The 72,089-nt window shown below is 40.4% G+C and overlaps 1 long non-coding RNA gene across 1 annotated transcript; it reads left to right on the plus strand.

Annotated features, from left to right (window-relative positions):
* Nucleotides 1–36,142: 36,142 nt before the first annotated feature.
* On the plus strand, nt 36,143–47,926 carry LOC104247869 (uncharacterized). The gene is made up of 2 exons (XR_716337.2): nt 36,143–36,774; nt 47,709–47,926. It is a non-coding gene; the product is annotated as an uncharacterized lncRNA (long non-coding RNA).
* Nucleotides 47,927–72,089: the final 24,163 nt, after the last annotated feature.

Below are 72,089 nucleotides of genomic sequence, written 5' to 3' on the forward strand. Positions count from 1 at the left end.
AATTGTATCTAAAGTGGGACTCCTTACTATATAAAAGGGGGTCTGATTATTTGCAATACGCATTGTAACACGCATCCAAAAGCAATACATTATTATTTCTAGTTCTTATTATCTTGTTATTCTGTTCTGACATCGATTGAGTCACTTTTTGACTCGAGGGTGACCAACCTTCAAGGCTAACACTGTTCAACTTGTGTGGTTTGTATTCACTTTTCTGTCATTAATTTCAATATTAATCTGTTTACTCAATTTGTGTCAAATTATATTATGTATCCTTAAAACCGCGTATAAATTCAATTGTTATCCGATTTTGAGAATAAACAAACTTGAAGGAGGAGGTTCAAGGGTGAGGGGATGTTTTGAATTTTGGCGCCAAAAATATGCACAACTAACTGTTTCATTTCCACATCAGGAATTGCAAAATATTTTAATGACCAGATTTGATTGTTTGTTGTTTCTAGGTGTCCAATATAACAGAAAGGTACAACTATTGAAAGTAGTATTTTACATACTATGACGTGGTACTTACGAGGAGAATATAGTGCATTTAATTACTACTTTCAAATTGTAATGAAGGTATTAAATATTAGTAGTTGGTGAGGCGGTAGAGCCATTTCATGTTGCGTTGGATAATTCTATCGCTTGTATACATATCTTTTTATATTTTGGTATTCTTCCAGTTCATGCCCTAAACATTGTTTGGCCTAAAACATCAACTTTCTATAAAAACATTAGGCTGATGAAGAACAGTTGCACATGGATTGATTGCATGTTGAAAATGTCAAAACCTTGATTCTCGAAATTAATGCACAAACATCCTCTTCTTTAGTAGTCCTAAATGATTGTTAAATTAATCAATGTTTGTGGCAATACATATTAATATATTTCTCCTCTTCTAATAATTATTTGCTATTCTCTTGACTCCTTTTCTGTAAAAGAAAACAAGTAGTGGAAGTAAATGGATGTATAAATCAAGAAAATAAGATAATAGACAATCTACTTTAGGAGACTTAAGTTAGTGAGTTGAGGAAAATTGGAACTTCGAATAATGTATAATTATCAACTATGAGTGCTTGTTTACATGAACATGAACATGATTAGTTTAATTGAGAACGACAAAAGAAATATACTGAGAAGAAGGTTCAAGTATGCAAGCATGATGTACAATACTAATTAAAGACGGTAAATGTATCAAATTTGTTGGTAAATTGGATTACCAACAGATTTGAATCTGTCGCTAAAAGTACATTTTCTCGTAATCTCTTACAAATTTCTTTCTTGTTTCTTAATAAAAATGAAAATTCAATCATTTATGGTCTTATCTTCAGAGTTCACCATTATTACACAGTTGCATTTCTTTTGTAAGTTTGGTTAGTAAATAAAATATCATTTATGCATCTACTATTACAAATACTGATATAGTTTAACTCCACAAATTTCGATGAAATCAACGATCCATGTAGAGTAAATTATGTGCAAATTATGGTTCACCGATCCCTCAACCCCATTTTTTGCTACTTCTCAAGTCTTCTCATGATCTAGCATAAGGAAATATATATATATATATATATATATATATATATATATAAGGAAATATATATATATATATATATACATTACACAGTTGCATTTCTTTTGTAGGTTTGGTTAGTAAATAAAATATCATTTGTGCATCTACTATTACAAATACTGATATAGTTTAACAACTCCACAAATTTCGATGAAATCAACGATCCATGTAGAGTAAATTATGTGCAAATTATGGTTCACCGATCCCTCAACCCCATTTTTTGCTACCTCTCGAAGTCTTCTCATGATCTAGCATAAGGACAATATATATATATATATATATATATATATATATATATATACACGATCAAAATCGGGTTTTCCTAATTTTGTTTGGCTAATCGAAATCAAGGTGGCAAACCAAGGCTTGGCCTCACATTGTATCGAACCATTACACGGAGATGGATTGCTAAGCTCATGAATTAATGGCCGATCAAGAACGAGACTAACCGTGATCGAGACCGAAGAGGGATAGAGATCGAGTGAGATTGAAAGAAGCCTGCTACGTCAAATAACAGAAAGCCGAGATATCCATGATCAGGCAAGGATCGTGGCGGAAATCTCGGCAGGTATCAAGTCAAGACCTGTCATTTTGCCAATCATGGGATTTTCATCTATATTTAAAATTGTACCACAACCAGAATTCCTCTACTATATAAATGGGATTCTAATTATTTTGTAAAGGGTATATTCACGTTACGTTAAGCTATATATTCACTTTTGCTTAAGCACTCAATATTCTTGTTATTATGTTCATACTTTCAGGCGAAACATTCATTTAATTCGAGGTCAGTCTATCTCAAGGATTAAAGCTATACATTTTATTTGGTTTGCCTTATTTATATTCGCAGTTAATTTCATTGTCAATTTACGTTTTTTCTCAATTTTTGCTAAGCAAATCACGTGTCTTTAAAACCACGGTATAAATTCAATTGTTATCCGTTTTTAGGGTAAACAATCTGGCGCCTATCGTGGGGCTAAGGATATTGGTCAGCAGCTCAACACATTGACAATCAGCTACCACGGTGAGAATGAGAACATTGCACTAGGAAACGTTGCACCCCTTGCTGGCCTCAATGGAATTCTGGGTGTAGACCCAATCGGTGTCAGTTCACATGTAGTCATCAATGGAAATGTGGCCGTCTATCCCGAAAGCAGCGTTCGTGCTGGTACCCAATTAGCTACTTAGAGTGCACATGTCAGTGAAGATTGGGGGATTATCCTGCGGGTAGTCTTCGAAATGTTGCAAGCCCGACAAGCAGCAATAGCCCAGCTCCAAAATCAGAACCACACACCGAGCAAGGTCGAACTCGAGCCGTCCCAAGAAGTTTTGCGTAGGGTCGAATTAACTTCGAGAAAATTGAATGAGAAGGAATCAGAGATCAATCCCTCTATTATAAAAATGCTCGAATAGTTGACAAAACAAATCGAGATAGGGGAAAAGAAGATCGAGGAAAATGATAAAAAGGTGGAAATCTATAACTCCAAGGTCGACCAAATCCCAGGGGAACCACCGATATTGAAAGGACTAGATTCTAAAAAGTTTGTACAAAAACCTTCCCCCCCAAGTGCGGCTCCGAAGTCAATCCCTAAGAAGTTCCGTATTCCCAAGATTCCTAATTATAACGGGACGACTGATCCAAATGAACACGTCACCTCGTACACATGCGCCATCAAAGAAAATGACTTGGAAGATGCCGAAATTGAATCCGTATTGCTAAAGGAATTCGGGGAGACTCTATCGAAGGGTGCCTTGATATGGTATCATAACTTACCGCCTAATTCTATTGACTCGTTTCCTATACTTTCAGATTCTTTTGTAAACGCGCACGCCAGAGCCATCAAGGTTACAACAAGAAAATCTGACCTTTTCAAGGTAAGGCAGAAAGATAAAGAGATGCTCAGGGAATTCATATCTCGGTTCCAAACAGAGAGAATGGATTTGCCTCTAGTCACCGATGATTGGTCTATTCAAGCTTTCATTCAAGGTCTCAACATTCAGAGTTCCATAGATTCATAGTAGTTGAAGCAAAATTAGATCGAGTATCCAGCTGTCACTTGGGCCGATGTACATAATCGATATCAATCGAAGATCAGGGTCGAGGATGATTAACTGGGGACTCCTTCTGGGCCCGTTTATCCCAATAGTCCCGTGGATAGAATCAAGAAGGATATCGATCGAGAACCAAGGTCGAATAGAGATCGATATCAACCGTACAACGGAGATCATAGAGGCAGCGGGTCTCGACAAACTTTGCACAGAATGAGAGGAGAAATGATCGAGGTCAAAGTTCATGGGGAATCACGAGCAACGGTGGCTTTGAAAGGGATGTCGGGCCCAAAGAAGCGCCACAATTGTCGAAATATAACTTCAACGTAGATGCATCAGCCATCGGACGTATCAAGGATACTAGATGGCCTCGACCTCTGTAGACCGATCTGGCCCAAAGAAATCCTAACCAAATATGAAAGTATTATGGCACCCATAGTCATAAAACAGAAGATTGCAAGCAGCTAAGGGAGGAAGTAGCCCGATTGTTCAACGAGGGGCATCTTTGGGGATTCTTAAGCTATCCGGCCAAGAATTACTTCAAAAACAGAGATTCCAGTAGACAAAACAAGTAGGAAAAATCACTACACATGATTCATATGATCGTTGGAGGGGTTGATACTCCTCAAGGACCAGTATTAAAATGCACCAAGGAGTTGATCACAAGGGAGAAATGAACTCGGGACTACGTACCGGAAGGAACCTTATCTTTAAATTATGAGGACGCAGAAGGGATCAGACAACCCCACAATGACGCATTGGTAATATCTGTACATATGAATCAGACTCAAGTTAAATGTCTTTTGATTGATCCAGGTAGCTTGGCCAACATAATTCGATAAAGGGTCATAGAACAACTCAGCCTACAGGATCAGGTTGTACCAGCGACCCGAGTTCTAAATGGCTTCAATATGGCATATGAAACCATCAAAGGCAAAATAACTTTGCAAGTAAACATGGTTGGGACCGTCCAAGAAACAAATTTCCATGTGATCTAGGGTGATATGAGGTATACTGCCCTATTCGGGAGATCGTGGATCCATAACATGAGGGCAATGCCTTCGGCCCTTCACCAGGTTCTAAAATTCCCAACGCTAGAGGGAGTCAAAATAGTCTATGGGGAGAAACTCACTGCCAAGGAAATGTATGCCATCGATGAAGTGATACCAATATCGGCGCTCTCATCAACAAAACCGCCAAGTTTGAAGGGAAAGCAGAAGGTTAAATAGCAACCACAGACATCAACCTCAACCCAACCTGAGGAGCAGGGGACTTATGAGTATGATTACTATATGATACCTCGATCTTTCATAATCCCCCATGATTTTGATGCCACAAAATCAATGGTCGAAGAGCTGGAACAAATCATACTAATCGAGCAACTGCCCGATCAAAAGATATACTTGGGCACGGGGTTAACTCCTGAGCTTAAGAAAAAACTTATTCAATTATAGCTAATATGGATTGTTTTGCCTGGTCCTATCTCGATATGATAGGGATCCCACTAGAGATCACTACTCATTAACTAAGCTTGGACCCGAAGTTACACCCGGTGAAACAAAAAAGGAGACCTCAGTCCGAGGGCTTTCATCAAAGATGAGGTAACCAAACTTCTAAAATAGGATCCAACTGGAAGTAAAATATCCCGAATGGTTAGCGAATGTAGTAGTAGTCCCTATAAAGGAAAACAAACTTAGGATATGTGTAGACTATAAAGACCTAAATAAAGCATGCCCCAGGATTCTCTTCTTTTGCCTAACATCAATCGCATGATCGATGCCACGACCAGCAATGAGATCCTCAGTTTTCTCGAGGCCTATCCGAATAAAACCAAATATAAACGAACCCAGAAGACCAGGAAAAAACTTCGTTCATCACTAAGTATGGTACCTACTATTATAATGTAATGTCGTTCGGACTAAAAATGCTGGTGCAACATATTAATGCCCAGTAAACCGAATGTTCGAAGAACAAATAGGGAAATCTATGGAAGTTTATATTGATGACATGCTAGTTAAGTCCCTGCGAATAGAGGACCATTTGAAGCATTTGCAGGAATCTTTCAGTATACTAAAGAAATACAACATGAATCTCAACCCGGAGAAATGTGCATGCGGGGTCGGGTCCGATAAGTTTCTCGGATTCATGTGTCCAATCGGGGAATCGAGATCAATCTCGGTAAGATCAAAGCAATTGAAGTTATTGCAGTAGTGGATAATGAAGGATGTACAAAGGATAACTTGGCGTATTGCAGCCCTGGGTAGATTCATCTCGAGAACATCGGATAGGAGTCATTGATTCTTCTCGTTGCTGAAAAGGAAGAACAACTTCACATGGACCCCAGAATGTCAACGAGCTTTTAATGAGCTTAAGCGGTACTTGTCGAGCCTTCCTCTGCTTCACACGCCAAGGGCAGACGAACAACTTTACTTATATCTAGAAGTATCGGAGACAACAATAAGTGGAGTCCTAGTCCGAGAAGAACAAGGTACAATATTCCTTATCAATTATGTTAGTCGGACCCTTCGGCCCTTCACCAGGTTCTAAAATTCCCAACGCTAGAGGGAGTCAAAATAGTCTATGGGGAGCAACTCACTGCCAAGGAAATGTATGCCATCGATGAAGTGATACCAATATCGGCGCTCTCATCAACAAAACCGCCAAGTTTGAAGGGAAAGCAGAAGGTTAAATAGCAACCACAGACATCAGCCTCAACCCAACCTGAGGAGCAGGGGACTTATGAGTATGATTACTATATGATACCTCGATCTTTCATAATCCCCCATGATTTTGATGCCACAAAATCAATGGTCGACGAGCTGGAACAAATCATACTAATCGAGCAACTGCCCGATCAAAAGATATACTTGGGCACGGGGTTAACTCCTGAGCTTAAGAAAAAACTTATTCAATTATAGCTAATATGGATTGTTTTGCCTGGTCCTATCTTGATATGACAGGGATCCCACTAGAGATCACTACTCATTAACTAAGCTTGGACCCGAAGTTACACCCGGTGAAACAAAAAAGGAGACCTCAGTCCGAGGGCTTTCATCAAAGATGAGGTAACCAAACTTCTAAAATAGGATCCAACTGGAAGTAAAATATCCCGAATGGTTAGCGAATGTAGTAGTAGTCCCTATAAAGGGAAACAAACTAAGGATATGTGTAGACTATAAAGACCTAAATAAAGCATGCCCCAGGATTCTCTTCTTTTGCCTAACATCAATCGCATGATCGATGCCACGACCAGCAATGAGATCCTCAGTTTTCTCGAGGCCTATCCGAATAAAACCAAATATAAACGAACCCAGAAGACCAGGAAAAAACTTCGTTCATCACTAAGTATGGTACCTACTATTATAATGTAATGTCGTTCGGACTAAAAATGCTGGTGCAACATATTAATGCCCAGTAAACCGAATGTTCGAAGAACAAATAGGGAAATCTATGGAAGTTTATATTGATGACATGCTAGTTAAGTCCCTGCGAATAGAGGACCATTTGAAGCATTTGCAGGAATCTTTCAGTATACTAAAGAAATACAACATGAATCTCAACCCGGAGAAATGTGCATGCGGGGTCGGGTCCGATAAGTTTCTCGGATTCATGTGTCCAATCGGGGAATCGAGATCAATCTCGGTAAGATCAAAGCAATTGAAGTTATTGCAGTAGTGGATAATGAAGGATGTACAAAGGATAACTTGGCGTATTGCAGCCCTGGGTAGATTCATCTCGAGAACATCGGATAGGAGTCATTGATTCTTCTCGTTGCTGAAAAGGAAGAACAACTTCACATGGACCCCAGAATGTCAACGAGCTTTTAATGAGCTTAAGCGGTACTTGTCGAGCCTTCCTCTGCTTCACACGCCAAGGGCAGACGAACAACTTTACTTATATCTAGAAGTATCGGAGACAACAATAAGTGGAGTCCTAGTCCGAGAAGAACAAGGTACAATATTCCTTATCAATTATGTTAGTCGGACCCTTCGGCCCTTCACCAGGTTCTAAAATTCCCAACGCTAGAGGGAGTCAAAATAGTCTATGGGGAGCAACTCACTGCCAAGGAAATGTATGCCATCGATGAAGTGATACCAATATCGGCGCTCTCATCAACAAAACCGCCAAGTTTGAAGGGAAAGCAGAAGGTTAAATAGCAACCACAGACATCAGCCTCAACCCAACCTGAGGAGCAGGGGACTTATGAGTATGATTACTATATGATACCTCGATCTTTCATAATCCCCCATGATTTTGATGCCACAAAATCAATGGTCGACGAGCTGGAACAAATCATACTAATCGAGCAACTGCCCGATCAAAAGATATACTTGGGCACGGGGTTAACTCCTGAGCTTAAGAAAAAACTTATTCAATTATAGCTAATATGGATTGTTTTGCCTGGTCCTATCTCGATATGACAGGGATCCCACTAGAGATCACTACTCATTAACTAAGCTTGGACCCGAAGTTACACCCGGTGAAACAAAAAGGAGACCTCAGTCCGAGGGCTTTCATCAAAGATGAGGTAACCAAACTTCTAAAATAGGATCCAACTGGAAGTAAAATATCCCGAATGGTTAGCGAATGTAGTAGTAGTCCCTATAAAGGGAAACAAACTTAGGATATGTGTAGACTATAAAGACCTAAATAAAGCATGCCCCAGGATTCTCTTCTTTTGCCTAACATCAATCGCATGATCGATGCCACGACCAGCAATGAGATCATCAGTTTTCTCGAGGCCTATCCGAATAAAACCAAATATAAACGAACCCAGAAGACCAGGAAAAAATTTCGTTCATCACTAAGTATGGTACCTACTATTATAATGTAATGTCGTTCGGACTAAAAATGCTGGTGCAACATATTAATGCCCAGTAAACCGAATGTTCGAAGAACAAATAGGGAAATCTATGGAAGTTTATATTGATGACATGCTAGTTAAGTCCCTGCGAATAGAGGACCATTTGAAGCATTTGCAGGAATCTTTCAGTATACTAAAGAAATACAACATGAATCTCAACCCGGAGAAATGTGCATGCGGGGTCGGGTCCGATAAGTTTCTCGGATTCATGTGTCCAATCGGGGAATCGAGATCAATCTCGGTAAGATCAAAGCAATTGAAGTTATTGCAGTAGTGGATAATGAAGGATGTACAAAGGATAACTTGGCGTATTGCAGCCCTGGGTAGATTCATCTCGAGAACATCGGATAGGAGTCATTGATTCTTCTCGTTGCTGAAAAGGAAGAACAACTTCACATGGACCCCAGAATGTCAACGAGCTTTTAATGAGCTTAAGCGGTACTTGTCGAGCCTTCCTCTGCTTCACACGCCAAGGGCAGACGAACAACTTTACTTATATCTAGAAGTATCGGAGACAACAATAAGTGGAGTCCTAGTCCGAGAAGAACAAGGTACAATATTCCTTATCAATTATGTTAGTCGGACCCTTCGGCCCTTCACCAGGTTCTAAAATTCCCAACGCTAGAGGGAGTCAAAATAGTCTATGGGGAGCAACTCACTGCCAAGGAAATGTATGCCATCGATGAAGTGATACCAATATCGGCGCTCTCATCAACAAAACCGCCAAGTTTGAAGGGAAAGCAGAAGGTTAAATAGCAACCACAGACATCAGCCTCAACCCAACCTGAGGAGCAGGGGACTTATGAGTATGATTACTATATGATACCTCGATCTTTCATAATCCCCCATGATTTTGATGCCACAAAATCAATGGTCGACGAGCTGGAACAAATCATACTAATCGAGCAACTGCCCGATCAAAAGATATACTTGGGCACGGGGTTAACTCCTGAGCTTAAGAAAAAACTTATTCAATTATAGCTAATATGGATTGTTTTGCCTGGTCCTATCTCGATATGACAGGGATCCCACTAGAGATCACTACTCATTAACTAAGCTTGGACCCGAAGTTACACCCGGTGAAACAAAAAAGGAGACCTCAGTCCTAGGGCTTTCATCAAAGATGAGGTAACCAAACTTCTAAAATAGGATCCAACTGGAAGTAAAATATCCCGAATGGTTAGCGAATGTAGTAGTAGTCCCTATAAAGGGAAACAAACTTAGGATATGTGTAGACTATAAAGACCTAAATAAAGCATGCCCCAGGATTCTCTTCTTTTGCCTAACATCAATCGCATGATCGATGCCACGACCAGCAATGAGATCCTCAGTTTTCTCGAGGCCTATCCGAATAAAACCAAATATAAACGAACCCAGAAGACCAGGAAAAAACTTCGTTCATCACTAAGTATGGTACCTACTATTATAATGTAATGTCGTTCGGACTAAAAATGCTGGTGCAACGTATTAATGCCCAGTAAACCGAATGTTCGAAGAACAAATAGGGAAATCTATGGAAGTTTATATTGATGACATGCTAGTTAAGTCCCTGCGAATAGAGGACCATTTGAAGCATTTGCAGGAATCTTTCAGTATACTAAAGAAATACAACATGAATCTCAACCCGGAGAAATGTGCATGCGGGGTCGGGTCCGATAAGTTTCTCGGATTCATGTGTCCAATCGGGGAATCGAGATCAATCTCGGTAAGATCAAAGCAATTGAAGTTATTGCAGTAGTGGATAATGAAGGATGTACAAAGGATAACTTGGCGTATTGCAGCCCTGGGTAGATTCATCTCGAGAACATCGGATAGGAGTCATTGATTCTTCTCGTTGCTGAAAAGGAAGAACAACTTCACATGGACCCCAGAATGTCAACGAGCTTTTAATGAGCTTAAGCGGTACTTGTCGAGCCTTCCTCTGCTTCACACGCCAAGGGCAGACGAACAACTTTACTTATATCTAGAAGTATCGGAGACAACAATAAGTGGAGTCCTAGTCCGAGAAGAACAAGGTACAATATTCCTTATCAATTATGTTAGTCGGACCCTTCGGCCCTTCACCAGGTTCTAAAATTCCCAACGCTAGAGGGAGTCAAAATAGTCTATGGGGAGCAACTCACTGCCAAGGAAATGTATGCCATCGATGAAGTGATACCAATTATCGGCGCTCTCATCAACAAAACCGCCAAGTTTGAAGGGAAAGCAGAAGGTTAAATAGCAACCACAGACATCAGCCTCAACCCAACCTGAGGAGCAGGGGACTTATGAGTATGATTACTATATGATACCTCGATCTTTCATAATCCCCCATGATTTTGATGCCACAAAATCAATGGTCGACGAGCTGGAACAAATCATACTAATCGAGCAACTGCCCGATCAAAAGATATACTTGGGCACGGGGTTAACTCCTGAGCTTAAGAAAAAACTTATTCAATTATAGCTAATATGGATTGTTTTGCCTGGTCCTATCTCGATATGACAGGGATCCCACTAGAGATCACTACTCATTAACTAAGCTTGGACCCGAAGTTACACCCGGTGAAACAAAAAGGAGACCTCAGTCCGAGGGCTTTCATCAAAGATGAGGTAACCAAACTTCTAAAATAGGATCCAACTGGAAGTAAAATATCCCGAATGGTTAGCGAATGTAGTAGTAGTCCCTATAAAGGGAAACAAACTTAGGATATGTGTAGACTATAAAGACCTAAATAAAGCATGCCCCAAGATTCTCTTCTTTTGCCTAACATCAATCTCATGATCGATGCCACGACCAGCAATGAGATCCTCAGTTTTCTCGAGGCCTATCCGAATAAAACCAAATATAAACGAACCCAGAAGACCAGGAAAAAACTTCGTTCATCACTAAGTATGGTACCTACTATTATAATGTAATGTCGTTCGGACTAAAAATGCTGGTGCAACATATTAATGCCCAGTAAACCGAATGTTCGAAGAACAAATAGGGAAATCTATGGAAGTTTATATTGATGACATGCTAGTTAAGTCCCTGCGAATAGAGGACCATTTGAAGCATTTGCAGGAATCTTTTAGTATACTAAAGAAATACAACATGAATCTCAACCCGGAGAAATGTGCATGCGGGGTCGGGTCCGATAAGTTTCTCGGATTCATGTGTCCAATCGGGGAATCGAGATCAATCTCGGTAAGATCAAAGCAATTGAAGTTATTGCAGTAGTGGATAATGAAGGATGTACAAAGGATAACTTGGCGTATTGCAGCCCTGGGTAGATTCATCTCGAGAACATCGGATAGGAGTCATTGATTCTTCTCGTTGCTGAAAAGGAAGAACAACTTCACATGGACCCCAGAATGTCAACGAGCTTTTAATGAGCTTAAGCGGTACTTGTCGAGCCTTCCTCTGCTTCACACGCCAAGGGCAGACGAACAACTTTACTTATATCTAGAAGTATCGGAGACAACAATAAGTGGAGTCCTAGTCCGAGAAGAACAAGGTACAATATTCCTTATCAATTATGTTAGTCGGACCCTTCGGCCCTTCACCAGGTTCTAAAATTCCCAACGCTAGAGGGAGTCAAAATAGTCTATGGGGAGCAACTCACTGCCAAGGAAATGTATGCCATCGATGAAGTGATACCAATATCGGCGCTCTCATCAACAAAACCGCCAAGTTTGAAGGGAAAGCAGAAGGTTAAATAGCAACCACAGACATCAGCCTCAACCCAACCTGAGGAGCAGGGGACTTATGAGTATGATTACTATATGATACCTCGATCTTTCATAATCCCCCATGATTTTGATGCCACAAAATCAATGGTCGACGAGCTGGAACAAATCATACTAATCGAGCAACTGCCCGATCAAAAGATATACTTGGGCACGGGGTTAACTCCTGAGCTTAAGAAAAAACTTATTCAATTATAGCTAATATGGATTGTTTTGCCTGGTCCTATCTCGATATGACAGGGATCCCACTAGAGATCACTACTCATTAACTAAGCTTGGACCCGAAGTTACACCCGGTGAAACAAAAAGGAGACCTCAGTCCGAGGGCTTTCATCAAAGATGAGGTAACCAAACTTCTAAAATAGGATCCAACTGGAAGTAAAATATCCCGAATGGTTAGCGAATGTAGTAGTAGTCCCTATAAAGGGAAACAAACTTAGGATATGTGTAGACTATAAAGACCTAAATAAAGCATGCCCCAGGATTCTCTTCTTTTGCCTAACATCAATCGTATGATCGATGCCACGACCAGCAATGAGATCCTCAGTTTTCTCGAGGCCTATCCGAATAAAACCAAATATAAACGAACCCAGAAGACCAGGAAAAAACTTCGTTCATCACTAAGTATGGTACCTACTATTATAATGTAATGTCGTTCGGACTAAAAATGCTGGTGCAACATATTAATGCCCAGTAAACCGAATGTTCGAAGAACAAATAGGGAAATCTATGGAAGTTTATATTGATGACATGCTAGTTAAGTCCCTGCGAATAGAGGACCATTTGAAGCATTTGCAGGAATCTTTTAGTATACTAAAGAAATACAACATGAATCTCAACCCGGAGAAATGTGCATGCGGGGTCGGGTCCGATAAGTTTCTCGGATTCATGTGTCCAATCGGGGAATCGAGATCAATCTCGGTAAGATCAAAGCAATTGAAGTTATTGCAGTAGTGGATAATGAAGGATGTACAAAGGATAACTTGGCGTATTGCAGCCCTGGGTAGATTCATCTCGAGAACATCGGATAGGAGTCATTGATTCTTCTCGTTGCTGAAAAGGAAGAACAACTTCACATGGACCCCAGAATGTCAACGAGCTTTTAATGAGCTTAAGCGGTACTTGTCGAGCCTTCCTCTGCTTCACACGCCAAGGGCAGACGAACAACTTTACTTATATCTAGAAGTATCGGAGACAACAATAAGTGGAGTCCTAGTCCGAGAAGAACAAGGTACAATATTCCTTATCAATTATGTTAGTCGGACCCTTCGGCCCTTCACCAGGTTCTAAAATTCCCAACGCTAGAGGGAGTCAAAATAGTCTATGGGGAGCAACTCACTGCCAAGGAAATGTATGCCATCGATGAAGTGATACCAATATCGGCGCTCTCATCAACAAAACCGCCAAGTTTGAAGGGAAAGCAGAAGGTTAAATAGCAACCACAGACATCAGCCTCAACCCAACCTGAGGAGCAGGGGACTTATGAGTATGATTACTATATGATACCTCGATCTTTCATAATCCCCCATGATTTTGATGCCACAAAATCAATGGTCGACGAGCTGGAACAAATCATACTAATCGAGCAACTGCCCGATCAAAAGATATACTTGGGCACGGGGTTAACTCCTGAGCTTAAGAAAAAACTTATTCAATTATAGCTAATATGGATTGTTTTGCCTGGTCCTATCTCGATATGACAGGGATCCCACTAGAGATCACTACTCATTAACTAAGCTTGGACCCGAAGTTACACCCGGTGAAACAAAAAAGGAGACCTCAGTCCGACGGCTTTCATCAAAGATGAGGTAACCAAACTTCTAAAATAGGATCCAACTGGAAGTAAAATATCCCGAATGGTTAGCGAATGTAGTAGTAGTCCCTATAAAGGGAAACAAACTTAGGATATGTGTACACTATAATGACCTAAATAAAGCATGCCCCAGGATTCTCTTCTTTTGCCTAACATCAATCGCATGATCGATGCCACGACCAGCAATGAGATCCTCAGTTTTCTCAAGGCCTATCCGAATAAAACCAAATATAAACGAACCCAGAAGACCAGGAAAAAACTTCGTTCATCACTAAGTATGGTACCTACTATAATAATGTAATGTCGTTCGGACTAAAAATGCTGGTGCAACATATTAATGCCCAGTAAACCGAATGTTCGAAGAACAAATAGGGAAATCTATGGAAGTTTATATTGATGACATGCTAGTTAAGTCCCTGCGAATAGAGGACCATTTGAAGCATTTGCAGGAATCTTTCAGTATACTAAAGAAATACAACATGAATCTCAACCCGGAGAAATGTGCATGCGGGGTCGGGTCCGATAAGTTTCTCGGATTCATGTGTCCAATCGGGGAATCGAGATCAATCTCGGTAAGATCAAAGCAATTGAAGTTATTGCAGTAGTGGATAATGAAGGATGTACAAAGGATAACTTGGCGTATTGCAGCCCTGGGTAGATTCATCTCGAGAACATCGGATAGGAGTCATTGATTCTTCTCGTTGCTGAAAAGGAAGAACAACTTCACATGGACCCCAGAATGTCAACGAGCTTTTAATGAGCTTAAGCGGTACTTGTCGAGCCTTCCTCTGCTTCACACGCCAAGGGCAGACGAACAACTTTACTTATATCTAGAAGTATCGGAGACAACAATAAGTGGAGTCCTAGTCCGAGAAGAACAAGGTACAATATTCCTTATCAATTATGTTAGTCTGACCCTTCGGCCCTTCACCAGGTTCTAAAATTCCCAACGCTAGAGGGAGTCAAAATAGTCTATGGGGAGCAACTCACTGCCAAGGAAATGTATGCCATCGATGAAGTGATACCAATATCGGCGCTCTCATCAACAAAACCGCCAAGTTTGAAGGGAAAGCAGAAGGTTAAATAGCAACCACAGACATCAGCCTCAACCCAACCTGAGGAGCAGGGGACTTATGAGTATGATTACTATATGATACCTCGATCTTTCATAATCCCCCATGATTTTGATGCCACAAAATCAATGGTCGACGAGCTGGAACAAATCATACTAATCGAGCAACTGCCCGATCAAAAGATATACTTGGGCACGGGGTTAACTCCTGAGCTTAAGAAAAAACTTATTCAATTATAGCTAATATGGATTGTTTTGCCTGGTCCTATCTCGATATGACAGGGATCCCACTAGAGATCACTACTCATTAACTAAGCTTGGACCCGAAGTTACACCCGGTGAAACAAAAAGGAGACCTCAGTCCGAGGGCTTTCATCAAAGATGAGGTAACCAAACTTCTAAAATAGGATCCAACTGGAAGTAAAATATCCCGAATGGTTAGCGAATGTAGTAGTAGTCCCTATAAAGGGAAACAAACATAGGATATGTGTAGACTATAAAGACCTAAATAAAGCATGCCCCAGGATTCTCTTCTTTTGCCTAACATCAATCTCATGATCGATGCCACGACCAGCAATGAGATCCTCAGTTTTATCGAGGCCTATCCGAATAAAACCAAATATAAACGAACCCAGAAGACCAGGAAAAAACTTCGTTCATCACTAAGTATGGTACCTACTATTATAATGTAATGTCGTTCGGACTAAAAATGCTGGTGCAACATATTAATGCCCAGTAAACCGAATGTTCGAAGAACAAATAGGGAAATCTATGGAAGTTTATATTGATGACATGCTAGTTAAGTCCCTGCGAATAGAGGACCATTTGAAGCATTTGCAGGAATCTTTTAGTATACTAAAGAAATACAACATGAATCTCAACCCGGAGAAATGTGCATGCGGGGTCGGGTCCGATAAGTTTCTCGGATTCATGTGTCCAATCGGGGAATCGAGATCAATCTCGGTAAGATCAAAGCAATTGAAGTTATTGCAGTAGTGGATAATGAAGGATGTACAAAGGATAACTTGGCGTATTGCAGCCCTGGGTAGATTCATCTCGAGAACATCGGATAGGAGTCATTGATTCTTCTCGTTGCTGAAAAGGAAGAACAACTTCACATGGACCCCAGAATGTCAACGAGCTTTTAATGAGCTTAAGCGGTACTTGTCGAGCCTTCCTCTGCTTCACACGCCAAGGGCAGACGAACAACTTTACTTATATCTAGAAGTATCGGAGACAACAATAAGTGGAGTCCTAGTCCGAGAAGAACAAGGTACAATATTCCTTATCAATTATGTTAGTCGGACCCTTCGGCCCTTCACCAGGTTCTAAAATTCCCAACGCTAGAGGGAGTCAAAATAGTCTATGGGGAGCAACTCACTGCCAAGGAAATGTATGCCATCGATGAAGTGATACCAATATCGGCGCTCTCATCAACAAAACCGCCAAGTTTGAAGGGAAAGCAGAAGGTTAAATAGCAACCACAGACATCAGCCTCAACCCAACCTGAGGAGCAGGGGACTTATGAGTATGATTACTATATGATACCTCGATCTTTCATAATCCCCCATGATTTTGATGCCACAAAATCAATGGTCGACGAGCTGGAACAAATCATACTAATCGAGCAACTGCCCGATCAAAAGATATACTTGGGCACGGGGTTAACTCCTGAGCTTAAGAAAAAACTTATTCAATTATAGCTAATATGGATTGTTTTGCCTGGTCCTATCTCGATATGACAGGGATCCCACTAGAGATCACTACTCATTAACTAAGCTTGGACCCGAAGTTACACCCGGTGAAACAAAAAGGAGACCTCAGTCCGAGGGCTTTCATCAAAGATGAGGTAACCAAACTTCTAAAATAGGATCCAACTGGAAGTAAAATATCCCGAATGGTTAGCGAATGTAGTAGTAGTCCCTATAAAGGGAAACAAACTTAGGATATGTGTAGACTATAAAGACCTAAATAAAGCATGCCCCAGGATTCTCTTCTTTTGCCTAACATCAATCGTATGATCGATGCCACGACCAGCAATGAGATCCTCAGTTTTCTCGAGGCCTATCCGAATAAAACCAAATATAAACGAACCCAGAAGACCAGGAAAAAACTTCGTTCATCACTAAGTATGGTACCTACTATTATAATGTAATGTCGTTCGGACTAAAAATGCTGGTGCAACATATTAATGCCCAGTAAACCGAATGTTCGAAGAACAAATAGGGAAATCTATGGAAGTTTATATTGATGACATGCTAGTTAAGTCCCTGCGAATAGAGGACCATTTGAAGCATTTGCAGGAATCTTTTAGTATACTAAAGAAATACAACATGAATCTCAACCCGGAGAAATGTGCATGCGGGGTCGGGTCCGATAAGTTTCTCGGATTCATGTGTCCAATCGGGGAATCGAGATCAATCTCGGTAAGATCAAAGCAATTGAAGTTATTGCAGTAGTGGATAATGAAGGATGTACAAAGGATAACTTGGCGTATTGCAGCCCTGGGTAGATTCATCTCGAGAACATCGGATAGGAGTCATTGATTCTTCTCGTTGCTGAAAAGGAAGAACAACTTCACATGGACCCCAGAATGTCAACGAGCTTTTAATGAGCTTAAGCGGTACTTGTCGAGCCTTCCTCTGCTTCACACGCCAAGGGCAGACGAACAACTTTACTTATATCTAGAAGTATCGGAGACAACAATAAGTGGAGTCCTAGTCCGAGAAGAACAAGGTACAATATTCCTTATCAATTATGTTAGTCGGACCCTTCGGCCCTTCACCAGGTTCTAAAATTCCCAACGCTAGAGGGAGTCAAAATAGTCTATGGGGAGCAACTCACTGCCAAGGAAATGTATGCCATCGATGAAGTGATACCAATATCGGCGCTCTCATCAACAAAACCGCCAAGTTTGAAGGGAAAGCAGAAGGTTAAATAGCAACCACAGACATCAGCCTCAACCCAACCTGAGGAGCAGGGGACTTATGAGTATGATTACTATATGATACCTCGATCTTTCATAATCCCCCATGATTTTGATGCCACAAAATCAATGGTCGACGAGCTGGAACAAATCATACTAATCGAGCAACTGCCCGATCAAAAGATATACTTGGGCACGGGGTTAACTCCTGAGCTTAAGAAAAAACTTATTCAATTATAGCTAATATGGATTGTTTTGCCTGGTCCTATCTCGATATGACAGGGATCCCACTAGAGATCACTACTCATTAACTAAGCTTGGACCCGAAGTTACACCCGGTGAAACAAAAAGGAGACCTCAGTCCGAGGGCTTTCATCAAAGATGAGGTAACCAAACTTCTAAAATAGGATCCAACTGGAAGTAAAATATCCCGAATGGTTAGCGAATGTAGTAGTAGTCCCTATAAAGGGAAACAAACTTAGGATATATGTAGACTATAATGACCTAAATAAAGCATGCCCCAGGATTCTCTTCTTTTGCCTAACATCAATCGCATGATCGATGCCACGACCAGCAATGAGATCCTCAGTTTTCTCGAGGCCTATCCGAATAAAACCAAATATAAACGAACCCAGAAGACCAGGAAAAAACTTCGTTCATCACTAAGTATGGTACCTACTATAATAATGTAATGTCGTTCGGACTAAAAATGCTGGTGCAACATATTAATGCCCAGTAAACCGAATGTTCGAAGAACAAATAGGGAAATCTATGGAAGTTTATATTGATGACATGCTAGTTAAGTCCCTGCGAATAGAGGACCATTTGAAGCATTTGCAGGAATCTTTCAGTATACTAAAGAAATACAACATGAATCTCAACCCGGAGAAATGTGCATGCGGGGTCGGGTCCGATAAGTTTCTCGGATTCATGTGTCCAATCGGGGAATCGAGATCAATCTCGGTAAGATCAAAGCAATTGAAGTTATTGCAGTAGTGGATAATGAAGGATGTACAAAGGATAACTTGGCGTATTGCAGCCCTGGGTAGATTCATCTCGAGAACATCGGATAGGAGTCATTGATTCTTCTCGTTGCTGAAAAGGAAGAACAACTTCACATGGACCCCAGAATGTCAACGAGCTTTTAATGAGCTTAAGCGGTACTTGTCGAGCCTTCCTCTGCTTCACACGCCAAGGGCAGACGAACAACTTTACTTATATCTAGAAGTATCGGAGACAACAATAAGTGGAGTCCTAGTCCGAGAAGAACAAGGTACAATATTCCTTATCAATTATGTTAGTCGGACCCTTCGGCCCTTCACCAGGTTCTAAAATTCCCAACGCTAGAGGGAGTCAAAATAGTCTATGGGGAGCAACTCACTGCCAAGGAAATGTATGCCATCGATGAAGTGATACCAATATCGGCGCTCTCATCAACAAAACCGCCAAGTTTGAAGGGAAAGCAGAAGGTTAAATAGCAACCACAGACATCAGCCTCAACCCAACCTGAGGAGCAGGGGACTTATGAGTATGATTACTATATGATACCTCGATCTTTCATAATCCCCCATGATTTTGATGCCACAAAATCAATGGTCGACGAGCTGGAACAAATCATACTAATCGAGCAACTGCCCGATCAAAAGATATACTTGGGCACGGGGTTAACTCCTGAGCTTAAGAAAAAACTTATTCAATTATAGCTAATATGGATTGTTTTGCCTGGTCCTATCTCGATATGACAGGGATCCCACTAGAGATCACTACTCATTAACTAAGCTTGGACCCGAAGTTACACCCGGTGAAACAAAAAGGAGACCTCAGTCCGAGGGCTTTCATCAAAGATGAGGTAACCAAACTTCTAAAATAGGATCCAACTGGAAGTAAAATATCCCGAATGGTTAGCGAATGTAGTAGTAGTCCCTATAAAGGGAAACAAACATAGGATATGTGTAGACTATAAAGACCTAAATAAAGCATGCCCCAGGATTCTCTTCTTTTGCCTAACATCAATCTCATGATCGATGCCACGACCAGCAATGAGATCCTCAGTTTTCTCGAGGCCTATCCGAATAAAACCAAATATAAACGAACCCAGAAGACCAGGAAAAAACTTCGTTCATCACTAAGTATGGTACCTACTATTATAATGTAATGTCGTTCGGACTAAAAATGCTGGTGCAACATATTAATGCCCAGTAAACCGAATGTTCGAAGAACAAATAGGGAAATCTATGGAAGTTTATATTGATGACATGCTAGTTAAGTCCCTGCGAATAGAGGACCATTTGAAGCATTTGCAGGAATCTTTTAGTATACTAAAGAAATACAACATGAATCTCAACCCGGAGAAATGTGCATGCGGGGTCGGGTCCGATAAGTTTCTCGGATTCATGTGTCCAATCGGGGAATCGAGATCAATCTCGGTAAGATCAAAGCAATTGAAGTTATTGCAGTAGTGGATAATGAAGGATGTACAAAGGATAACTTGGCGTATTGCAGCCCTGGGTAGATTCATCTCGAGAACATCGGATAGGAGTCATTGATTCTTCTCGTTGCTGAAAAGGAAGAACAACTTCACATGGACCCCAGAATGTCAACGAGCTTTTAATGAGCTTAAGCGGTACTTGTCGAGCCTTCCTCTGCTTCACACGCCAAGGGCAGACGAACAACTTTACTTATATCTAGAAGTATCGGAGACAACAATAAGTGGAGTCCTAGTCCGAGAAGAACAAGGTACAATATTCCTTATCAATTATGTTAGTCGGACCCTTCGGCCCTTCACCAGGTTCTAAAATTCCCAACGCTAGAGGGAGTCAAAATAGTCTATGGGGAGCAACTCACTGCCAAGGAAATGTATGCCATCGATGAAGTGATACCAATATCGGCGCTCTCATCAACAAAACCGCCAAGTTTGAAGGGAAAGCAGAAGGTTAAATAGCAACCACAGACATCAGCCTCAACCCAACCTGAGGAGCAGGGGACTTATGAGTATGATTACTATATGATACCTCGATCTTTCATAATCCCCCATGATTTTGATGCCACAAAATCAATGGTCGACGAGCTGGAACAAATCATACTAATCGAGCAACTGCCCGATCAAAAGATATACTTGGGCACGGGGTTAACTCCTGAGCTTAAGAAAAAACTTATTCAATTATAGCTAATATGGATTGTTTTGCCTGGTCCTATCTCGATATGACAGGGATCCCACTAGAGATCACTACTCATTAACTAAGCTTGGACCCGAAGTTACACCCGGTGAAACAAAAAAGGAGACCTCAGTCCGAGGGCTTTCATCAAAGATGAGGTAACCAAACTTCTAAAATAGGATCCAACTGGAAGTAAAATATCCCGAATGGTTAGCGAATGTAGTAGTAGTCCCTATAAAGGGAAACAAACTTAGGATATGTGTAGACTATAAAGACCTAAATAAAGCATGCCCCAGGATTCTCTTCTTTTGCCTAACATCAATCGTATGATCGATGCCACGACCAGCAATGAGATCCTCAGTTTTATCGAGGCCTATCCGAATAAAACCAAATATAAACGAACCCAGAAGACCAGGAAAAAACTTCGTTCATCACTAAGTATGGTACCTACTATTATAATGTAATGTCGTTCGGACTAAAAATGCTGGTGCAACATATTAATGCCCAGTAAACCGAATGTTCGAAGAACAAATAGGGAAATCTATGGAAGTTTATATTGATGACATGCTAGTTAAGTCCCTGCGAATAGAGGACCATTTGAAGCATTTGCAGGAATCTTTTAGTATACTAAAGAAATACAACATGAATCTCAACCCGGAGAAATGTGCATGCGGGGTCGGGTCCGATAAGTTTCTCGGATTCATGTGTCCAATCGGGGAATCGAGATCAATCTCGGTAAGATCAAAGCAATTGAAGTTATTGCAGTAGTGGATAATGAAGGATGTACAAAGGATAACTTGGCGTATTGCAGCCCTGGGTAGATTCATCTCGAGAACATCGGATAGGAGTCATTGATTCTTCTCGTTGCTGAAAAGGAAGAACAACTTCACATGGACCCCAGAATGTCAACGAGCTTTTAATGAGCTTAAGCGGTACTTGTCGAGCCTTCCTCTGCTTCACACGCCAAGGGCAGACGAACAACTTTACTTATATCTAGAAGTATCGGAGACAACAATAAGTGGAGTCCTAGTCCGAGAAGAACAAGGTACAATATTCCTTATCAATTATGTTAGTCGGACCCTTGGTGAAGGCGAAACTAGATATCCTCATTTCAAAAAGTTAGCTCTCGCTTTTATAAGCACCTATAGGAAACTAAAACCATACTTTCAATATCACCCCATATGTGTTGTAACAACTTATCCCCTTCGAAATATTTTGCATAAACCCGAGCTTTCGGGGTGTTTGGTCAAATGGGTCGTAGAACTCAGCAAGTACGATATTGAGTATTGACCCCAAACAACCATCAAGTCTCAAATCTTGGTAGAATTCGTGGCTGACTTCACACCAGCCCTAATTCCCGAGGTTGAAAGAGAACTATTAGTCAACTCGGGTACATCTTCGGGGATCTGAACCCTCTTTACAGACGGTGCTTCGAACATAAATTGGTCCGGACTCAGTATCGTGCTGAAACCACTCACATGTAACGTCGTTAGACAATCTATTAAAACTATAAAATTGACTAACAACGAGGCCGAATATAAGGCCATGATTGCAGGTCTCGAACTATCCAAAGGCTTGGGAGAAGAGGTGATCGAAGCCAAATGCGACTCCCTCCTCATTGTGAATCAGGTTAACGGAACTTTTGAAGTTCAAAAGGAACGATTGCAAATATACTTGGATAAGCTACAAGCTACACCGGTTCAAGGAATGGACTCTGCAACTTGTGCCTCGAGATAAAAATAGTGAAGTTGATGCCCTCGCAAATCTAAGCTCATCGGTTGAAGACAACAAACTAAATTCAGGGGTTATCATACAACTCATGAGGTCAGTGGTCGAAGAAGGCTACGCCGAGATAAACTCCACAAGCTTGACATGGGATTGGAGAAACAAATACATAGAGTATTTGAAGAAAGGAAAACTTCCTTTAGATTCGAAGGAATCGAGGGCCTTGCGCCGAAGGCAGCTCGATTTAGCTTGTCCGAAGATGGAACCTTACTCAGAAGGATGTTCGATGGTCCGCTGGAGATATGTTTGGGACCGGGGGATACCGAGTATGTTTTGAGAGAAGTCCATGAAGGCACATGGGGGAACCACTCAAACGCTGAATCACTGTTCAAAATATAATCAGAGCCAGCAATTACTGGATTGATATGGAAAACGATATGAAGGAATTTGTGCAAAAATGTAAAAAATGTCAAAGACATGCTCCGATGATTCATCAACCTAGGGAGCTGCTGCATTCGGTTTTATCCCCAAGGCCATTCATGAAGTGGGGGATAGACATCGTCGGCCCTCTTCGTCACCAAGTAAGGCTCAATTTATTTTTATTTATGACTGAATATTTCTCTACGTGGGTTGAAGCACAATCTTATTGGAAGGCCAGGGAGAAAGAAGTCATCGACTTCATTTGGGACCATATTATATGTCGATTCGGAATACCATCCAAAATTGCATGTGACAACAGAAAATAGTTTATTGGCAGAAATGTGACCAAGTATCTCGAAGGCCTTAAGATCAAAAGGATTTTATCAATACCTTATCACCCTAGTGGAAATGGGCAAGCTGAATCGACCAACAAAACCATAATACAAAACCTCAAGAAAAGGTGACTGACGCTAAGGGAAAATGGAGAGAAGCCTACCGGAAGTCCTTTGGGTGTACCACACAACTTCAAAGTCCAGCACCGGGGCTACCCCGTTCTCTTTGGTTTATGGCATCAAAGCTTTATTACCAGTCGAAGTTGGGGAGCCAAGCATCAGATTCCAATATGCGATGAAAGAATCAAATGACAAGGCCATGATTACAAGCCTGGAGCTATTAGATGAACGATTGGAAGTTGCCTCTGTTCGATTAACTGCCCAGAAACAACGAATCGAAAGGTATTACAATCGAAGGGCCAACCTTCGACATATGAATATCAGGGAATTGGTGCTGAGGAAGGGTCACGTTAAACTCCCGAAATCTAAATGAAGGAAAATTGGGTCCGAACTGGGAATGGCCGTAGCAAATTCTTGAGATCACAGGGAAAGGAGCCTATAAACTCAAAACGATGGATGGAGAAAAACTACCGAACAATTGGAACGTAATTCATCTCAAACGATATTACTGCTAAGGTATGACCCCATTTCAATTCTTTTTATTTTTTTTACTAACACTTGTAGGTTCTGACGAGGAGCGGTACGAAGCCTTTAGGTCTGAAAGCACGCGTTGGACTCTTTTTCCCCTGAACCATTTTTGTCCCAAATGAGTTTTTTGGCAAGGTTATTAACGAGGCAACAGTGGATCGTGCTACCATAGAATTGAAGGCCGATCACGGATTGGTATCAAAGACTGTGTTTATAGTATCTGGGATTTCTCTACAATCAACCTCAAATACTGGGGGAGATTATCCTCGGATATTGAATTATTCTAGTAAGGAAATTATTTCGAAATGAAGGGTCTCAATAGGTAGGATTTATTATAAGGGCCAAACGGTCAAAATGAAACGTGCCCATATAGATTGCTCAAGGTCTAACATAAAACATGTACGCATGTGTGATTAGTTTTGACAAGAAAAAAGAGAAGTACTTTACTTGCAACTATTTAATGTCTTGGAAAAATTTCCACTTTACAACCTCATGCTTTCGATCTATTATGGAAACGAGCCCAGGGCCGATTGCAACCAGAGTTCATATAATCACTCCAACACTTGGGGACTTCCATCCATAAAATAAACTCGAACAAATCGAATCATTGAACATCGAGGGCATAAGACCTCTTAGGCAACCCTCGAATTTTAAAGACCAGAGACATACCCACTCGGGGACTATTATCTTAGGCAAGCCTAGATAACTTGGGAAAGCAAGCTCACTGGGCTACAACCGAAATAAAGTCTACGACCAATTTAGCACGGGTTGGAGACGTCCGAAATCCGTAACAAAAATAGTCCTTTAGACAAAGAAATGAAAAAGATAGAAAAAAGAGAAAAATCTTTCTGAAACAAATGCTGGGAGAGAAGAAAAAGAAAGAACTTATCTGGACGGTATGACTGGTCCCAACAATCATGTCGTGCATTACGGATTAATCGACCCAGTCAATTTGTATCAATCAATATTCCTGATGGCCTCACTTGCTGGGGATAAATAGGTGCCCACCTCTTCGCAAATGTGGATCCTTTTGCCACTCTATCTTGTTGCCTTATAGTGCCCTTCGAGGGGTTTTCACTAATAAGACTCTCTTCTTTCTCTCAGCTCCCGTCGCCTTATGGTGCCTGTGAAGGTTTTCACCGATAAGACTCTCTCGTTTTATTTCTCTCATCTTTCGTCGCCTTATGGTACCTGTGAAGGTTTTCACCGACAAGGCTCTCTTATTTTATTTTTCAGCGGGGGATTGGAGTGCTGCCGCTATGACTCTTTCTTCCGGAGGTTCTTTTCGGCTAACAATTCATTTCCAGTTTATGACCCTCTTCTTTGCTGGGGATTAGCGTATTATTCTCGGATTTCATTCGCCTGACTTGGCGCCCCTCGGATATTGATCGGGAGGTCTTTTTTGGACATCGATGTTGGTTTTGTGTGGGTTTAAATAAGGTTATCAAAATTCAAAAATAACTTCGACGGGTGAAACACTACAACTCTTGGAATTAACCCAGTCATAAGCATTTAAAACATCCGTCTAAGAGTACGAATAGTCTACACAGTCTAGTACAAGGAAAATAAAGATAGGAAAGAGAAACACTGGGCTGTAAACGCCGAGAAGCTACCTAGTGAACTCCGAATAGCCTGTTGGAAGCAATTAGCCCTCGCTAGCGGGACCCGAAGCTCCTGAATCTGCACGCAGGGTACATGGAGTAATGTGAGTACGCCAACTCAGTGAGTAACAAAAGTAAAGGAAGCTGAGCGATAAGAAAAAACGTAAAACACATTAAAATGCTACAAAATGGCATTATAAAATCAGAACAATACAATAAAACAGTAAAAGCTCGTAGAAACACCTTAGTTCAGTAAAAAAACCTCTTTAAAACACCTTTTACAAGATCAAATGAATGAATGAATGAAAATAGGGAGAAAGGATAGAAACATAAATCAACCCCTCGGGCAAAATACCGACAAAATCAGCCCTCGGGCAATAACATTGAACAACATCAGACCCTCGGGCTATATCACATCTCACACTGGGTAGCCGCGCTCACTGGGGTGTACAAACTCCGGGAGCGGCCCGTTACGACCCAAGCACAATAACAAACCATCTCGTGGCATAATCAAACAGGCTCTCGGCCTCATATCAAGCCACCTTGTGCCGTAAAATTCAGTCCCTCGGCCTCATAATCATATATCAGCATAATACCGCTGCGGCTCACAGCCTGATCTCATAATAACCTCACAACACAGGCCTCGACCCTACTCAGTCAAAAATCTCTAAAAGCCACTCGGGCACAGTAAAATATGATGTTCAGCTCAAAATATCATTTAAGATGTCAAAATAGAGTAAACATGGCTGAGTTATGAAAATAGTGGAATATAACATGACTGAGTACAAATATAAAGTCAAATAGTGAGGAATAGTAGTAAAAATCCCGTAATGGTCCAAAACAGTTGGCACGAGGCCCAAATATGGCATTCAGCCCAAAACATGATGATAGCAAATAGTTTTCAATCAATTACGTAGTTAAACAGTTGTAGACATGTGATTTTTTACCCTCCCCAAGATTTTTCATATTTTAACACGTAAATATTTAGTTTAGGCCTAATATAGTTATTTCAACTAATTTTGACTCCTTTTGCTTTATTTTATGACAAAAAATAAAAATTACAAAAATATCTTCTCTTATTTAGCTAATTAATATTTTTATCTAGTTACTTTTAATTTGTCTACTAAATTCAAAAATACAAAAATAGTTCCAGGATTATTTTCTTAGTTTTACAATGATTTTTCAATTTTTTATCTTTTAGTATGATATTTTGAAAATACAAAAAAATAGGTTTGTTTTAACGGTTAGTCTTATTTTAATAGTTATTTTACTTAAATAAGAATAATTAGTAAATGAGGTCGTATTTTTAGTCTCGTTCACCGAGAAAGAATAAAGTTGGGCTCGAGCAACCCATTTTTAGGCCTAATTTTGGTCCTAGCCCATAATTTTCAAGCCCATAAATTCTAGGCCCATACTCTAACCTAAAAAAAAACCTATAAAACAAACAAAACTCTAGATCCCTACCCGAAGAGTGAGGGTCGTTCTTCTTCAGAATTGAATGAGCCGTTTTCATCAGAGGGGCAAAAACAAAAAATCTAAAATTGATCTAACCTAAAGTAAGAGACTAGCGCCGTATTCTTCAGAAAAAGCCATGTTCTTCTTCTTCTTCTTCTTCGTATGGACATGGAATAAAGCCCGAGAACACTAAAAGAACCTAGAGACATTCATTTTAGACCTTATGAGAACCCCCATCGATTAATCTTCTTCAGCCATTTTCAACATAAGAACACACCTCCCCGTTTTACTGCCCAGAAACAGTAGGATACACACAAGACAGAACCGCCAGCTTGCCGGAAAACATGTAGCTTCAGTGACCCTCCATTAAATCCGGCGAAGCAGAGTTCGAACCCAGCAATAAGTTCAGCTCCAAACTCCCTGAAACTACACCAGACCAGTGTGCAAATCAGCTCGAAACCTCCCCCCAAATCCAGTCGAGTTGGGTCTGAATCCGTGCTCGTTTGAGTTTTCCGAAGCCGTCGAGGTTCGGAGTCTCATTTTTGCAGATTCGTTGTTTCCATTGTGAGGTCCGTCTGGCATTTGTGGTTCAAGTTTCAGTTTGTGTCGCTTGCTATAGCCATTTTTGCGTCCAAAAGTCCTGAAGTTGGAAACTCTCATTAATTGGCAACACTAGGTTCAATTGTTTCCTATCTCTTTTAATTTGATATACATGGTTTTGATGTTTGTCGTGTGATGGCTTTGCTTGTTTCATTGTTTGTTAAAGTTCTCTTAAGTTGGTTGATCTATATGGAATTTCTCGTAGAGGTAGTATATGCAGTTCAAGTTTATGATTTACTTCGCTAACTTTTTCATATAAGTATTAACGTGGGCTCTAAAATTTACTGATTAACATTTTAGTATAAAATCATGACTTCAAGATTGGTTACTAACGAAAATAAAGTATTAAGTCACTTTTCCATATTTTTGGGTACGGAATGTTAAGTTTACTGTTAATGCTTGGCTTTTCCCTTTTTTTAAATTGTATATTTTGATCATAATTGAACAGTTTCGGTCTTTCGCATAATTGAGCCGTATATGAAGTCAGCAGGCCATGTGGTAGGGATTTTGAAATTGCTTTTAAAGCTTAAGTTTTGTTTTAAATTAGCTTGGGCCAAATAATCGATTGGGCCAGTAACTTGGTTTGATAAATATTTCAAGTTGATGGTTATTCTAGATTTGGGCGTAATAATGAGCATGAATACAAGCTAGCCTAATGTATTTATTTATTCCATAATTATAATAATCAAATCTTACACCCTTCCACGATAAATTCCATAATCAATGGCCTTTCACAAACTCAAATTAGCTAAAAGATCATGAATATCGTAGTTGCTTTAGGCGTATTATTTTAATAATTTACCTTCCTAAACTCGGGTGCGCATTTATGTGACCCAAATCAAATCTCAACAACGTTAGATAAAATTTGTTGCGGACTGCGGGTGCATTTATGTGACGTGGTCCAAAACGCATTTTATGTGACGTTGAATCTTCCTAAAAATACTAAATAAAAGCGGTTATAAAGTTAAAATTGAACCATAGGCTAAAACGTGTATTAAAATCAAGTAAATAGGCCAAATATAACAGTTGAGCGACTGTGCTAGAACCACGGAATTCGGGAATGCCTAACACCTTCTCCTGGGTTAACAAAATTCCTTACCTGGATTCCTGTGTTCGCGGACTGTAAAACCGGATCAATCTTTTCCTTGATTCGGGATTTGAACCGGTGACTTGGGACACCATAAATTATCCTAAGTGGCGACTCTGAGTTTAATAAATAAATAATCCCGTTTCAATTGTCACTTAAAGTTGGAAAAAACTCCCTTATACTACCCTTCCGGGGGTGTAGGTAAAAAAGGAGGTGTGACAACTCTGGCGACTCTGCTGGGGAATCGAACCCAGAATCTCTGGTTCGGGGTTCAAGAATTCGAGCTTAGAATAATTGTTATATTTGACTTTATTTATTGTTTGATTTTATCTACATGTTTGGGCCTAATGTGCTAAATGTTGCTTTTTACCGCTTTGATATTATCTGACCTATATATATATAAACTGCTACGAAATCCCTCTCTTCTATCTTCTCAGGAGTGCACGCTGACTGGCTTCTAGAATAGGGAAATAAAATAAAAAAAAATGAAAATCGAAAAAAATAGAGAAAAGAAATGAGAGTGAGAGGTAGGTATTTGAATTACCCTGAAATTCTAAGTCATATTTCAAAATAAAATTCCAAAAATATTTTCTTTCTTCTTTAGAAGTTTTTCTTTCGAAATTCTAGAAAAAAAAATTCAAAAAAAAAATCTTTCTTCTTTAGAAATCTTTCTTTGCAAAAATGCTGAAGAAAAATCAAAATCCAAAAATATTCCCTTTCTTCTTTATAAGTCTTTCTTTCGAAAAATAAAATAAAAAATTCAAAAAATAGTTTATTTACTTTATTCATGATATTCCCGAACTACGCAAGATCTGATTCATGTTCTCATATGATACGTAGGCAACCCACATCAGGTTCGATTACCATTAAAAAGAAATGAAAAAAATGAAGAAATGAAAAATGTTGATAATAATAAGGACCGATTGAGTCCATTCTAACATGTCTTTTGTTTTGAATTGTGAAGAAAGTTTGAGGTGGTCGGTTTGTGTTAAGCGACCAACACAAGATCCAAGGAAAAATGAATACTGACATCGAAGCTGTTAGAAGTGCTCAAGAGACTCAGGGTCAGAGGTTCCAGCAAGAGTCTACTTTGATTGAGAAAAATAGAATATTGAAACAGCAAATGACCGAAATGTGTCAAGCATGGGCCAATGGTCAAGGACAGCCTCGTCATGATCACAATTTGCTACACAGCAAGAGCAATACCACTCTCCTGAGTACCACTCGTACTCGTTTGATCTTCCTGCAAACATTGAGAAGCCTGCCTGAAAGATGGTACAGGAAGAAATGATCCAAAGAGTGAAAAGCTTAGAATAACGGTTGAAAAACATGCAAGGGTTGACAGGTCAAAAGAGTGTTGCCTTCAAAGATCTATGCATATTCCCCGATATCCACTTGCCTCCTGGTTTCAAGACTCCCAAATTTGAAAAGTATGATGGACATGGAAACCCCATAGCCCACCTGAAAAGGTATTACAATCAACTGAGAGGTGCTGGAAGAAACGAAGAATTGCTGATGGCTTATTTTGGGGAACGCCTTACGGGAGTAGCATCCGAATGGTTTTTGGATCAAGACACATCTCGCTGGTACGTCTGGAATGACATGGCACAGGCCTTTGTCAATCAGTTCCAATACAACATCGACATTGCCCCAGACCGCATTTCCCTTTCAAACCTGAAGAAGAAACCAAGTGAAGGTTTCAGGGAATATTCCATTAAATGGAGAGAGCAAGCAACTCGAGTTAAGCCACCCATGGATGACCACGAGCTAATCATTGTCTTCATTCAAGTGCAAGAGCCAGATTACTTTCAAAACATGATGTCCTCAGTTGGCAAATCCTTCTCGGAAGCAATCAAAATGGGAGAAATGGTAGAGAATGGTCTTAAGACAGGCAAAATTAGAAGTCAAGCAGTTTTTAAAGCCGCAACTCAGGCTGTCCTGGTTGAATCTGATAATTTTAGCGACACAAATGAGAAGGTTGAAGAAATCATGATGACATCAGGGTCGAGAAGAGGTCCCAGGAGAACATCTCGAAGGTTTGAGCAGCCTCCTCAAGTTTTCCATGACTCCCCTGAGCAGTATTATCCACCTCAGAACCCTCAATACTCTGCCGCTCCACCTCAGTATGTTGTCCATCCGCCAAAACACCCTAGAAGGCGAGCACGAGCATCACGAAATCTCCAACAGCCTCCACAAAATTTTTAGGTGCCCTATAACCCACATCCAAGCCAGAGGTATAAAGGGGAACAAAGGTTGAAAGATAATTTTACACCAATAGGAGAGTCCTATGCAAGCTTATTTGAGAAGTTAAAGCATTATGATATGATTGCACCTATTCCTCCAAATAATATAGACCCACGTGCGAGAAGCTTTGACCCTTCTAAAAGGTGTGAATACCATTCCAATGCCCAGGGGCACAATATTGAATGTTGTCGGGATTTGAAAGGAGAAATAGAAAGGATGATCCAGGAAAACTTGATTGTGATCCAAGACAGTGACATCTAGAATATCGCGAAGAATCCTTTACCTGCACATCATGATGCACACTTTGTGGGGATGATGCCTGGTGACATGGAGCATGAGAATCCTCTCGGGAACTTGCTAACTGAAGTTAATGATGTTGAATTTGGAGAAGGCTATGCTGATTCTGATGAGCAAATTTGTGGTGTCAAGCCTACCAATTGGAAAGTCATTCCCTCCTCACTAGGAAGGAATATTGGTAGCTTGTTTTGATGTTTTTTCTATTATCTAGGTTATTTCAGGGTTGTGATCTAGATTTTATTTGTTTTATTGAGTCAAAGTCTTTCATCCCTCCATTCTGTTTGTGTGAGTCTTGTTTGTCTGTTCTGTTGTTTTTTTTCATTATTCAGGTTATTTTAGGGTTGTAACTCGTATTTTAGGTTGCTTGTTTAGTTGTAAAACCCTTTCATCTTTTACTCAATAAAATACAGTTTGTCCTTTTGTGTCATTCTAGTCCTAGTTCTTTTCTCGCTAGTTCTAATAACATGACATGCATGCGGAAATTTTGGCCAGATCTTAGGAACTGATTTAATCTGGAATTCGATAACTAAAAAAATACTTTTGAGGATGAATAAAGAGTTGGAATACTTTGGAACTAAGGTCGAGTAAAATTCACCTTCAAATCATTGTGAAGATCAGGCTTGAGGATGTTTAATCAATTGAAGTTTGTTGGAAAGTTTGTCGCTAAGGGATGAAAAAATGTCTTGTGACCACGTCACACCAAGAAGACAGACATGTTCGTCAATGTTGTGATCGCAAAAAGATACCATGTTTGACGTTCTTGAGGTTGGAAGGCCCTTTTTTTGCTACCCAAACACTTTATATACTTTGCTACCCCTTTTGAGCCTGTGTTATTTTTCTTTGACTACCCTCTTTTGGAATCAAGTTTAGAGTCAAAAAAAAGAAAAAAAATTCATGTCCCAAGAGTACAAACTGGGGCAATTCTTAGAAAGTTCAGAAAAAAAAAAAAATTGTCAAAGGTCCATGCCCTCAAAAATTGAAGCTGGGGCAAACAAAAAAAAAAGAAAAAAAAGTAAAAAAAGAAAAAGGAAAAGAGAAACATAAAGAAAGATGAAAAATAGTTTAGGTCAGATATTTGAACTACGTTAGACCTGATTTCTTAAAAAAGGATACGTATGCAGCCTCACGATTTAGTCCAGCCAAATAAGAATTCAAAGAAAAAGAAAAAGAAAAATTCAAAAAAACTCTCCAATATCTAAAACCGGGGCAAAGATTTTATTTTATTTTTAAAAGAGTCGATTCCAAAAGTTGTAAGTATACAACCCTGTCATTTTTAGTCTGTGTTGAGCTTCATGTCGGCCTTTCATCCAACCCTATCCAAAAACCATCCAAATAAAGACCTCCCGATATGCCTTTAAAAATGCCAAGAGGACCATGTAATGAGGACGGTTGTCACGCGACATAGAACACTGTCAAGATGCTCGCACAAGAAAAGTGAAAAAAAAAAAAATGAAAAAAAATGAAGGAGAGAGTCTTACTAGTGAAAACCTTTACGGGAACTGTAAGGCGATGGTAAGAAGAGATAAATAAATGAGAGAGACTTGTTGGTGAAAATCCCCCGGGGTACCACTAGTCGAAAGCGAGTCGTGAAGCTGATGCAAAGAATTGGCATAAACAAGCCCGACTTCAAAGGTCTTAAGAATATTGAAAGGGAAGATTGGATTAGTTTGATAGATCAGGCCGTTATTGAAAAAAAACAAAAAAAAAACTCTTCCTTATGTCCTTCCGATAGGGGCATTTCTTGTTTATACTTGTTTCTTTGCATCATTGTATCCTTCACTCTGAGTCGGTCCTTGTCAAAACAAGCAAGAAAAGATTTCAAAATCTTCTACCAGCTTTTCAGTTGCACAAAGTAAATTTGGCCAGCGCACTCAGTTGTTACTTTCAACATGACTTGAGGATTCATGCAAAGGCTTCCCCAGAAGACTCTTGTCAGTCTACTTGGCGCAAGCAAAGATAACTGGTGATTCTCTCTGATAGACAAATTGCTCAAAAGCAAGAAGTCATTAAAGATATCGGAAAAGGTCACCTAAGCAAAGATCTCCAATTGAGATCGACTCAAGCTGATTGAGCAGAAGCCAAGCCGCCTAAGACTCAAGGCCACAAACCGATCACCAATTTCAAAACTGACAAATTTTTCTTTGTATGAAACAGGAACAAAGCGGTGCAAGTAAAGTGTTTCAAAAAGAAAAAAATAAAAAAAAACAACAAAAAAAAGAAAAGAAAAAGAAAAGACGAGAAGAGCTGAAAAAGGGAAGTTTCTCAAATCTTTGTCTTTATTTGTCTTGCTATTGTGCATAAAATCTTGTCATTGATCTTCACATTTTTCCTCCTAGGATAAAAAGTCCTAGTCTGATGGATTTTTCTCCCAATATAAATCTTAGTCTGATGAATCTTTCTCCTAAGATAGAAAACCTAGTCTGATGAATTTTCTCCTAGGATATAAATCTTAGTCTGACGAATCTTTCTCCTAAGATAAAAAATTAGAAGACCTAGTCTGATGACTTTTCTCCTAGGATCAAAATCTTAGTCTGATGAATTTTTCTCCCAAGATAGAAGACCTAGTATGATGAATCTTTCTCCTAGGATCAAACATCTTAGTCTGATGAATCTTTCTCCTAAGATACCAAAAGAGAAAAGAGACCCAGTCTGATGAACTTTCTCCTAGGATCAAATCTTAGTCTGATGAATCTTTCTCCTAAGAGATAAATCTTAGTCTGATGAACTTTTCTCCTAAGATACCAAAAAAGAAGTAGAAAAAAGGCCTAGTCTGATGAATTTACTCCTAGGATTAACGTCTTAGTCTAATGAATCTTTCTCCTAAGATAGAAAAACTAGTCTGACGAATTTTCTCCTAGGAAATTTTGAAAAAAAAGGAAGTCTGGATTTGAAAAAAAATGGGTCAATTTTTAGTTTTTTTAAGTTATCAATGTTTAGTTTTCTTGAAATCAGGGGCCCCACCTGGAGAATAGGGTCAGTCTTTACTTTAGTCAAGCTTAGTTTATAGTTTTCCTAGTCTATTCTTTAGTTTACTCTCATCATTGCATCAATAGTACAAGTGGTTTACAATTTTGCTAACAACTCACAAATCTTCCTAGTGCAAACTGGGGCAGAAAAAATTTGTTTTGTTTTGTCTGTTTTCTGCTAATTAGGCACCCACCTGGAGGATAAGGGAAGACACCTAAAGTTTGAAGGGAAAGCAGTTTCGAAGAAAGACAACTCGAGTTTCAAGGGAAAGCAGTTTCGAAGGAAGACAGTTCAAGTTTCGAGGGAAAATGGTTCAAGGTGCAAGGGAAAACAGTGTCGAGTAACAAGAGAAGACGGTTCAAGTTCAGCAATCAGGCGCCCACCTGGAAAAAAGGGAATTCAATTCAGAATGCAATTCAGGTCAGCAACAAAAGAAGTACGCGTCAAGAATACGAGTCAGCAGTCCTAGATGATCAACAAAAGTTAGTCACAATCCAGAATAAAAAAAAAGACAAGAAGTGAATCCAAATACAGAAATAAATGAAAGATGTGAGCTGCTCAAGACAGGGCTGAGGTCACAAGCTCTGCATGTCCCGTCTTGGTTTGAAAAGCTGAAGAAGATTGAACCAACACCTAAGGCTAACAAACATCAAGATTCAGATCAGGGTCCGCATGAAAAACCAACCAAGAGTCAAGATCAAGCTTCAAAAGACTCATAGATAGGAATCTTGTAACTCGTAGCTGATAGGCTTAGTTAGTCTTTTTTATTTTGATTTTGATGTAATAACAGGGCCGCAGACCGGAACCTCAGCAGAATGGTACCTAGACCGGCTCTCCACCTTAGTACTCCATCACCTTATTCACTTCTGAACTACACGTGGCCTGATTCCTTTATAGCCAAGGATATGTAGGTAGCTCAGATACCACGGCTCGGTCACATTCCCCTTTTCTCAGTTTTTTGGTCTTTTTAAATAAGGGTCGGGTCAAAAACCTGTCTAGTCATTCTTTGTCTGAAAACTCTTCGCGTTTTCAGTCAAAGAGGGGCAACTGTAAACATGTGGTTTTTGACCCTCCCCAAGATTTTTCATATTTTAACACGTAAATATTTAGTTTAGGCCTAATATAGTTATTTCAACTAATTTTGACTCCTTTTGCTTTATTTTATCACAAAAAATGAAAATTATAAAAATATCTTCTCTTATTTAGCTAATTAATATTTTTATCGAGTTACTTTTAATTTGTCTACTAAATTCAAAAATATAAAAATAGTTCCAGGAATATTATCTTAATTTTACAATGATTTTTCTATTTTTTATCTTTTAGTATGTTATTTTGAAAATACAAAAAAATAGGTTTGTTTTAACGGTTAGTCTTATTTTAATAATTATTTTACTTAAATAAGATTAATTAGTAAATGAGGTCGTACTTTTAGTCTCGTTCACCGAGAAAGAATAAACTTGGGCTCGAGCAACCCATTTTAGGCCTAATTTTGGACATAGCCCATAATTTCTAGGCTCATACTCTAACCTAAACAAAACTCTATAAAAACAAACAAAACTCTAGATCCCTACCCGAAGAGTGAGGGCCATTCTTCTTCAGAATTCAATGAGTCGTTTCCATCAGAGGGGACAAAAACAAAAAATCCAAAAAAATGAGCTAACCTAAAGTAAGAGACTATCGCCGTATTCTTCAGAAAAAGCCAAGTTCTTCTTCTTCGTGGACATGGAATAAAGCCCGAGAACACTAAAAGAACCTAGAGTCAGTCATTTTAGACCTTAGGAGAACCCCCATCGATTAATCTTCTTCAGCCATTTTCAACTTAAGAACACCCCCCCCCCCCCCCCCCGTTTTACTGCCCAGAAACATTAGGATACACACAAGACAGAACCACCAGCTTGCTGGAAAACATGTAGCTTCAATGACCCTCCATTAAATCCGGTGAAGCAGAGTTCGAACCCAGCAATAGGTTCAGCTCCAAACTCCCCGAAACTACACCAGACCAGTGTGCAAATCAGCTCGAAACCTCCCCCCAAAGCCACTCGAGTTGGGTCTGAATCCGTGCTCGTTTGAGTTTTCCGGAGCCGTCGAGGTTCAGAGTCTCATTTAGCAGATTCGTTGTTTCCATTTTGAGGTCCGTCTGGCATCTGTGGTTCAAGTTTCAGTTTGTGTCGCTTGCTATAGCCATTTTTGCGTCCAAAAGTCGTGAAGTTGGAAGCTCTCATTAATTGGCAACACTAGGTTCAATTCTTTCCTATCTCTTTTAATTTGATATACATGGTTTTGATATTTGTCGTGTGATGGTTTTGCTTGTTTCATTGTCTGTTAAAGTTCCCTTAAGTTGGTTGATTTATATGAAATTTCTCGTAGAGGCAGTATATGCAACTCAAGTTTATGATTTACTTCGCTAACTTTTTCATATAAGTATTAACGTGGACTCTAAAATTTACTGATTAAAATCTTAGTATAAAATCATGACTTCAAGATTGGTTACTAACGAAAATAAAGTATTAAGTCACTTTTCCATATTTTTGGGTAAGGAATGTTAAGTTTACTGTTAATGCTTGGCTTTTCCCTTTTTTTTGATTGTATATTTTGATCATAATTGAACAGTTTCGTTCTTTTGCATAATTGGGCCGTATATGAAGTCAGCAGGCGATGTGATAGGGATTTTGAAATTGCATAATGTTCGGATTTTTAAAGCTTAAGTTTTGTTTTAAATTAGTTTGGGCCAAATAATCAATTGGGGCAGTAACTTGGTTTGGTAAATATTTCAAGTTGACGGTTATTCTATATTTGAGCATAATAATGAGCATGAATACAAGCTAGCCTTATGTATTTATTTATTCCATAATTATAATAATCAAATCTTACACCCTTCCACGATAAATTCCATAATCAATGGCATTTCACATACTCAAATTAGCTTAGGAAGATCATGAATATCGTAGTTGTTTTAGGCGTGTTATTTTAATAATTTACCTTCCTAAACTCGGATGCGCATTTATGTAACCCAAATCCAAATCTCAACAACGTTAGATAAAATTTGTTGCGGACTGCGGGTGCATTTATGTGATGTGGTTCAAAATGCATTTTATATGACGTTGAATCTTCCTAAAAATATTAAATACAAGCGGTTATAAAGTTAAAATTGAACCATAGGCTAAAACATATATTAAAATCAAGTAAATAGGCCAAATATAACAGTTGAGCGACCATGCTAGAACTACGGAATTCGGGAATGCCTAACACCTTCTCCTAGGTTAACAAAATTCTTTACCTGGATTTCCGTGTTCGCTGACTGTAAAATATGGTCAATCTTTTCCTCGATTCGAGATTTGAACCGGTGACTTGGGACACCATAAATTATCCCAAGTGGCGACTCTAAGTTTAATAAATAAATAATCCCGTTTCGATTGTCACTTAAAGTTGGAAAAAACTCCCTTATACTACCCTTCTGGGGGTGTAGGTAAAAAAAGAGGTGTGACAACAGTCATACGCGTTGAACTAAGTCACAATCCCCAACGGTGCTCGACCCCACGTTCGTCATCTAGCATGCACGTTACCTTAAAGTTGCACAACGATATGAAATCCGGGGTTTCAAACCCTCAGGACAACATTTACAATCATTACTCACTTCTATCCGATCCAAACTCTAGCCCGCGATGCCTTTGCCTCTCGAATCGGTCTCCGGATGCTCCAAACTTAACAAAAATCAGTACATAACCATCAAAATATGCTAAGGGAACAAAGCCCACTCAAAAGTTATCAAATTACAACACAAATCCCGAAACTGACCAAATCCAACCCCCGGGCCCACATCTCAAAATTCGATAAAAATTACATCAATATACTCCTTGTCTTTCCACGAGTTCATACATATCAAATACATCAAAATACGACCAGAAATGACCCCTCAAATCCCTAGATTTAGGTCTCCAATTTTCAAGCCTTAACTTCAAATTTTTAGGCTTAAATTCCAAAAATTCCATGATTAATTAGGTAGAAATCACATTAGGATTGAGTATTAAATTCATAAATATTATCTCCAAGTGTTTCCCCTTGACTCCATCTTCAATCTTCCTCAAAAAGCTCTAAAATCGCCCAACAATGGCGAAACTTAGGCTAAAAATCGCGGATATGGCCTTTTAAATCATTTTCCCCAGCTATTCAAAATCCTTCTTCGCAAACGCGGTCAACGCCTCACGTTCGCGAAGCCCAAACTTAATTTGACCATTTTTCCTTCATCGTGAACGCGACCAAATGCACGCGTACGTGAACCTTTAGCTTCACAACTCACCGCAAATGTGGCCACCCACTCGCGAATGCGAAGACTAATCTGACCTGGACCCAGCTGCTCGCCTTTCCTCTATGAGAATGCGTCAAGAACCTCGTGAATGCGTTGACCATTTATCTCGCCCCTTCGCGATCGTGGTACCACCTTCGTGAATGCGAAGTCCAACTTCATAGCCTCCCATCTAACCCTTCGCGAACGCGAGGGTCCACTTGTAAATGCGAAGTACAACTGTCTGCAACATCAACAACAGATTTTTCTGCAATCTTTTCAACTTGAAATGATCTGTTTAACCACCCGAAACTCACTCGAGGCCCTCGGGAACAAAACCGAGCATGCCAACATATCCCATAACATTATTCAAACTTGTTCCAACCTTCGGAATGCTCAAACCAACATCAAATTTGCATCTGATTCAAGCCTAAGAATTCCAAAAACTTCTGAATTTCGCTTTCTATCAAAAAGGCTATCAAACCACGCCCGAATGACTTGAAATTTTGCACACGCATCACAAATGACACCATAGACCTACTCCAACTTCTGGAATTCCATTCCGACCCCTATATCAAAATCTCACCTATCAACCGGAAAACGCCAAAATTCCAATTTCGCCAATTCAAGCCTAAATCTACTCCGGACCTCCAAAACACATTCCGATCACGCTCCTATGTCCCAAATCACCTCCCGAAGCTATTCAAACCATCATAAATCACATCCGATCCCTTTATCACATAAGTCAACCGGACCCGATAACATATAATACAGCTGAACAAGGCAATAAGAAGCAGAAATGGGGGAAACAGAGTGGTAAATCATGAAATGACCGGCCGGGTCGTTACATCCTCCCCCTCTTAAATCAACGTTCGTCCTCGAACGAGTCAAGAAACATACTTGAAGCCTGAAATAGGTGAGGATATCTGCTCCACATCTCTCGCTCGATCTTCCAGGTAGCCTCCTCCATGGGCCGACCTCTCCATTGTATTTTCACTGAAGCTATATCCTTTGACCTCAACTTCCGAACCTGACGCTCCAAAATAGCTACAGGCTCCACATCATAAGTCAAATCATCTTCTAATTGAACCGTGCTGAAATCGAAAACGTGAGACGGATTGCCAATATACTTCCGGAGCATAGAAACATGAAATACCGGATGCGCACTCGACAAGCTGGGTGGCAAAGCAAGCTCATAAGCCACCTCCCCAATCCTTTGAAGCACCTCAAAAGGTCCAATGAACCGAGGACTCAATTTACCCTTCTTCCCAAATCTCATAACACCCTTCATGGGTGAAACCTTCAATAGAACCTTCTCACCAACCATGTAGGATACATCCCGAACCTTCCTATCAGCATAACTCTTTTGTCTCAACTGCGCCGTACAAAAGTCTCTCCTCAATCACCTTCACCTTGTCTAAAGCATCCTGTACCAAATCTGTACCCAATAGCCTAGCCTCACCCGGCTCAAACCAACCAACTAGAGATCTACATCGCGTCCCATACAAAGCCTCATATGGAGCCATCTAAATACTTGACTGGTAACTACTGTTATAAAAAAACTCTGCGAGTGGTTGAAACTGATCCCATTACCCTCCAAAATCAATAACACAAGCGAACAACATGTCCTCCAATATCTGAATAGTACGCTTGGACTGCCTGTCCGTTTGTGGGTGAAAAGTTGTGCTCAACTCAACCAGAGTACCTAACTCTCGCTGCACAGACCTCTAAAACTGCGAAGTAAACTGAGTGCCCCTATCTGAAATGATGGAAAATGGAACACCATGAAAACGAACAACCTTGTGGATATAGATATCTGCCAACCACTTTGAAGAATAGGTAGTACACACAGGAATGAAGTGCGCAGACTTGGTCAGTAGATTCATAAACACCCAAATAGCATCGAACTTCTTCACAGTCCGTGGGAGCCCAACTACAAGATCCATGGTGATCCGCTCCTACTTCCACTCTGGACCATCTGCTGAAGCAAGCCTCCCAGTCTCTGATGCTCATATTTCACCTACTGACAATTGAGACACCAAGCTACTAATCCCACAATGTCCTTCTTCATTCTCCTCCACTAATAATGCTGTCTCAGATCCTGATACAAATTTGTAGCACCAAGATGAATAGAATACCGCGAGCTATGGGCCTTCTCCAGAATTAACTCGCAAAGCCCATCCACATTGGGCACACATATCCGGCCCTGCATCCTCAATACTCCATCATCACCAATAGTCACATCTCTGGCATCATCATGCTGAACTCTGTCCTTAAGGACAAGCAAATGAGGATCATCATACCGGCGCTCTCTGATGCGATCAAATAAGGAAGAACTAGAAATCACACAAGCCAATACCCGACTGGGATCCGAAATATCCAACCTCACGAACCAATTGGCCAAGGCCTGAACATCAACTACAAGAGGTCTCTCTCTAACAAGAATATATGCCAAACTCCCCATACTCACCGCCTTCTGGCTCAAAGCATCGGACACCACATTGGCCTTCCCCAGATGGTACAAAATAGTAATATCATAATCATTTAGCAACTCCAATTGTCTCTGCTGCATCAAATTGAGATCTTTTTGCCTGAACAAGTGCTGGAGGCTACGATGATCAGTAAACACCTCACAAGACACACCACACAAATAATGCCTCCAAATCTTCAACACATAAACAATGGCAGCCAACTCCAAATCGTGAACAGGATAGTTCTTCTCATGGGGATTCAACTGACGAGAAGCATAAGCAATAACTCTACCCTCCTACATCAACACACACCCAATACCAACTCTCGAAGCATCACAATACACGGTATATGAACCTGAAGCTGTTTGCAAAACTAATACTAGAGCTATGGTCAAGGTAGTCTTGAGCTTCTGAAATCTCTCCTCACACTCGTCCGACCCACTGAATGGAGCACCCTTTTGAGTGAACTTGGTCAAGGGCGATGCAATAGATGAGAATCCCTGAATAAATCGATGGTAATAACCCGCCAAAACAAGAAAGCTACGAATCTCTATGGCTGAGGACGGTCTGGGCCAACTCTGAACCACCTCTATCTTATTCGGATCAACCTGAATACACTCACTAGACACCACGTGCCCTAAGAAAGCCACTAAACTGAGCCAAAACTCACACTTGGAGAACTTTGCATAAAGATTCTCCTCCCTCAATCTCTACAACACAACTCTTAAATGCTCCGCGTGCTTCTCCTAACTACACCAATACACCAGAATATCATCAATGCAAACTATGACAAACGAGTCGAGATAGGGCCGAAACACGTCATTCATCAAATGCATGAATGCTGCTGGGGCGTTGGTCAGCCTAAAAGACATCACCAAGAACTCATAATGACTATATTGGGTCTTGAAAGCCGTCTTAAGAATATCCGAGTTCCTGATCTTCAACTGGTGATAACCTAAATGGAGATAAATCTTGGAGAACACTCTCGCTCCCTAAAGCTGGTCAAACAAATCATCGATACGAGGCAAATGATACTTGTTCTTGATTGCTACTTTGTTCAACTACCTGTATTCAATGCACATTCTCATCGTGACATCCTTATTCTTCACAAATATAATAGACTTACCCCAAGGCGACACACTAGGCCGAATAAACCCCTTATCGAGGAGTTTCTGAAGCTGCTCGTTTAACTTCTTCAACTCCGCTAGTACCATATGATACGGTAGAATAGAAATGGGCTGAGTGCCCGACACAAGCTCAATACCAAAATCAATATCCCTGTCCGGTGGCATGCCCGGTAGGTCTGCAGGAAACACATCGGGAAAATCCCTCACAACAGGAACAGAATAAATACTAGGAGTCTCTGCACCGACATCCCTCACAAAGGCTAAGTAAGAAAGACAACCCTTCCTAACCATACGCTGGGCCTTTAAGAATGAAATCACCCTACTGGGAACATAATCGGTCGAACTTCGCCACTCAACCCGTGTCACACTCGGCATTGCCAAAGTCACTGTCTTAGCATGACAGTCCAAAATAGCGCGACACGAGATAGCCAATTCATGCCCAATATTACATCAAAGTCCACCATACATAATAACAATAGGTCCACTTAGGTCTCCAGACCCCCAATAGTCACCACACACGACTAGTACACACAGTCCACAACAATAGTATCACCCACCGAATAGATACATGAACAGTTTAAACAAGAGACTCACGGGGAATATCCAAATAACGAGCAAAGTATGATGACATATAAGAATAAGTTGAACCGGGATCAAATAATATAGAGGCATCTCTGCGATAGACTGAGACAATACCTGTGATTACAGCATCTGAAGCAATAGCATCGGGTCTAGCTGGGAGTTTATAGAAATAGGCCTGACCACCACCTGATCGACCTCCCCCTCTAGGACGACCTCTAGCTGACTGACCTCCACCCCTAGCTGGGTGGGTGGGTGGTGCTGAAGTAACTAGCACTAAAGCCGATGGCTGACTTCTCTGCTGAGATGAACCCCCAAGACGACGAGAACACTGCCTCCATATATGACCCAACTCTCCACACTCATAGAAACTTCTGGGTGTTGGAGACGTGGACTGAAGGGAACCCCTAGCACCGGAATGACTAGCAGATGCACATGGCATAGAACAACCCTGAACTGATGGAGCACATGACGAACTCTGGGCTGGAAGGGCACTGAGTGATGACTGGCCCTGATTAGAACTATGAGAACCAGGACTAGATGGCACCCCATGATAACCTAGGCGAGCTGTCTGAGCATGCCTGAATGGACGGCCTCTACCGTGCTGAAACTGACCCCTCGAAGGAGCTCCACCATAACTACCAGATCCCCGAGGCCTCATGGCCTCCCTCTCATCTCGTTCCTGGCGATGAACTGACTCAATCTCATGAGAAATGTCAACAACCTCCTAAAAAGTAGCACCAGACACCCTCTCTTTGGTCATAAGAATCCGAAGCTGATACGTGAGGCTATCAACGAACCTCCTAATCCTCTCTCTCTCTATATGAACCAACAAAACCACATGATGATCTAACTCTGAGAACCTCATCTCATACTGCGTCACAGTCATATCTCTATGATGCAGCCACTCGAACTGCCTATACAGCTCCTCTCTACGAGACTATGGCACACACTTCTCCAAAAAGAGAACGGAGAACTACTGCCAGGTAAGGGGTGTTGCACCAACAGGCTTACGCCTCTCATAAGCCTCCCACCAAGTGAAGGCATCTCCAGAAAACTGAAAAGTAGTGGAAGCGATCCCACTGGTCTCAAGAATACCTGTTGTACAAAGAATCCTCTAACACTTGTCCAAGAAACCCTAGGTTTCATCACCCTCTGTACCGCTGAAAGTCGGAGGCTGAAGTCTACCAAACCTATCCTACATGCGCTGCTCGTCCTCTAGCATAGTAGGAGCTGCATAGTGCTGAACTGCTGGAACCGGCTGGACTGGAGGTCCCCCCGGTGTATGAAGTCCCTACACGACCTACTGAGGTGTGCGAGCGGTGGGAGTTTGAGTGCCTCCCCCGGCCTTAGAAGCAGTTGCGGCTGTAGTAACTGAGATCGCCTGAGGTAGGCTAGTGCATACTAATAGAATCTAATCCAAGGCCTCCTGAAGACTCAAAATCACAATGGGCACAGCTGGTGCTTGAGCTAGTGTTGCTGCAGCATCCACAACTAGGACCTGATCCTGAACTGGGGCAGCTAATGGATCTGCAGGTGCTGCCCTAGCTATTATGCGGGCTACACCCAAACCCCTACCACGACCTCGACTGCGTCCTCGACCTCTAATGGCCCCAGCTGGTGGTACTGGTGGTCGTCCATCCTGACCGGTCGCTCATGTCCTCACCATCTGTGAGAGAATATAATAACAAAAGTTTAGTACTCGGATCAATAGATTCACACGAGAAGAATTTCAAGAATATGAAGTTTTTCCTAAAGGTTCTACAGCCTCTTAATGATAAATACAGATGTCTCCATACCAATCCGTGAGGCTCTACTAAACCTGCTCATGACTCTTGAGACCTATGTAACCTGGCTCTGATACCAACTTGTCATGACCCTAAACCTGGACCCGGTCGTGATGGCACCTATCGTGAAATAAGGCAGCCGACACAAATCCCCAATCTATTTAAACAGTTATAATAATTCAATTTAAGATATTATAATTGATGAATCCCAAAATAGAGTGAAAATGAACAAATGCAGAAATAAACACAGCCCGACATCGAGGTGTCACCAGTCATGAGCTTCTAAAATATCTAAGAGTACAAATAGTCTTCAAAACCTAGTATAAGGCAAGTACAAGGAAATAAAGATAGGAAAGAGAAACACTAGGCTCCAAATGCCGAGAAGCTACCTAGTGAACTCCGAACCACCTATTGGAAGCAATCAGCCCTCGCTAGCGAGACCCGGAGCTTCTGAATTTGCACACAGGGTGCAAGGAGTAATGTGAGTACGCCAACTCAGTGATTAACAAAAGTAAAAGCAGCTGAGCAATATGAAAACACATAAAACACAGCAAAATACTACAAAGAGGCAGTATAAAACTAGAACAATGAAATAAAACAGTAAAAGCTCGTAGAAAAACCTTAGTTTAGTAAAACAAACCTCTTTAAAACACCTTTTAACAGATCAAACGAATGAATGAAAACAGGGAGAAAGGATAGAAACATAAATCAGCCCCTCGGGCAAAATACCAACAAAACTAGCCCCTCGAGTAATATCACATCTCACACTAGGTACTCATGCTCACTGGGGGTGTACAAACTCCGGGAGGGGCCACTTACATCCCAAGCACAATAACAAGCCATCTCGTGGCATAATCAAACAGGCTCTCAGCCTCATATCAAGCCACCTTGTGGCGTACAACTCAGGCCCTCGGCCTCATAATTATAAATCAGCACAATACCGATGCGGCACGTAGCCCAATCCCATAATAGCTGTGAGCACGTGATTTTTGCCCTATGTGAATTACTCCCATAAATTCAAGAAAAATAAATTTCTCCCATTATTTGCAAATTTGTAGATTTTGTAGCATTTTTCGTTATTTGCTTGCATTTGTCTGCGCATGTTAATTTTGTTTAATTCATGAAAAATACAAAATATGTTGCATTTTCACTTAGGATTTAATTTTACTTTTAGATTAATTAGCAAATTAGTTGTTTTATAAAAAATGGAAAATCACAAAAATAACTTATTTTTGCACTTTTTGATTTTAGGTTTGAGTTTTGGTCGTTTTTCCTTTAATTTGTTTTTTTATTAATTGTGGTAATTATTAGTTAGAGTTAATAAATTCAATGTGGTAGGATTAATTTGATTTAGGGATTAATTTAGGTGTTATTTTTAATTTTTAAAAAAAGAAAAGAATTTTGGAAAACAAAAAGAAAAGGAAAAGGATTGAAGGGACCGGATTTGAGCCAAATACCCTTTAATCCCCCAGGCCCAAACAATTTTCCACTGAAACCCACCCAATTTGGTCCAAAATCCGCCCTAGAACCCGGTCCAGGTTCCCAGATTGAAACGACGTCGCTCCGGTGAGGTGAGAGATTTGAGCTGTTGATTGTTTCTAATCCAACGGACGTGAACTGGGTTCCCTCTAATATTTAACTGTCCGAATTCTTTCACCTCCCCCCCCGTTTCATCTCTCAAACCCCTCTCATCTCTGAAGAACCCTGAAGACGCCGCCCCTATCTTCCACCGCATCAGCCAGCGGTGCCGTCTTAGATTAACCCCAAAATGATACCGCACACTCACCATTAACTCCTCTTCCACAATCTCTACTCCATTTCCTTCGAACCTTGTTAGATTTTGTCGAATCTTAAATCAAAGAGTCAAGCCCTAAAATCCTAAAACCCCAGATTCGAGATTTCTTGAAATTCAAGGTCTAATTTGACTTTATTCGTGTATTCTTGGTAAAAATACACGATTAATATCAAAATCGACCGGAGATTTGAGGATTTGAACTTTATTCTCAAGTGTTCACTGTTCCGGATTTCTTAGGTATTTTTCTGCCGATATTTAATTTTCTACATTTGTTCTTTCCTCATCTTCTTCTGCTCTTTCTTTTTTTTTTCTGATTTTTATTTTTCATATTTTCCATTTCTTTATACCATCCGTATTTGCACGTTAAATTTAGGTTATTTTAATTATTATTTGTGTCCTGGTGTTGAGTTTGGGTTAGATTTTTTGCTTTTATTTGGGCCCAAATTGTTCATGTCTTTAAGACTCTGCAAATTGAATACTCAAGAGTTTTAGGCTTTCAATGATAATTTGGTTTCTGAAATCAGAAAGCCCAAATGGGAAATGATTCGAATTGTTTTTTGGAGCCTAGGGCTGGTTTAGTTATTGGGTCAATTTGACCCAAGATCCATGAGGTTTTGGGGGTAATTAACAGGGGTTGTAAGGGTAATTTAGAAACTCTAGGTAGAGGAATCTCTGAATAACTGATTGAGGAAGCTTCTTGGAAGCTGGGGTGGGGACTTAACTGAAGTTCTGAATTTTACACTAAGGATTTCTAAGAAAAAACCAAAATTTCAAAAGGTTCTAAGTGCAAAATTGAATTATTTTAGGCATCCCTAATAGCTTGCCTATAAAGGCATCATTACTTGAGACTAAAGGGGATTTTTTTGGGGGAGATTAAAAACTTCAGGAAATTAAAAACGGCTGGGTCTTTTAAAAAAAACACTAAAATCTATTTGGCATTTCTGATGAAAATTGGTCTAGTTCTCTTTTAGTTCTATCATCCGAAAGTTACAAAGGATTTCTGGGGGTATTTTTGGGTCAAAAACTGGTGTTCAAATCTGTTTGATTGCTGGGTTATTGAATCAAGTCTGCTGTTGCTGCTTCTCCTCAAACTGCAACTCATTTTTTCTCATTGTGTATCGCTGTAATCAGGTACCTACTCTTGAGCTCTACGGAATGTGAATTCATATTCAAAGCATTAAATGAAAGAATGGGATTTAGATCACAGTTTCAATTAGTGTTATAATTCAGTTGTATGATATTATGTTTTGATTCATTTCGTTGCCTAGCTGATTTCCGGGTTATGATAATTGAACCTTATCTTTGTATTTGACATAAGGACTCTTGCTATAGTAGAAAGGTTCAGCTGAGTTATGGGTTTTAGGATTATGTTTATGTTCCGCTGGAAATAATGAATGAGTGTTTGCCTTCATGTTATTTAGGTTTGTAATGGATTAGTATTCTATTTCAGTAAGTATGCCATTCTTATGTTGGTTTTTCTCAAGGGAACTGAGAAACTATGACTGAGATGTGAAATCAGTGTAGTTGTTAAGTTTAGCAAAAATTGAATCTGCTTGATCCATGTGAATATGTCGAGAATCAGTGTTGTAGTGTTTAGATTTTGGTAATTCTGGTCTGAGTATGCTAGGGCTGTTACACATAAGAATGGCATAAAATATTCAGTGGTAGTCTATGGTAGTTTGTCCTAGTGCTGTAGACTGCTACTTGGGGAAACCATGTGATGATTTGCTCCATTGAAATTGTTATTCAAATGGCTTTCCAGTTTAATATTTAATGCATAGTCATTTTGAATAAGAGAATGGTTTGGTTGGTTCCTCTAGGGCTCCAGCTTTGTACAGAATTATCTTTGGTCATGTATGAGCCCATTTAAGCTTAAATCTGAATGTGTTTACTTGACAAAGTCTTTCATATGCTATTTTATATTTTGAAAACAAATTTTTTTAGAGTTGAAGTTTCGCACAATTGTCCTTTAAGTTTGATGGAGATTTAAGTGAGCATGGTTGTCGAGTGATTATGTGTTATTGAAAGCCACATTGGGTTCAAATCCTTACTTTGATATACTAGGGTTCGCTGCGCGTCTGAAGACTCGATCTCGAGTCCTCACCCTTTTGGTATTCCGTTCTCAAAGACTTGGGCCTGCGCTGGGTTTTGAATTGGAAGCAAGCAGTGTCTTTTGGCAGTTAGGGCCAGATAAGGCTAAATGTTTCTTTTACTGTTGTTAATATAAGACCACCTCATCATTCACCCGCCTCTTCTAATGTGGGCTCATTGGCCCAGAACTGGTTCGAACGTTTGGCTTGGCAAGTAGTGAGAATTCTTTTAAGTTTCTTTAATTAGTTAGTTGTGATTTTAATAGTACAATTGGGAGGCGAGCCATATTGAGCAGAACATAGTTAATTGTCCTCAAAGTTTAGTTTGAATTCTCCTTTAAAATTAGAATTGAGGCGTGCCGTGCTAGATAAAATCTCAAAATGCACGGCCCTCATTTAATTGATCTTGAGCCTTTAGAAATCGAGGTGTGCCATTTAGTTGAATTTCCATGGCCCTCACAAACTTGAAAGTGTGTAGTTGTTTTACGCACGCTATTTAAAAATTACTTTTCTAAACTCGGGTGTGCATTTCATGTGACCCAAATCAAAATCTCAACAACGTTAAATAAAATGTGTCTCGGACCGCGGGTGCATTTCATGTGGCGGGGTCCCAAGACGTGTTTTAGATGACGTTGAAATCTTCCCTAAAAATAATTAAAAACGGTTAATAAATTAAAATCTGCCATAAGTTAAAACGTGTTTAAAATCAGATAACTAGGCCAATAATAATAGTTGAGCGACCATGCTAGAACCACAGAACCCGAGAATGCCTAACACCTTCTCCCGGGTTAACAAAATTCCTTACCCGGATTTCTGTGTTCGCGGGCTGTAAAACAGAGCCAATCCTTCCTCGATTCGGGATTTAAAACTGGTTACTTGGGACACCATAAATATCCCAAGTGGCGACTCTAAATTTAATAAATAAATGATCCCGTTTAGATTGTCACTTATATTGGAAAAAACTCCCTTATACTACTCTTCCGGGTGCAGAAAAAAGGAGGTGTGACAGCTCTGGCGACTCTACTGGGGATCGAACCCAGAATCTCTGGTTCAGGGTTCAAGAATTAGAGCTTAGATGAATTGTTATAGTTGGCTTTATCCATTATCTACATGTTTGGGCCTAATGTGCTAAGTGTTACTTTTACCGCTTTGATATTCTGTGAACTGTATATAAACTGCTACGAAACCCTTCTTCTCTCTGAGTCGTCTAAATCATGGAGGAGTATGCACTTTGTGTGACTTCTCTTATGTTAGAGTCATATCCCAAATTTTAGAACGAGGTTCGGACAAGTTGCAAAGCCGGTGAAGCTTCTGTATTCCCGGTATGCTGCCCCCCCCGGCTCGCGTTGTCCGCTCCGGTAAGCCAGGTCTAGAACAATAAACCCAGATTTTAAATCTAGTATAAAAAGACCTCATGTCGGATCCATAGTAGGAACGTTTGCTTGTATCACATGCATTTGACTTTGGAGACTCAACACAGGGGTTGGGTCTATCTAGGACAGGTGTACCAAAAATGAAAAGACCATCCTGATGCATCTTACTTGCTACTTGTGCATTTATTTGATTTGGATTTGCATGGTGACCTGCTTTTGAATAATGGGAGAAAGTGGGAAAAAAGAAAATAGAAATATGAGGGTTAAGTGAGTTAAATCACCCGTTTTGGAAAATCCAATGTCCAAATGGTACTGAAACTCTTGCGAATTTTTTGAGAAAAATGAGAAAAAAAGAAGAAAGGGTTTTGTTTTGAAAAATAGTTGGTTTTATTTTATTTGCCCGAACTACGCCAGTTTGATTCTCACAGGGTGTGAGATACGTAGGCAACCCCCATCGGGTCCAACTTCCTTTTTGCAAAAATAGCCCAAAAAGAACCAAATTTTAATTTTATTGCAAATAAGTAAGGTGATGTCATTCTTGTCAAAAATAACCGAATGTCCCTCAAAAGGGCGCCGGAAGGCTGTTTTGACAAGAATAGCCGCCTTTAGTCATTTTTTAAAAAGTTTTGGCTGGTTAGCCGACACAGCCTTAAAATCTTCATTTTCGAAGTGCTGAAAGGCCGTATTGGCAAAGCTGGATATTTTTGTTAAAATTTTGAAAAAAAATGGTCATTTTCCTTGAGTCAAAATGAGTCATAATTTTCTTTTAACGAAAATCACCCTAATAAATGTGAAGGATGAGCACAACTCAAAATGAACCTTTCTCAGTCCGTGAAGAGATCCCGTTGGAGCTACATATGTGGTGGCATGATTTGGGGGACAATAGCAGAAAAGTTGTGACAAAAGCGTTGGGTGGTCTTGTCGGGTTTTTGAAGGTTAAGACGAGAAAGGACATAATTGAGGCCTGGATACCATTTTGGGACCCAGCACATAATGTATTCCACTTTGCTGATTTCGAGTTAACTCCTACACTGGAAGAGATAGCAGGCTATGCCGGTTTCGAGGGGAATCTTAGAAATCAATATCCGGTAGCACCGAGAACAGTAACCTCTCACAAATTTTTGGACTTGTTAAGTATCAGTCGGGATATCCGAGATAGAAATTTGGCCAAAGGATTCTGTACCTTCTACTTTTTGTACCGATGTTACGGGAATCCCTGTGGGTTCGAGATGCCAGATACCGGTCTTACTCACGCGGGAAACCAAGACAAGTGGGAAGCTCAGAGAGGATTAGCTTTTATAATGGCGTTCCTGGGTACTTTTATTTGCCCTAGAAAAGACGGGAACATAGAGTTAAGACTCGTGGGGATAGCCGACTTTATGATGAAAAAGGCAAATGGGACCATAGTGCTGATGATTTTTGGAGAAATTTACCGAGCTCTGACCCTTTGTCGAGAAGGTGGAAAGTTCTTTGAAGAGTGCAATATGCTGGTACAATTATGGATGGAGGAACACCTTTTCCACCGTCGCGGATACTTGAATTGTGGTATGACTAGCCTCAAGTGCATTGAAAAACATGAAAAGCGGGTAGAGGGTTATGAGTTCTCGGATGGTATGGAAGCACGACATGCTCATTTGATATCTTTGACTGCAAATAATATCGAATGGACATTTGGGTGACTCTAGATCAGTGAAGTAATTTATATGTCCACTGAGGTATGTTTTCTGCTGTTGATGGGTCTCCGGAGTATCCAGCCTTTTGCTCTGCACTGAGTTCTATGTCAATTAGGCCGATACCAGACCATCCCACATGATGAGGATTTGAGTCGGCATGTTATTGAGTTGGAACCAAGAGTCGCTTTTCCAGAAGAAAAAGTGTGTCGGATTTGGCATCAGTGCAGATTCTTAGAGCCTAGAACTCAAGTACGAGATCTATCTAGAGGCGAGGTGGAGCCTAGTTACGCTGTTTGGTTTGGTAAAAGATCCTGAGTTGATCATGAGCCCAAAAGGCCTGCAAAGAAACCCCATGTCCAATAATTTACCGACTGAGCACAGGTGCAATGGGACTGGTTGACCAAAGAAAATGAGTATCGAGCCACCATAAGTAGGCTGGAAAAGCAAGTCATGGACCTTCAATTTTAGAATGGGTTGCAAGTCACCGCAGATGAAGGCGAGAAGAAGAAGTTAACTCAGCAAAATGAAGCCCTCAAAGCTCAAATGCGGAAGATGAAAATAGCTGCTAGAAACCCGGAAAGAAGCCGAGCGGATGAAAGGCTTATAAGCAGTCTGAAAAAGAAAGCCCTTGAGTATCAAGATGACCTAGAAAAGTCTGAGGCCGGTCTAGCGAAAGTCCGGGCTCAATTGGCGGAAAATGCAAAAGGTCGGACACAGTTTGTGCAACAAATGAAGAGAAAGTATGAAGGGACAATCACCAGCCTGAAAAGAAAAGTAACTACTCTTGAGAATGAGGTATCCAAGTAGGCTAAAGATTTCAAAGCTGATAGGGAACACTGTTATGATTTGATGGCTCGGATGGAGGAAGAAATACAACAGTTGCAAAATCAACATCTCCATGATAATCAGGTGTTAGAAGCCCGAAATCAACAGGTCGGGCGTCTTCTTCAAGAAAAGGGTAGAATCCGAGAGCGGGTCAGAGCTATTACCGACTACATTGTTGTGAAATGCCAAGCATGTGAGGATATGACTCGCACCACTTTCTTCGCGACAGTGATGACGTTTGTTTGACTGATAATGAGTGATTTAGAGAGGCTTCAAAGGGATCTTGCATATAGGCCCATGGCGAGAATGAATGATGTCCCGCGGGCCCCAGGAGCGTTTGAGGCATTAATGTAATCATGATTTTCATTAGAGTCTGTTAGTCTGTTTGCGAGTCTGTATTTTCTTTTATTAGAGTCTGTTAGTTGGTTTTTGAGTCTGTTGTTTTCACCTTTCTGTTAGAGTTTGTTAGTCTTGTTTTGAGTCAGAGACTGTTAATTTCCCTTTTCGAGTCTGTTAACTTTATAATTTGGTAGAATGAGTGGTTGTAATCAAAACTATTTTATTTTATGGGAAAATTTGAAATCCCAAAAACGTTTTGTTATTTATTTTCTGCACTTATCCAAGAACTACGCTTGGTCAGATTCATGCGGGGTCATGATACGTAGGCAATCTTCATAGGATTCGATCATAACCAAAAGAGAGAGAAAAAAGAGAGTGATAAAAATGATGAGGAAAAGAAAAAGAGAGGAAAAATAAGAGCGAAAAGAAAAGGAAGAGAGAAAATAAGAAACCGTGATAAGGAAACAATGGCAAAGCAAGAAAGAGTCATGAGAGAATAAAAACAAAGAGAGATCAAGCAAGGAAAGATAAGAGTGAAAAAAAAAGAGAAGAGAGAAAAGAGAAGTTGCAAATGGAAAGGAAAAGTCGGGATGACGCAAGCAACCGATCAAATGCATAATAGAAACAGTTAACTACTTAGGTGCATTCATTCTCCAAATGTGCGATTGCCTATCTGTTAAACCCTGATTGTTAATAAGTTTGTTGTTGTCGTCAAGTAACAGGCAGGTGGTTAGTTTGATTGGCATTCTGGCAACTCACTCCTACAACACCCGGTCCAAAAACAAATTGATCATGGCCAATCAGGAACTTGAGGCAAGCATTGTCGATCCGTCAAAAGAGGTGGAAGAATCGAAGGTTAATCTGAGAGATGAATTGTATAAGATGAAGCAGCAGATGGCTGAAATGTACCGAGCATGGGCAAAAGGGCAAGCACCGCCAGTTTACCCCGCCAACCCTGCTTTTATCCCGCCATTGGCTCATCCCCAAGAACCTCCCACTATGAACTCATCTTCGGCCTTTCCCCTCTACCAACAATGCCACGACACCACTTCCCATACATCACAAGCTCCACCACCCAAAAAAGTCCCGTACCCTCCTCCACCAGTCACTCCTATTTTTGGGGCACCCTCACCTGCTGCATTACACCGATCCTTCAGTGAGCCTCTGTTCCAGTCTCACGAAAACCAGTATTACCCCCCGGACCCCACTTTCAAGGTTCCCGAACCCTATTCCTACACTTCTCATTTTGACCTCCCTACGGAAACCGAAAAATCATCTAAAAATCCCGAACAGGAGGAGATGTTCAGGAAAGGTAAAAGCCTGGAACAGTCATTCAAAGACATGCGAGGGTTGGGAGGTCATGTAAGTGTGGCCTACAAAGACCTATGTTTGTTTCTAGACGTGCAATTGCCGGCAGGGTTTAAGATGCCCAAGTTTGATTTGTATGATAGGCACGGTGATCCATTGGTGCATTTGAGAGGTTTTTGTAGCAAAATGAGGGGAGTTGGCGGGAAAGATGAGCTGCTAATGGCGTATTTCAGTCAGAGTCTGAGTGAATCAGCGTTGGAATGGTATACTCGGCAGGATCACGAAAGATGGTACACATGGGATGATCTAGCCCATGCATTTGCTTGTCACTTCTAGTACAATCTTGAAATTATTCCGGATCGTCTGTCTTTGACGAAACTTGAGAAAAAGCACAATGAAAGTTTCAGGGAGTATGGTTTTAGGTGGAGAGAGCAGGCAGCAAGGGTTGACCCTCCAATGAAAGAAAGTAAAATGGTGGATTATTTTCTGCATGCCTTAGAACCTACTTATTACGGTCATCTGGAATCACCTATAGCCAAGTCCTTCAATAAAGTGGTAAAGATGGGCGGTATGGTAGAAGAAGGGCTCAAGACAAACAAAATCATGAGCTATTCGGCTATTAAGGCAACCGCTCAGGCCATTCAAAGCGGAACTGGGGGTAATTGGAAAGAAGAAGAAAGAGGATGTAGCAACGATCGATTCAGGAGCTTGGTTTGGACCTAGGGGTTCACCTCACCACTATCATCAGCCTCGGCCCCACCACCAAACCTACCCTCATACCCCATATAGCCCACCACAACACTACTACCCACCACCAGACCCCCATTTCTCTGTCCACCATGCCCAAACATACAGCCAACCTTTGACCCACGCACAATGGCATGCGCCAGTCCCACAAATTATATACCCAGCTCCACAAAATGCCTATCCACCCCTAAGAGCCTACCGGAACCCTCCTGGATCAGGTTTCTATCCCAACCAAGCATTTAAGAATGAGAGGTTGTATAAGAAGAAAACCTTCACTCTATTGGGAGAATCCTTTACCAGTTTGTTCCACAGGTTGCGAAAATTGGGTATGCTGAGTCCGATCGAGCCAAAACTGCCAAATCCTCCCCCAAGGAATATTGATCACTCTGTGAGTTGTGAATATTGTTCTGGTGCTCCGGGGCACGACATAGAGAAATGCTGGCAATTGGAAATAGCTATTCAAGAGCTCATTAATACTAATCGGATTGTGGTCCAAGCTCCGGAGGCGCCCAATATCAACCAGAATCCATTGCCGGCCCATCCTGAGACAAATATGATCGAGATAGTACATAGGGGAGGGGAACCCAAGAAGCCTTCACGGACCATCATGATGATTCGGTCTAGTGAAGTCAGGTCATTTGAAAGGTCAAAAAGTGAGAAGTCAGTGATCAAGTTGAAAGGGACAGACGTTGAACCATCCGTGGTAAGCAAGAAGGGTTTTCAAGTGGTGTTGCAGTGAAACAAGAAAAAGCAAAAGTGATGGTGCCAGGGGTGGCGAACAAGCCTATCATAATTGTGGAGGGTGCTCACACAGATCCTGTCATTATCAAACCTGTCACCTAATTACCAATAGTCAACGGCAAGGCTGTCGCATGGAATTATGAACGAGTAATAGTGACTTACAAGGGGAAAGTGGTTAAAGAAGAAGTTTGTGAGACCCGTGGTTTGACTCGATCGGGGAGATGCTTTGCCCCCGAAGAGTTGAGAAAGGCTAAGATTTCCAAAGATAACCTAGTGCTGGTGAAGAAAGCTGTGATCGAGGAAGAAGCAGAGGAATTTTGAGAAAGATGAAAGTGCAGGATTATTCCATTGTGGAGCAGTTGAGGAAGACACCTGCTCAGATTTCACTATTGTCATTATTGATTCATTCAGACGAGCACCGTCAGGCTTTGATGAAGATCCTGAATAAGGCCCACATTCCTGACAAAATCTCAGTAAACCACTTGGAAAAGATAGCTAACAAGATATTTGAGGTAAACAGAGTCACTTTTTCTGATGATGAGTTGCTCGTGGAGGGTACTGAGCACAATAGAGTCCTCTATCTTATGGTAAAATACGAAGATTCTGTGGTTACTCAGGTATTGGTTGACAATGGTTCTAGTGCGAACATTTTCCCTCTTTCCACTTGGAACAAGTTGAAGGTGGATGATGAAAGAATACACAAGAACAGTATTTGCGTTCGGGGATTCGACGGTGAAGGGAAAGATTCAGTCGGGTACATAGTGCTTGAGCTTACAATAGGGCCAGTTGAATTTACCATGGAGTTCCAGGTGCTCGATGTGGTTTTTTTTTACAATCTACTGTTAGGTCGACCCTGGATTCATGCTGCCAAAGGGGTCCCATCCACTCTACATCAAATGGTGAAATTTGAATGGGATAGACAGGAAATTGTTGTGCACGATGAGGATAATTTGTGTGCCCACAGTGATGCCATTGTTTCGTTCATAGTGTTTGAAGCCGACAAGGGGCCATGGGTTTATCAGGTTTTTTACACGGTATCGGTAGATAAAATTTCAGAAGGGAAGTGCGTTCCAACTCCAACGGTAGCTACTTCATCAGTCATGGTAGCCGTTGAAATGTTGAAAAATGGTTTTGTACCGGATAAAGGTTTGGGTGCATCTCTGCAAGGTATCGTACAGCCGGTGTCCCTCCCTAAAAACTTGGATACATTTGGTTTGGGGTTCAAGCCCATAGTTGCGGACATAAAAAAAGCCAAAAAGTTGAAATAGAGGGCATGGGTCCTCCCAAAGCCCATACCACATCTCTCCAGATCATTTGTTAGACCCGGCACCAAGAAACGCCTAGCAACAACAGTTCCCAATTCTGTGGTTGATCCTGATAAGGAGTTGCTTGAAAGGTTTGAGAAATTGTTCAACGAGGTGAACATGGTGGAAGATGGAGAGGGTTCTAGCAAGGCGGATGTGCAATTTGTTGGGCCTAGTGCAAAGATTAATAATTGGGAAGCTACTCCTCTCCCCACCAGGAAGGAGTTTTGGTAGTTTGCTTTAATTTTCTTTCGGTTTATCTGGATTATTCCAGGGTTGTAATTAGATTCTATGTTCCGTCTGTTTGGATGTATAAACCTTATTGTCTTTCAATTTCAATGAAATGAAATTTCCCTTTTTCATCATTTCTGATAGTTTTAATTTTGCTTTTCTTTTTCTTTCTTGTACAGCTCTTTTTATGCTGGTTTCAATATCATGACATGCATGAGGAATATTTGGCCCAGTTTTAAAAGCCAATCTAATTCTGAAATAGTAATTCAAGAAATAGAGTGTGATGATGAATCGTAATACGATGAGGATGAGGCTTTTAAAGAGATTAGTAAAGAACTAAGCCATTTTTAAGAAAAACCCAAGTCTAACCTGAGTGATACAGAAGCAATCAATTTAGGGGACCTATATAATATCCGAGAAACTAAGATAAGTGTCCATCTTGAACCTCAACTCAGGGAGGAGATAGTTTAAGCGTTACTTGAGTACAAAGACGTCTTTGCATGGTCATATGACGACATGCTGGGTTTAAGCACTGACTTGGTAGTTCACAAATTGCCCACTGACCCGGCATCCCCTCCTGTCAAGCAGAAGCTGAGGAAATTTAAGACTAATATGAATATGAAGATCAAAGAAGAGGTCACCAAACAGTTTGATGCAAAAGTCATTCGGGTCACTCGGTATCCCACTTGGTTAGCCAATGTAGTACCTATGCCAGAGAAGGATGGCAAGATCAGGGTGTGTGTTGATTACCGTGATCTCAACAAGGCGAGTCCCAAGGACAACTTTCCACTGCCAAATATATACATTCTTATTGACAATTGCGCCAAGCATGAGATTGGGTCTTTTGTGGATTTCTATGCAGGCTATCATCAGATCCTAATGGATGAGGAAGATGCTGAGAAGACAACATTCATCACGCCATAGGGAACATACTGCTACAGGGTCATGCCTTTCGGTTTGAAAAATGTTGGGGCAACTTACATGAGGAAAATGACAACCATATTCCATGACATGATACACAAGGAGATTGAGGTTTATGTGGATGATGTAATCATAAAGTCTAGAAAGCAGTCTAATCATGTCAGAGATCTGAGAAAATTCTTCTAAAGGCTTCGCAGGTACAATCTTAAGCTCAATCCTGCAAAATGCGCATTCCGTGTGCCATCTGGAAAATTATTGGGATTCATAGTCAGCCACCGAGGTATTGAATTGGAACCGTCAAATATTAAAGCTATCCAAGAATTGCCACCTCCAAGGAACAAGACTGAAGTGATGAGTCTATTAGGGAGGTTGAATTACATCAACAGGTTTATTGCTCAGCCTACGACAACTTGTGAGCCTATCTTCAAACTGTTTAAGAAAGATGATGCGGTCAAGTGGACAGATGAGTGTCAAGTAGCATTTGATAAGATAAAGGGGTACTTTTCAAACCCCCCTGTGTTGGTGCCACCAGAATCGGGGAGACATTTGATTCTGTATTTGACGGTTTTGGATAATTCGTTTGGTTGCGTGTTAGGTCAGCATGATATCACCGGCAGGAAAGAGCAGGCCATCTATTATCTCAGCAAGAAGTTAACATCTTACGAGGTTAAGTACACTCACCTGGAAAGGACATGTTGCGCCCTAATTTGGGTGGCACAAAAGCTGAAGCATTATTTGTCATCTTACACTACTTACCTCATCTCTCGTTTGGATCCATTAAAGTATATCTTTCAGAAGCCTATGCCCACATGGAGGCTCAAAGCGGCAGATTTTGCTCACAGAATTTGACATCGTCTATGTGACCCGGACTGCGATGAAAGCCCAGGCATTGGCCGACAATTTGGCTGAGAACCCAGTGGATGAAGAATATGAGCCTTTGAAGACTTACTTCCCTGATGAAGAGGTAATGCACATTGATGAGTTGGAACAAGTTGGAGAGCCAGGTTGGAAACTTTTCTTTGATGGAGCTGCTAACATGAAAGGCGTTGGGATATGAGTTGTATTGATTTCTAAAATAGGACATCACTACCTTGTTACAGCTCAGCTTTGTTTCTACTATACTAACAACATGGCTGAGTGCGAGGCATGCATTTTGGGCTTGAGGTTAGCTACAGACATGGGTGTCCAGGAAGTTTTGGTCTTGGGGGACTCGGACCTTCTGGTGCACCAGATTCAAGGGGAATGGGAAACACGAGATTTGAAACTCATACCGTACCGGCAATATTTGCATGATCTTTGTAAACGGTTTCGATAATAAGAGTTCAAGCATATTCCAAGGGTCCACAACGAGGTTGTTGATGCTTTGGATGCCTTGGCGTCAATGTTACATCATCCGGATAAGGCTTATGTTGACCCGTTGCATATTCAGGTCCATGATCAACATGCTTACTGTAATGTGGTAGCAGAAGAGTTTGATGGTGAGCCTTGGTTTCATGATATCAAGGAATATATCAGGATGGGGGTATATCCGGTACAAGCCATATGTGATCAAAAGAGAACAATTTGGCATTTGGCAAGCGGATTTTTCTTCAGCGGAGGGGTTTTGTACAAAAGGACTACAGATCTTGGATTGTTGAGATGTATAGATGATAGACAGGCCACAACTATCATGACCGAAGTACATTCTGGAGTTTGTGGACCGCATATGAGTGGGTACGTGCTGGTAAAGAAGATTCTCCGAGCAGGTTATTATTGGCTCACTATGGAGCGAGATTGTATCAGTTTCGTGCGCAAGTGTCATCAGTGCCAAGTGCACGGAGATTTGATTCATTCTCCACCATCTGAATTGCACACAATGTCTGCACCATGGCCTTTTGTTGTGTGGGGCATGGATGTCATTGGACCAATTGAGCCAGCAACATCCAATGGGCACAGGTTCATTCTAGTGGCCAACGACTATTTCACCAAGTGGGTAGAGGCTAAAACATTCAAGTCTGTAACCAAGAAAGCGATGATTGATTTTGTGCACTCAAATTTCATTTGTCGGTTTGGGATACCAAAGGTGATCATTACAGACAATGGGGCTAATCTAAATAGTAATCTGATGAAAGAGGTATGTCAGCAATTCAAGATTACACATTGCAATTCCACCCCATATCGCCCCAAGGCGAATGGAGCAGTCGAGGCAGCCAACAAGAACATAAAGAAGATATTTCGGAAAATGGTGGAAGGTTCTAGGCAATGGCATGAAAAGCTGCCTTTTTCATTGTTGGGTTATCGCACTACTATTCATACTTCAGTAGGGACAACTCCTTATTTGTTAGTATATGGCACTGAAGCAGTAATACCCACGAAAGTTGAAATCCTGTCCCTTCGGATTGTCACTGAGGCCGGAATTGATGATAATGAATAGGTCAAAACTCGCATGGAGCAACTGAGTTTGATTGATGAGAAAAGATTAGCAGCAGTGTGTCATGGCCAGTTGTATCAACAGAGAATGGCAAGAGCATATAATAAGAAGGTGCGTCCACGGAAGTTTGAAGTGGGTCAGTTAGTATTGAAATGCATCCTTCCTCATCAGGCTGAAGCAAAAGGCAAGTTCACCCCAAATTGGCAGGGGCCATTTATCGTAGCTAGAGTGTTGTCTAATGGTGCTTTGTATTTAACAAATATAGAAGGCAAATGTGTAGAAATGGCCATCAATTCTGATGCGGTCAAAAGATATTGCGTATGATCTCTTTGTTTAAATTGTGTGTTTGTACTTGGCATGTTTTAAAGATTGGAATGACGAAGGAATTTTGTTCTGCTATCTAAACACTTTATCCCTTGTTACCCCGTTGAGCCTTCCTTTCATACCCCTCTTTCGGAATCAGTGGTAAAATTCAGAAACGCGATAAGAGAGAAAAAAGAAAGAAAACCGTGAAAACAAAAAGAGAAGAAAGAAGAAAAACAACATAAAAAGAAAGGAAAAGAAAGAGAAAGAAAATCACCACAACAAAGCAATTTCTATGACATGAACTACGTTCGACCTGATTCCTTTTAAGGATACGTAGGCAGCCTCACGATTCGGTCCCATCAAAACAAAAATCCAAAAGTCCCCAAGCAAAGAAACTGGGGCAGAAGTTGTGATTGTTGTGAGAAATTCCGGTTCCAAAAGTTGTAATTTTGAACCCATATGAATTGTTTTGAGCCTCTGATATCCTTTCTTTTTAACCCCATCCAAAAGCCCACGTTACGGTCCAAAGAAAGACCTTCCGATTAGTCTTCGAGAGATGCCAAGTCTAGCAAGTAGAGGTGATTCATATCAGGGGCAACACTCTGGTCCAAGCAAGAAAATGAAAACTGAGAGAATCTTATTGGTGAAAACCCTCACGGGCACCGTAAGGCGCCGGGAGCTGAGAGAAATAAAAAATGGAAGAGTCTTATTGGTGAAAACCCTCACGGGCACCATAAGGAGAAAGTGAGTTGAGAGTAAACAAATGAGAGAGGCTTGTTGGTGAAAACCCTTCAAGGCATCGCGGGTTGAACAAGGTCAAGGTTTTAGCGAAGAAGACAGGTTATGGAATCTCCGGGGCAACAAAGTATGGCAACTAAAAGTTGATTGGTTGGACAGATTGGGCCGATTAGTCCAAAATGCATGTCATGATCATTGGTGTCGGCTGCTCAACTCAGATAAGTCTCTTTTCTTTTTCCCCTTCAGATAGTCTTCCAATTTTGGATTTTTCTTATCCTTAACTCTGAAAGTTATTGCATTTCATTTTTTTTAGGTTTATTTCTCTAAGATGTTCCAATGTCAGTTCTGTTTAAGAAAATAAGAAGGAATTTCAAAGCTTACTACCAACTTCCAAAGTTGCACAAGGCACAGGGCGGCCAAGGCATTGCTAGATATAGTATGATGTGAAATGGGGTATAAAAGGTCAGAGGAAGTTCCATCATTGAAATGGTTTGTTAATTTCGTGGGAAATGCAGAGGTTCAAACAGATGGGGAAGAGATATAACACAACGGTTTGGGTATAGAACACTCGGGTCATCCAATGTCATGGGGTTTGAAAGTCAGTCGAGAAGTCAAGCAGTTATTGGCCAGTTCAGGAGAAATCAGTCAAAACAAAGCACGACAGCGGGATGTCATTTTCAGCAAGAATGCCACAAACTAACCACCACATTTTAAACTGACAAGATTTTTCTTTGATTGAAACAGGGGCAGGAAATTTTGATTGTTTCGGAGAAACCTACCGTAAGGAAAGGCAAGCATCAGACAGGTTTGACTGTAAATTTTCAGGACCCTCCTGAAAAATGGGACCTAGTTTAAAATTCAAAACAATCATGAGTAGCAAAATCTAGCATAAATGTACCCCAAAGGAATATAAATTGGCTTCAAAGTTTTCATGCTTGAGATAGGATTCAATTAAGGGCTTTCAGGACCCTTTTGAATAATGGGACTTAGCTTTAAGACTTCCATTACATAACAAGATTTAGCGTAAGCTCTGTTGTAGGGTAGTGCAATTCAGGCGTACAAATTGTCACTTTTAAAATAATACTTGATTTTTGATTTTCAGGACCCTCCTAGATAACGGGGAGTAGTTTAAGACCGTCTTAGATAACAAGATTTAGCGGAAGTCACACTTTTAGAGGATATAACTTAGATTTAAAATGGTCGTTTAATTAAGAGTTGTCAGGACCCCCTGGATAATAGGACCTAGCTTTCAAATTCTTAGTAATATTTGGTAATATGATTCAATTTAACACTCACATATGTGCCCAGTTACCAAACTGGGGCAGAAAATTTTATTTGTTTTGTCTATTTTTGTTGAAATCAGGTAACCACTTGGAGAACAAAGAGAAACAATTCAAAGTTCAGCAGTCAGGCGCCCACCTGGAGAGCACGAGAATACAATTCAAGTTCAGCAATCAGGCGCCCACCTGGAGAGCATGGGAATACCATTCAAGATGAGCAATCAGGAGCCTACCCGGAGAGCATGGGAATACAATTCAAAGTTCAGCAGTCAGGCGCCCACCTGGAGAGAACGGGAATACAATTCAAGTTCAGCAATCAGGTGCCCACCTGGAGAGAACGGGAATACCATTCAAGATCAGCAATCAGGAGCCCACCTGGAGAGCACAGGAATACAATTTAAAGTTCAACAGTCAGGCACCCACCTGGAGAGCACGGGAATAGAATTCAAGTTCAGCAGTCAGGAGCCCACCTGGAGAGCATGGGAATACTGTTCAAGTTCAGCAGTCAAGCGCCCACCTGGAGAGAACGGGAGTACAATTCAAGTTCAGCAGTCAGGCGCCCACCTGGAGAGCACGGGAGTACAATTCAAGTTCAGCAGTCAAGCACCCACCTGGATGCACGGGAATACACTTCAAGTTCAGCAGTCAGGTGCCCACATGTAGAGCACGGGAATACAGTTCAAGTTCAGCGGTCAGGAGTCCACCTGGAGAAAGGGAAAGCATCTCAGAGCACAATTCGAGTTCATCAATCAGGAGTCCACCTAGAGAAAAGGGAAAACATCTCAGATTACAATTCAAGTCGGCAACAAAGGGACTTCACCAGGAGGATACAAGTCAACGAGGCAACAAGGATCACAAGATCAAGTTTGAAGATATAGATAGGGCTTTTGTAATTCATAGATCATAGTTTAGTCTAGATTTTTTTATTTTGTCATGGTGTAATAAGGGATTCAGTAAGCAGTAGCAGCAATAGTGAAATCACAGCTTCATGGTAGTCCCAGCTACTAAAACTTCCCGAACTACACTGACCGGATTCCTTTTTAGCCAAGGATATGTAGGCAACCTCGGAAGTAGGGTGCGGTCAAATCTTTCAAAAATGCTTCTGACGAAGTATTCAAACGGGCAAAAATCGCTCGTATCCGCTCACTTTATCTTTGCACGAAAATCCTTCGTGTTTCCGAGCAAAGAGGGGAAGCTGTGAGCACATGATTTTTTCCCTATATGAATTACTCCCATAAATACAAGAAAAATATTTCTCCCATTATTTGCAATTTCGTAGATTTATGTAACATTTTTCGTTATTTGCTTGCATTTGTCTGCGCATATTAATTTTATTTAATTCATGAAAAATACAAAAATATGTTGCATTTGCAATTAGGATTTAATTTTACATTTAGATTAATTAGCAAATTAGTTATTTTATAAAAAATGGAAAAATCACAAAAATAACTTATTTTTGCACTTTTTGATTTTAGTTTTGAGTTTTGGTAGTTTTTCCTTTAATTTATTTTTTTATTAATTGTGGTAATTATTAGTTAGAGTTAATAAATTCAATGTGGTAGGATTATTTTGATTTAGGGATTAATTTAGGCATTATTTTTAATTTTTTTTTTTAAAAAAAGAATTTTGGAAAACAAAAAGAAAAGGAAAAGGATTGAAGGGACCGGATTTGGGCCAAAACCCCTTTAATCCCCCAGGCCCAAACAATTTGCCACTGAAACCCGCCAAATTTGGTCCAAATTCCTCCCTAGAACCCGGTCCAAGTTCCCCAGATTGAAACGACGTCGCTCCGGTGAGGTGAGAGATCTGAGCCGTTGATTGCTTCTAATCCAACGGACGGGAACTGGGTTCCCTCTAATATTTAACTGTCCGAATTCTTTAACCCCCCTTCCTCGTTTCATCTCTCAAACCCCTCTCATCTCTGAAGAATCCTAAAGACGCCGCCCTATCTTCCACCGCATCAGCCGGCGGCGCCGTCTCAAATCAACCCCAAAATGATACCACACACTCACCATTAACTCCTCTTCCACAATCTCTACTCCATTTCCTTCGAACCTTGTTAGATTTTGTGGAATCTTAAACCAAAGAGTCAAGCCCTAAAATCTTAAAACCCCAGATTCGAGATTTCTAGAAATTCAAGGTCTAATTTGACTTTATTCATGTATTCTTGGTAAGAACACACGATTAATATCAAAATCGACCGGAGATTTGAGGATTTGAACTTTCTTCTCAAGTGTTCACTGGTCCGTATTTCTTAGGTACTTTTCTGTCGATATTTAATTTTCTACTTTTGTTCTTTCCTCATCTTCTTCTACTCTTTCTTTTGTTTTTCTGATTTTTATTTTTCATTTTTTCCATTTCTTTATACCATCCGTATTTGCACGTTAATTTTAGGTTGTGTTAATTATTATTTGTGTCCTGGTGTTGAGTTTGGGTTAGATGTTTTGCTTTTATTTGGGCCCAAATTGTCCAAGTCTTTAAGACTCTGCAAATTGAATACTCAAGAGTTTTAGGCTTTCAATGATAATTTGGTTTCTGAAATCAGAAAGCCCAAATGGGAAATGATTCGAATTGTTTTTTGGAGCCCAGGGCTGGTTTAGTTATTGGGTCAATTTGACCCATGATCCATGAGGTTTTGGGGGTAATTAACAGGGGTTGTAAGGGTAATTTAGAAACTCTAGGTAGAGGAATCTCTAAATAACTGATTGAGGAAGCTTCTTGGAAGCTGGGGTGGGGACTTAACTGAAGTTCTGAATTTTACACTAAGGATTTCTAAGAAAAAACCAAAATTTCAAAAGGTACTAAGTGCAAAATTGAATTCTTTTAGGCAACCCTAATAGTTTGCCTATAAAGGCATCATTACTTGAGACTAAAGGGGATTTTATTTTTGGGGGGAGATTAAAATGTTCAGGAAATTAAAAATGGCTGGGTCTTTCAAAAAAAACACTGAAATCTATTTGGCATTTCTGATGATAATTGGTCTAGTTCTCTTTTATTTCGATCATCGAAAAGTTACAAAGGATTTCTGGGGGTATTTTTGGGTCAAAAACTGGTGTTCAAGTCTGTTTGATTGCTGGTTTATTGAATCAAGTCTGCTGCTGCTGCTTCTCCTCAAACTGCAACTCATTTTTTCTCATTGTGTATCGCTGTAATCATGTACCTACACTTGAGCTCTACGGAATGTGAATTTGGATCAAAGCATGAAATGAAAGAATGGGATTTAGATCATAGTTTCAATTAGTGTTATAATTCAGCTGTATGATATTATGTTTTGATTCATTTCATTGCCTAGCTGATTTCTAGGTTATGATAATTGAACCTCATCTTTGTATTTGATGTGAGGACTGTTGCTATAGTAGAAAGGTTCAGCTGAGTTATGGGTGTTAGAATTATGTTTAAGTTCCGCTGGAAATAATGAATGAGTGTTTGCCTTCATGTTATTTAGGTTTGTAATGGATTAGTATTCTATTTCAGTAAGTATGCCATTCTTATGTTGGTTTTGCTCAAGGGAACTGGGAAAGTATGACTGAGATGTGAAATCAGTGTAGTTGTTAAGTTTAGCAAAAATTGAATCTGCTTGATCTATGTGAATCTGTCGAGAATCAGTTTTGTAGTGTTTAGTTTTTGGTAATTCTGGTCTGAGTATGCTAGGGCTGTTACGCATAAGAATGGGATAAAATCTTCAGTGGTAGTCTATGGTAGTCTGTCCTAGTTCTGTAGGCTGCTACTTGGGGAAACCATGTGATGATTTGCTCCATTGAAATTGTTATTCAAATGGCTTTCCAGTTTAATATTTAATGCATAGTCATTTTGAATAAGAGAATGGTTTGGCTGGTTCCTCTAGGGCTCCAGCTCTGTACAGAATTATCTTTGGTCATGTATGAGCCCATTTAAGCTTAAATCTGAATGTGTTTACTTGGCAAAGTCTTTCATATGCTATTTTATGTTTTGAAAAGAAATTTGTTTAGAGTTTAAGTTTCACATATTTGTCCTTTAATTTTGCTGGAGATTTAAGTGAGCATGGTTGTCGAGTGATTATGTGTTATTGAAAGCCACATTGGGCTAAAATCCTTACTTTGATATTCTGGGGTTCGTTGTGCGTCTGAAGACTCGATCTCGAGTCCTCACCCTTTTGGTATTCCGTTCTCAAAGACTCGGGCCTGCGCTGGGTTTTGAATTGGAAGCAAGCCGTGTCTTTTGGCAGTTAGGGCCAGATATTTGGGCTCAATGTTTCTTTTACTATTGTTAATATAAGACCACCTCCTCATTCACCCGTCTCTTCTAATATGGGCTCATTGGCCCAGAACAGGTTCGAACGTTTGGCTTGGCAAGTAGTGAGAATTCTTTTAAGTTTCTTTAATTAGTTAGTTGGGCTTTTAATAGTACAATTGGGAGGCGATCCATATTGAGCAGAACATAGTTAATGGCCCTCAAAGTTTAGTTTGAATTCTCCTTTAAAATTGGAATTGAGGCGTGCCGTGCTAGATTAAATCTCAAAATGCACGGCCCTCACTTAATGGATCTTGACCCTTTATAAATCGAGCGTGCCATTTAGTTGAATTTCCATGGTTCTCGCAAACTTGAAAGTGCGTAGTTGCTTTAGGCGCGCTATTTAAAAATTACTTTCCTAAACTCGGGTGTGCATTTCATGTGACCCAAATCCAAATCTCAATAACGTTAAATAAAATGTGTCTTGGACCGTGGGTGCATTTCATGTGGCGTGGTTCGAAGACGTGTTTTAGATGGCGTTGAAATCTTCCCTAAAAATAATTAAAAGCGGTTAATAAATTAAAATCTGCCATAGGTTAAAATGTGTTTAAAATCAGATAATTAGGCCAATGATAATAGTTGAGTGACCGTGCTAGAACCACGGAACCCGGGAATGCCTAACACCTTTTCCCGGATTAACAGAATTCCTTACCGGGATTTCTGTGTTTGTGGACTGTAAAACAGAATCAATGCTTCCTCGATTCGAGATTTAAAACCAGTGACTTGGGACACCATAAATATCCCAAGTGGCGACTCTGAATTTAATAAATAAATGATCCCATTTCAATTGTCACTTAAAATTGGAAAAAACTCCCTTATACTACCCATCCGGGTGCAGGAAAAGGGAGGTGTGACAATAGCCTCACAACACAGGCCCCCGGCCCTACTCAGTTGGAAATCTCTAAAACCCACTCGGGCACAGTAAAATATGATGCTTAGCTCAAAATATCATTTAAGATGTCAAAATAGAGTAAACATGGCTGAGTTATAAAAATAGTAGAATATAGCATGACTGAGTACAAATATAAAGTCAAAAAAGTGAGGAATAGTAGTAAAAATCCCCTAAGGGTCCAAAACAGTTGGCACGAGGCCCAAATATGGCATTCAACCCAAAACATAATGATGGCAAACAGTTTTCAATCAATTACGCAGTTAAACAGTCATACGGGATGGACTAAGTCACAATCCCGAACGACGCACGATCCCACTCCCATCATCTAGCGTGCGCGTCATCTCAAAGTAGCACAACGATGTGAAATTCGGTGTTTCAGACTCTCAGGATAATATTTACAATCATTACTCACCTCTATCCGGCTCAAACTCTAGCCCGTGATGCTTTTGCCTCTCGAATCAGCTTTCGGATGCTCCAAATCTAGCCAAAATCAATACATAACCATCAAAATATGCTAAAGGAACAAAGCTCACTCGAAAGTAATCAAATTACAACACAAATCCTGAAATTGACCAAACTCGAACCCCGGGCCCACATCTCGGAATTCGATAAAAATTACATCAATAGACTCCTTGGTTTCCCACAAGTTCATACTTATCAAATACATCAAAATCCGACCACAAATGACCCCTTAAATCCCCAGATTTAGGTCTCCAATTTCCAAGCCCTAACTTCCAATTTTCAGGCTTAAATTCCACAAATTCCATGATTAATTACGTGGAAATTACATTAAAATTGAGTATTAAGTCCATAAATCTTACCTCCAAGTGTTTCTCCTTGATTCTCTCTTCAATCTTCCTCAAAAAGCTCTAAAATCGCCCAACAATGATGAAATTTTGGCTAAAAATTGCGGATATGGCCTTTTAAATCATTCTGCCTAGCTATTCAAAATCCTTCTTCGCAAACGCGGTCAACACCTCGTGTTTGCGAAGTACAAACTTAAGTTGACCATTTTTCCTTGATCGCGAACGTGACCAAATGCACACGAATGCGAAACTTTAGCTTCACAATTCACCACGAACGCGACCACCCACTCACGAACGCGAAGACTAATCTGACCTGGACCCAGCTGCTCGCCTTTCCTCTATGCGAACGAGTCAAGAACCTCGCGAACGCGTTGACCATTGATCTCGCCCTTTCGCGATCGTGGTACCACCTTCGCGAACGCGAAGTCCAACTTCATAGACTCCCATCCTAACCCTTCGCAAATGCAAGGGTCCACTCGCTAACATGAAGCACAACTGTCTGCAACATCAACAACAGATTTTTCTACAATCTTTTCAACCTGAAATGATCCGTTTAACCACCCGAAACTCACCCTAAGCCCTCGGGACCTCAACAAAACATGACAACATATCCCATAACATCATTCAAACTTATTCCAACCTTCAGAATCCTCAAAACAACATCAAAACACCAAATTTGCATCGGATTCAAGCCTAAGAATTCCAAAAACTTCCAAATTTGGCTTTCGATCAAAAGGTCTATCAAACCATGCCCGAAAGACCTGAAATTTTGCACATATATCACAAATGACACCACAGACCTACTCCAACTTCCGGAATTCCATTCTGACCCCTATACCAAAATCTCACCTATCAACTGGAAAATGCCAAAATTCCAATTTCGCAAATTTAAGCCTAAATCTACTCCAGACCTCCAAAATACATTCCGATCATTCTCCTAAGTCCCAAATCACCTCTGAAGCTATCCGAACCATAGGAACTCACATTTGAGCCCTTTATCATATAAGTCAACATATGATTGAATTTTTCAACTTAAGCTCACTCTAAAGAGACTAAGTGTCTCAAACCTTACCAAAACCTCTCTGAACCCAAGCCAACCAACCTGATAACACATAATACAGTTGAACAAGGCAATAAAAAGCAAAAATGGGGAAGCGGAGCGGTAACTCATGAAACGACCGGCCGGGTCGTTACATCGTCTCCCTCTTAGGTGGCTACCGAAGGTTAAATTGGAATTTAACAAAATAAGACTTGTTATAAGTCTTGTTACATTTTTCATTTGGACAAAGAGAATACGAACGTCCCTAAATCTTAAAGTAAGAGCCATATACCATTTTCCTAGTTCAAAAGGCAGAAGCTTAATTCGTTCCTAATACTTCAGAGAACAGAAGCTTGATTCATTCAAGACTTCAAGAACAGAAGCAAAATTCAATATGATTTTTGGGGTTCTAAATTCAATCCATGAAGGTTTCCAACAAAAATTGTTCGAATCGTAGAAACATAAACTTTTGCGGTTCCAAAAGAATACGGTGCAATCTTCAAGAATATTACACGGAGTTTTCCCTACTCCAGGTATGTTAGGTCATCCCTTCTTTCTTTTTGGCATGGTCCAAGATTTACAGAAGAAATGAGCAAATGTACAGTTTTCATAAATGTCTCTATTCATAAAAACACTAGAGGTCTCTGTGTTCTTGATTCCCCATGTGACATATTATTATACCTTCTGTTCATATGTCTCAGAATAATAGGCAGTTGAAAAAGTTTATCCGAAAGTAATATTGAGATTATTACATATTTTTCATGCATTTCATTCATTTATACATGTACATTGACCCATGACCAGATGTCATTATACATGCGTGTATATATATATATGCCTAGGTGGCTACCTAAGGTTAAATTGAAATTTAACAAAATAAGACTTGTTATAAGTCTTGTTACATTTTTCATTTGAACAAAGAGAATCAGAACGTCCCTAAATCCTAAAGCAAGAGCCATATACCATTTTCATAGTTCAAAATGCTTCAAAAGGCAAAAGCTTAATTCCTTCCTAATACCTCAGAGAACAGAAGCTTGATTCGTTCAAGACTTCAAAAACAGAAGCAAAATTCAATTTGATTTTTTGGGTTCTAAATTCAATCCATGAAGGTTTCCAACGAAAATTGTTAGAATCATAGCAACGTAAAATTTGGCGGTTCCAAAATAATACGGTGCAATCTTCAAGAATATTACACGGAGTTTTCCCTACTCCAGGTATGTTAAGGCCATCCCTTCTTTCTTTTTGGTATGGTCCAAGTTATACATAAAAAACGAGCAAATGTACAGTTTTCATAAATGACTCTATTCATAAAAATACTAGAGGTCTTTGTGTTCTTGATTCCCCATGTTGTGAACACGTGATTTTTGCCCTATATGAATTATTCTCATAAATTCAAAACGAAATAATTTCTTTCAGTGTTGGCAATTTTGTCGAGTTTCGTGGCATTTTCTGATAATTATTTGCATTTTTGTTTGTGCATTTTAATTAGTTAAAAAATATAATAATAAAATACAAAACAATATATGTTTCATTTGCATTTAGGGTTTGGCTTTGCATTTTTAAGAATTAATTTCCGTTTAATTTGCGTTTTTTAAATGTTAATTTTAAATTTTGATTTCGAGTAGTTTTCTTTTAATTTGCTTGTTTGATTAATTGTGATAATTAGTATTTAGGCTTAATTAGTGTTTTTGATAGGTTAATTAGGTTTTAGGATTTGATTTAGGTTTTAATTTAATTTTGGAAAAAGTAGAAGAAAAGAATTTTGGAAAATAGATTTGAAAAGAAAAAAGAAAAGAAAAAAGAGGAAAATAAGTTTGGGCCACTCCCAATTCCATCCGTCTAGGCCCAAGCAATTTGATAGCCAAACCCGCCCCAATTCCAGCCCAAACCCGTTCCCTACCCGGTCCAATCTCCACCATGATCAAAACGACCCCGTTTAGCTAAGCTTGATCATGGTCGTCGATGTTCCTTGATCGGACGGTCGAGAACTGCCCCCCAGACTATAAAGCTATCCGAAATAGCCCTACCCCCTCAGAACCTTTTCCCCCCTAGCTCAGTCGTCTCTCTCACACCAGAGACCCAGCGTAAACCCTAAGAGCCGCCACCTTTTCCCATCGTCCTCCGGTGGCGGCGCCACCACCTTTCCCCACCAAATCAACATCCTAGTGCCTCTTCGACCCTCTTTCCCCAAATCTGTGACCAGCTCCCCTCAAATCTATC

This window comes from Nicotiana sylvestris, chromosome 10 (genome assembly GCF_000393655.2).
Source record: "Nicotiana sylvestris chromosome 10, ASM39365v2, whole genome shotgun sequence".
Classification (NCBI taxonomy): domain Eukaryota; kingdom Viridiplantae; phylum Streptophyta; class Magnoliopsida; order Solanales; family Solanaceae; genus Nicotiana; species Nicotiana sylvestris.